Consider the following 72,089-nt stretch of genomic DNA (forward strand, 5'->3'; position numbering starts at 1 on the left):
TTTCGAGTACACGAATAATTCTTTTGAGCGCCTGAAAAAAAATCCACTCCGGGATGCCAGATATAGCAATCCGTCCAGCGGTTGTTACATATTTTTCTTAGTGGGTTATAACTTGAGAAGGAGAAGGGAGTCTGAGGAAAATGGGTGATAAATGAAGACTCACAAACAAGTTAATTGATAGAGGGAGCGGGTTAGAAAATTAATTAAAGGAAAATATGAGAAATAAGAGAACACGTGGAAGTAAGAATTCCTAGATAGGGATAAGGAGAGAAAGGAGGAGAGACTCCGAGGATGCAAGAATCTAGATAGTGAAGATGGTCACGAGGATCAAGAGAATCAAGAGAAAGAGTAGTGCCAGCTCCTTTGCCTTTATTCAGGTGTGGATTGGGAGGTGTTCAATGAATACGTAACATAGCATAGGTGTTTAACATTAGTTGAATAGTTGAATAATGACGACAACAAAGAGGCGAGGGCAAATCCAATCTGAGCTTTGCAAATGAGTTTGCTCTGTGCAAAAGTACATATGCTATGTTAATGACCTTACTCGAACAGAGGAGGTGTGGCCAAGTCAAGACTCAGCACATGTATCATACACTGCCCATCAACAGGTCTGACCATGTGTCTGGTAAAACAATATCAATACATCAATCATACTTTTCAGATGCTTATGTCTGGAATGCTACAAGACAGATGGACAAAAAGCCAGAGATGAAATCCAGTCTTTAAAAACCAGAATACAACAAAGAGAAGCAAGCAATTTTACAAGGCAACAGTAAACTAGAAAACAAAATCAAAAGGTTGAAAAAACTGAGGAAAATATAAAACACCTCATTCAAAAAACAGAAGAATTAGAAAATCATTCCAATAGAGACAACTTAAGAATCATTGGTCTACGAGAAGACCATGACAAAAGACAAAACCTGGACACCATCCTAAAGGAAATTATACAAGAAAAGTGCCCTGATATTCTAGAAAAAGAGGGGAAAATTGGAGATTGAAAGAACCCACAGATCACCTCCTATACTTAATCCCCAACTGACAACACCCAGGAATGTAATGTTATAGCCAAATTCAAGAACTATCAGACCAAGGAAAAAAATATTACAAGTTGCTAAGAACTCGTTCATATACCAAAGAACTTCAGTGAGGATAACACAGGATCTGGCTGCACCTATACTAAGGGACTGAAATATTGGAATGGAATATTGGCATAGAATATATCCTGGAAAGCAAGGGAACTAGGTCTACAACCAAGAATCAACTACCCAGCAAAACTGAATACGTTCTTACAAGGGAAAGTATTGTCATTTAACAAAATAGAAGAATTCCAACAATTTGTAAAGAAAAGACCAGAACTGAAGAGAAAATCTGATGCCCAAACACAAAACTCAAGAGAATCATAGAAAGGTAACTAAGAAAAGAGTAAAAAAAAAAAACAAAACAAAACAAAACAAACAAAATCCCAACTTTTTTTAAGAGACCCAATTAGTTAAAATGATATGTATCCATATAAGAAAAGAGGTCATTGGTAACTCTTAAAAATTGTTATTGTGACATGGGTAGCTAGAAGAATTATACTTAGAGGGAACAGTGACAAAGTGTAAAGGATGAAATGTGAAGACATAAATATGTAAATACAACTAGAGCTAAAAAAAGGAGTTAATACTAAGGGAAATAGGAAAAGAAACAAAATGGGGTAAATTTATATATCACAAAAAAGTTCATGGAGGTAGGGGGGTGAATATAGTATGACCACAGAAATTTTTTAATACACCCCAAAACTTTAAACTTTTAAGTGATTTGCTAAAAGTTAATGTACTATTTTCCCAATTATCTTTATTTGAGCATGTGTATTAGGTAATATATCTGTGTGCCCAAAAAATGGGTGTAAGAATAAACACCAGACGTGGGCATACTGGAGCAGCTACCAGATGCAAAGCATGCCCATGGCTGAATGATATACATAGCTGTCTCCCATTTGCTATTTTCTTGACTGATCGTTTGCCACTGGCCTGGAACCCCTGGAAGCATGAGTGAGGCAGGACCCTGCCTGTGGCATGCCAGTAAAAAAACAGGAAACAAGGGAGTGCCAATTAAGTAGGTAATGGCTAAAAAAAAACAGTAATAGATGAATGCCAACAAATAGTGAGGAAGAATGACAAGCATTATATCAGAGAAAAAGTCCTTATCACTGTGGTATTATAAAACCTAAAATTATATCTCTAATAATAAAAATATATTTGATGAGGTTCATTAACGATCATTAGAAATCAAGGAATAAAGAGGATATAAAATAAAAACCACAGGCTCATGGCTGATTAGCCCATTTTCTGCCATCCCCACCTTATCACCATCACTGCTAATGCTGCATCATGCAAGAAGAGTCAGAGGTGTTGCCACCAGTTAAATACCAATGACGTGAACTTGCCAACGTGGAAGCGCAGGAGAGATTATAGGGAATTTAGGGAACCACTTAGGACTCTGAGGAATGAAGTCCAAAGGTTCAAAATCTCATAAACCCCTGGGAGTCGAGGAAGACTAGTCTCTCTGATGGGTCTTATAAACATAACAACTTTGAAATTACAATAATTGGAGGAGAAGAATGAGGACAAAATCAGTGATAGCCACACACATTAACAAGAAGCCTGTAAGAGGGGAGTCCCCTTAAGGTTAAGAGTAGACATACAAAACAAATGCATTCAACCCCACATGGTTCAAATCACCACACCCCAAAGTTTACTCTGGATCTTCTGGTTCAGGGTATCGTCTGTGCAAGCATCTTCAAGGTGCCTTCTCCAAACAGTCCACATAGAGGATTCGGAGAGGTAGCATTTTTCTTAACATAAAATTACTCTCAAAAGGAATTTAACCTTTGCATTTTAAAACAATAATAATTATACATATTTCCCTCAACAGGGTGATAGATAAAAACAGGGATTACTTAGGGATGTATGGCTGAGTTATGAGGTATATTAATGAACGAGTAAGAGAAATAGAAAAAAGAAAAAAAATATTGCTTTTGTTGTCTCTCACTTCTATTTCCCCCCACATTTATAACTATTGTATTTTACTCTTAGAAGGTGAAATTTTGTACGTACCTGTAGTTAGAAGATTTAGAGGTACAAGATGATTATATTTAGTGATCAATTGGGGAAGAGTAGTTTCCCAAGCATCATCATCAGGGGGGATTGTGAATTTTAGATTTACTACACCCTGCTTAGTCTTTAGAATTTTAGCAACCAGGAATGCATACACCCCCATTTAAGGATTAAGTGTGGGGGAGAATAATCTGTGACCCATGTGTGCTAGCAAGTGACAAATCAGAGGCAACTGAGTGACCCCCTGGGCTGTCCAAAGCCAATTTTTAAGCCACCATTGCTACATGTGAGACACGGGAAGTGTTGTAAAGAATTGCCTTTACATATCATGTCATTTCCTGTGAGAGGGCATTTTGCAGACTTTGATGGTAGAACGTGACTTGGAGGAGGCGAGAGCTCGGACTGCTTCCCTGAGAAGACCACTTGGTGAGTTTTAAGACTGACTCCCCTATTTCATGACCTTTCTAAAGGCACCAGCCTTCAAGGAGGACCCTCATCTTGGAAAAGGTCTTATGGTTCGAAGCTGAGCTACATTTAATCTTCTGGGAAGGCCCGTTGGCGGAGGCGGAGTTAAAAACCAATAACGTGATCTTGCCAACTTGGAGGCACAGGAGAGATTACAGGCAATTTGGGGAACTACTAGAACTTCTGGGGAATGCAGTCCAAAGGCTCAAACCTTTATTTATACAGCATTTTTTCAAAAGTGTGAAATATGGGTAGTTTAATGAGGGCTCCTCAGTGGGACAGTCTATAAAGTCTGGGCTATACCTAAACACCTTTCTTAGTGACTTGGAGGCACTGAATCTAATCTCCAACATAATGTGTCCAGTGTATATAGTGAAGTATAAGCTGAAGGTAGATCTCTTCCTGTATTCATTCCCAGTACACTCCTTCATTTCATAAGGAATGTTGTTCATTACTGATCATACAACTCTTCTCCATTATTAAATATTTTATTTTAAGAAGACAATGATGTATAAAGACAATATCCAACATTATAAAAACATTTTGAGTCCTGGATTTTCTCCCCCACGCCTAAGAGATATTAAACAATCTCATATAGATTTTGCATATGCAATTCTAGAAAATATTTATCAATATTGAACATTCTGTGGAACTAGAAAAAAAGAAATAAAAAATTTTAAAAGGGAAAAAAATTTCTTTGATCTGGATTCCGACAACATCAGTTCTTGTTCTGAAAATTGATGAAATTTTTTTATTGAGCTACTTGGGATTGTTTTGGATTTTTGGATTATTGGGAATAGCTCAATTCAGTTGTTCTACATACAATATTACAGATAAAATGTGCAATGTTCTCCTGCTGCTAATAAATTCAGTCTGCATCAGTTCTCAAGTATAACCAGGTTTTTTGGAGGTCTTCTGCCTTCTCGTTAGTAATAAAACAATAGTATTCTACTAGAATCATGTGCCACAACTTTCGCAGACATTTCCCAATTATTGGGATTCCTTTTACTTTTCAATTTTTTTGTAACCCCCAAAAGGGCATCTTAAAGTGTTTTCTTTCCATTCTTATTTTTTTAATATATATTTCATTTACCTTATTGTTTTCTAATTCCCTTTGGACATAGTTCAAAACTGCTACTCCAGAATGGCTGAATCAGTTCACAACAATCCCAACGGTTCATTAGGAACTCAATATAACCACATCTCCTCCACCTTTATCACTTTCCTTTTCTTTCCTACTGAAAAAATTTAATAGATATAGCCTGGTACCTCAGACTTATGATCAATTGCATTTCTCTAAATAATAGTAATTATACTCCCCCTAAGGAAAACACATACAACTTGAGCACATTCATTAGGTTTTTCTGCACCATAAATCCTCTGATATGAAGGAAGAGAGGATCTCTAGCTGAAAGCCTTCCAGAGGGAATCCATCTGGATCTGATTTGTTCAGAAGACATTTTCTTTTACTGAACAAGCTCTGGACTCTCTATTTTAATGTCTTTCTTCATTCATGACAGAAATAAGATTTCAATTGAAAAGGAATTCTCACTTGGGAATAAGAGATGATTATTGCCTGAAGGCCTTACCCACATTGATCACATCCCTAAAGTTTCTCTCTAGTGTTGATCTTCTTATGTTAAATGATCCAAGGGTGATAACTATAAACTCAGCCTTACTCCTGAGGTTTCTCTCCAGTGGGGATTTTCAGACATGAAGGAATTGTGTAGCTTTATGTGAAAGGCTATCTGAATTGATTACATCCATAAACTTTCTCTCCAGTGAGAATGCTGTGATGGTTAGCAAGTTCACTTCTCTTTGTGAAACCATTTCCACACTGTTTATACTTGTAACATTTCTCTCTATGTTGGATTCTCTGATGTTTACAAGGATCAGAACTACTCCTAACAGCCTTTCTACACAGTTTACATTCATAAAGTTTCTCTGTAGTGTGGATTCTCTTATGTACAACATAAATAATGTCCACATTATTTACATTCAGAAGGTTTCTCTCCCGTGTGGATGCTTTGATGTTTTGCAAGACGACTTCTCCATGTGTAAGTGTAAAGATTAAAATTTGGGGGATACGGATAGAGGTAGAAATTAGTTTCTCTCTGCAAGGAGTATTATATTTTATGAGGTTTATTGAAGATTAAGAACTTAAGAATATACAAGTAAGAAAGCACGTGTCTAGGCCAGAGAGAGAGGCCTAGACACAACCTCACCTACATTATCAAAAGAGCCAGGTCTGCTCCCAAGCGGAAGTAAAAAGAGCCCGAGCCGATTCACAACTAGGTTTAAATACCCCATCTCGCTCTCAGCCCAGGTAAGAATTCAGTGAGATTAGAGGGCATTCTGGGGAAGTGGAGCAAGGGCTTCTGGGGATTGACGTCCTGGATTTGAGTTTATTTTTACATATCCCCGTGTGATCATTTGAAAAAAAATAATTTTTTCCCCCAAAGGATCATGAAAACATAATCAACTTAAACATTACAACAATTTGAGGATAAGAGAAAAAAAAAGGAACAAAACCAATAATTGCTGGACACACTGACAAAAAGCCATTTAGGGGGCAGTCCCCTTTGGCATGAAAGTATACATACAAATAAATGTTCAATCAACCACACTCAAAGTTCATTCTTGTGCAGCTTGTAAACTGGAGGCTTCTTCATGGTGTCTTCTTCAACAGTTCAGTTTCTGGATTCAGAGAGGTATCATGTTTCTTTACCTAAAATTCTTCTCAAAAGGAATTTAAACTATGCAATTTAAAATATTAATATTTTTTACATTTCTCCGTGTTGTGGGTGATTGAAAAATACAGGATCAATTAGGGATGCATGGCTGAGGTATGAGGTATATGAATCAATTGGTAAGAGAAATTAAAAAGATATCAGAAAAATCCAAATAAAAAATAAAAACCTCTCGATGAAAATATAGACTACGAAAGTCTTATGTATAAAAGTTCTAAGTAAAAGAAAAATAAATCTATAACAGGTCCTTGAATCAGGGCCCAAGTAAAATGATCTAAGCAATGATGCATTTACCCAGTCAGTAGCCAGGACTACAGAAAGGTACCACACTATGAAAGGCAGAAAAGGGGGCCAGATTATAGGAGACAAGGTTTGGGGGATACTCGTTTGTGAATATTTTCAGAGTGAGGGTGGACACAAGAAAGACCTACATCTTAACATAAGTCAAGTGTCACAACCCCAAGTCTCACACTAGGTTCAAAACCTTTGTATTGGCCTAGAAGTGCATCAATCCATCCTGGATTGGGTTTTCTTTGGCCCTGTGCAATGGCTCTTTTGTGTGTATCTTGTCATGGAATCAGACAGAATCATTAAGCAAAGTCCCATAATTTATTTAAATAATAAGTGGCATCGTTTTTATAGTCACAAGCTTTTTAGGGCATGCATTAGCAAATGTATCTTAAACTTGTAGTACTGAAAAATCAAAAGGTTAAGGAAAATCTTAGTACTGGTGACATGTGCTTCAAATAAAAAAAGGAAAAAAAGAAATCAGCTAAGGAAATATAGAATACAAGGCTTTCTCACCAAAAATGAGATCCATTTCCTCTTCATGTTTGGCCATGATCACTGTGAGTGAAAACTAATGAACTGAACGAGGTAACATTTTTCATTTTTAAAGAAACATTATTACAAATATGTAGATATCAATATCCCCAAAATTCTGAATAACCCAATCAATTACAATAGCAAACAAACACACTATCATATTTCACATAAGTTGCTGTATGGCATTTTTTTGAAAACCTATGAATTGATGGACATTTGTCACAAGCTTTTACAAACGTAGCAATCTTATAACCTTGGTATTTAAACATATTTTTTAAACAAAGGAAAACTCATCTTGGGTTGAATCTATATATCATTCTGGTGGAAATTAAGTAGTGAGCTGAAGAGTATAAATAAAGGGGTGCTCTTTTTTTGGAGGCTTATTGAGGGGTACAAATGCCCTGAGATTTACTGCCCCAACTTCCATTCACATCTTTAGAAATGTGGGAAGGTTGGGGGTTATAAAATCTATTTCACTTCAGCTATGGGCCTTACCTTGTGGTAGGGGCAGGCAAAAATGACCAAAGATTGTTAAAAAAAATTCCAAAAATCATGTTTAAAAAACCCTTTAAATCAGTTGAGATATTTAGAACATTAAATTTTCCAAAGGTTGTTGTTATAGCAATTGTAACCAGTTCTGAAGAAGTCCCCATCTATCTCTATGTGACAATTTACAAAGGCAAAAATAGAAAAAAGCTGTTTTTTCATAATAGACTTAATTACAACATTTTTTTCGATATATGGTTATAGGGGAAAAGCAACAGAATTATAAAACTTAGTACATTAAATGAAAAGCATAACAAAATAATATTGAATCCAATATATAAACATAAAACCACAGTTATATCTTAAACCAAACAAACAGTAAAATGCAATAGAAATTTTTTTATAAACCATTGGAGTCTGAAATGCCTTTGAACCTCTAGTCTTTTAAGTTCCTTGGGTTCTTATCCATTTAAATATTTATTGTCGGAAGGCAGAGTGGTAAGGGCTAAGCAATGGGGGTTAAGGGACCCATCCAGGGCCCCATATCTGGGGAGTATCTGAGGCCAGATTTTAACCCAGGACCACATGTCTTTAGGCCTGGCTCTCAGTTCCTTGAGCTACCCATTTGTCCTTTCAAAGTTGAATCTTTGGGCTGAATCTTTCTTCTGGCTTGCAGGTGAAACCAATGAAATTACCAGAACAGTCAAAAGGTATCCTTTTAAATAACCCATTGCTCTTAAGTTCCTGTTTGGAAAAACCTTTCTTCTTCTCCACTCCCTTTTCTCTCTCCCCTCCTACACTCCGGTCCACCGATGTATCCAATACCCCCCCACTTTGTTTATTACCAGCTGGTAGAAATGAACGATCTGCTCAAAGGATCTGGGTTTGTTGGACAGCCAGGTCACCAGGTGTTCGAGATCTGGGTTAAACAGGGACCAGGAGCCAGAACTGGCAGCCAAGCTGCAATCTGCCAACAGGTCTGGAACAGGACTGCAGAGAAGGACGCAGGCAGGCAGGGAGAAGCGGAAGAGCCGGTGGGAGGGAAGGACTCAAGAAAGTCTGAATTGGATGTCTGTTAGCAGGAGCTGATCAAGATGGTTTGCTAAAAAAGCATCTTGGAGAAACGTGGCTTAAAAAACTTTTTAGGCACTAGTTATTAAAGCTGAACTAAAGATCAGAAAAGAATCATTAGATTGAGATATTTAGTTTTCCTGAAATGGTAAGACAACTGTAAAGATTAAAATTTTGAGGATACAGATAGAGGTAGAAATTGGTTTCTCTCTGCAAGGAGTATTTTATTTTGTGAGGTTTACTGAAGATTAAGAACTTAAGAATATACATGAAAGCACGTGTCTAGGCCAGAGAGAGGCCTAGACACAACCTCACCTACATTATCAAAAGAGCCGGGTCTGCTCCCAAGCGGAAGTAAAAAGAGCCCGAGCTGATGAGCTGATTCACAACTGAGTTTAAATACCCCATCTCGCTCTCAGCCCAGGTGAGAATTCGGTGAGATTAGAGGGCATTCTGGGAAAGTGGAACAAGGGCTTCTGGGGATTGAAGTCCTGAATTCGAGTCCATTTTTACAAAAGCTTTTCCACATTGTTTACATTCATAAAGTTTTTCTCCAGTGTGGATTCTCTCATGTGTAACAAGACTGACTCTCCATTTGAAAATCTTTCCACATTCTTTACATTCACAGGGTTTCTCCCCAGTGTGGATTCTCTGATGTAAACCAAGATCACACCTCCATGTGAAAGCCTTTCCACACTATGTACATTCATAAGGTTACTCTCCAATGTGGCTTCTCTCATGTCTAACAAGACTTCCCCTCTGTGTAAAAGCCTTTCCACATTGTTTACATTCATAACTTTTCCCTCCAGTGTGGATGCTTTGATGATTAGCAAGATGGCTTCTTCGTATGAAAGCCTTTCCACACTGTGTACATTCATAAGGTCTTTCTCCAGTATGAATTATCTGATGTTTATTAAGACTTCCCCTCATTGTGAAACCCTTTCCACACTGTGTACATTCATAAGGTTTCTCTCCAGTGTGGATGCTCAGATGTGAAGCAAGAGAGCTCCTCTCTGTAAAAGCCTTTCCACATTGTTTACATTCAAAAGGTTTCTCTCCAGTGTGAATGCTTTGATGCTTAGCAAGATTACTCCTCTGTGTGAAAGTCTTTCCACACTGTGTACATTCATAAGGTTTCTCTCCAGTATGAATTATCTGATGTTTATTAAGACTTCCCCTCGTTGTGAAAGCCTTTCTACACTGTGTACATTCATAAGGTTTCTCTCCAGTGTGGATTCTCAGATGTGAAGCAAGAGAGCGCCTGTCTGTAAAAGCCTTTCCACATTGTTTACATTCAAAAGGTTTCTCTCCAGTGTGGCTTCTCTCATGTATAACAAGACTTCCCCTCTGTGTGAAAGCCTTTCCACACTGTGTACATTCATAAGGTTTCGCTCCAGTGTGGATTCTTTCATGTATAACAACACTGATCCTCCATCTGAAATTCTTTCCACATTGTTTACATTCATAAGGTTTCTCTGCAGTGTGGATTCTTTGATGTGAAGCAAGAGAGGGCCTGTCTGTAAAAGCCTTTCCACATTGTTTACATTCATAAGGTTTCTCTCCAGTGTGGATTCTCTGGTGCCTAATAAGACATCTCCTCTGTGTGAAAGCCTTTCCACATTGTTTACATTCATGAGGTTTTTCTCCTGTGTGGATACTCTGATGTTTAATAAAACCTCGCCTCTCTGTGAAAGCCTTTCCACACTGTGTACATTTATAAGGTTTCTCTCCACTGTGGATTCTCTGATGGTCAATGAGACTTCTCCTCCTTGTGAAAGTCTTTCCACACTGTGTACATTCATAAGGTTTCTCTCCAGTGTGGATTCTCTGATGTAAAACAAGATGAGCACTCTGAGTAAAAGCCTTTCCACATTGTTTACATTCATAACGTTTCTCTCCAGTATGGATGCTTTGATGAACAGCAAGATGATATCTCTGTCTGAATGTCTTTCCACATTGTTTACATTCATAAGGTTTCTCTCCAGTATGGATTCTCTGATGTGCAACTAGATACGTTCGCTCTTTAAAACCTTTTCCACATTCTTTACATGCATAAGGTTTCTCTCCCGTGTGGATTCTTTGATGATTAGCAAGATGACTTCTCCGATTGAAAGTCTTTCCACATTGCTTACATTCATAAGGTTTCTCACCAGTGTGGATTCTCTGATGTGCAACAAGATAACTTCTCTCTTTAAAAGCATTTCCACATTGTTTACATGCATAAGGTTTCTCTCCTGTGTGAATGCTTTCATGATAAGAAAGATTACTTTTCCTTCTGAAAGTCTTTCCACATTGTTTACATTCATAAGGTTTCTCTCCAGTGTGGATTCTCTCATGTAAAGTAAGACTGTCCCTCCATCTGAAAGTCTTTCCGCATTGTTTACATTCATAACATTTCTCTCCAGTGTGGATTCTCTGATGTGCAACAAGATAACTTCTCTCCCTAAAAGCTTTTCCACATTGTTTACATGCATAAGGTTTCTCTCCCGTGTGGATGCTTTGATGATTAGCAAGATGACTTTTCCTTCTGAAAGTCTTTCCACATTGTTTACATTCATAAGGTTTCTCTCCCGTGTGGATTCTCTCATGTGCAACAAGATACCTTCTCTCGGTAAAAGCTTTTCCACATTGTTTACATGCATAAGGTTTCTCTCCCTTGTGGACGCTTTGATGATAAGAAAGATGACTTCTCAGTCTGAAAGTCTTTCCACATTGTTTACATTCATAAGGTTTCTCTCCAGTGTGGATTCTCTCATGTCTAGCAAGACTGACCCTCCGTGTGAAAGTCTTTCCACATTGTTTACATGCATAAGGTTTCTCTCCCGTGTGGATGCTTTGATGAACAGCAAGATGACTTCTCTGTCTGAAAGTCTTTCCACATTGTTTACATTCATAAGGTTTCTCTCCAGTGTGGATTCTCTCATGTGTAGCAAGACTGACCCTCCATGTGAAAGTCTTTCCACATTGTTTACATTCATAAGGTTTCTCTCCAGAGTGGATAATTTCTTGTGAACTATGTTCAGAGTTTTGACTGAAAGGTCTCCCACCTTTATTACTCACAGAAAGTATCTCTGCATGTTTATTTTTTATATGTCTAATGAGGGCTAAACTCCAACTAAAGGCCCTTCCATCTAGGTTTCCTTGACTCATGGGCATTTCAGGAGGTTTCTCATGAAACTGAGTAAGTCCTACTTCTTCAAGAAAGCATTTCCTGTATTCTCTATCCTGACACTCATCGTTTCTTGATGTCAACTTCATATACCGCTTGAGGACTGAATGTTGGCTCAATTTCTCTGCAACTTTATAAAATTGACAGTCACTCTTTGGATTTTTATTTACCTTCATATTATACTCACAGATTTCTCCCAAAATGAAGTCACATGGACCCTCATTTATGAATCTTTGGGGGCCAGATTCTTCCACAAAAAGTCTCAGCTTTGAAGATATCTCCTTCACATCAAAATTGGTCCCCGCCTCTGAGGAAAACAAATAATTATATTAGTACAGATGGAAGGAGGACATGGACACACAAACACACACGCACACACACAGAGAAATATGAGTTCCTTCCTCTTATGACACAAAGTAAACTACTTTTTATTCTACTTTCCCAGGCAAAAAGGAGTTTTCAAAGTTTACCAAAAAAAAGCAGAACCTGCCACTGCAAACATAATTTGGTCATAACTGCAAGATGGATGATTTTACAATAACAATGAAGCTTCACAGCAGACCTGTGACACAAGCAGATAAAGATTCTCATCATACTTCAGAACTCATGTTATAAGCAAAGAATGGAGGAGTGACCTGACCAACTTCCCTGCAGGTAGACTACATCTCAAACCCTCTACGTGAAGGCATGCTATGTCTACAGTATTGAACAATCTTTGCGCAATGCCCTTTCTATCTTTCTTTTAAAAGTCACTGGTTAGAGGAGGCAGAGTCAAGAGGGTGGCGTAGAGGCAATGAAAGTTCAGAGCTCAGAAAACCCTTCCTTATTGATTGTAAACTAAATGCTCCTAAGAGACTGAAAATGAAACCTAAAAACAGGACAGAGCCAAGAAACCCTCATGCTCGACTCAACTGAAAAATTATGCTCCCCATTACTTTTGAAAACAATAGAAAGCATCGCAATAGAAGGGCCTTTCCTAAAAATAATGAACAGTATATAAATCTTAAACCATTAGCAAACATCATCTGCAATAGGGATAATCAAGAAGCCTTCCCAATAAGATCAGGAGTGAAACAAAGATGCCTGTTATCACTTCTATTATTTAACATCATACTAGAAACACTAGCTGTAGCAATTAGAGAAGAAAAAGACATTGAAGGCATTAAAATAGGCAATGAGGAAACCAAGCCATCACTCTCTGCAGGTGATATGAAGGTCTACTTAAAGAACCCTAGAGAATCAACCAAAAAGGTAGTCAAAATAATCTGCAACTTTAGCAAACTTACAGGATACAAAATAAACACACATAAGTCATGAGCGTTTCTATATAGTTCCAATGCATCTCAGCAGCAAGAATTAGAAAGAAATTACATTTAAAATCACCTTACACGGTGGACTTCTAGGTAAGCATGGCTGCAATCTAGACGCAAACTGCCGCAAAAGAGTATAAAAATCATCTTTGGAAGAATGGAGGGACTCTCCAGTAGGCCACAGCAACAAAGGTAGGTGGGGTTTGAGCATTTCCACACTATAAAAGGGAGAGAAAGCTTGCACATGAACGCAAGATGATCTACTCTCGCCCACCTCACCTATGGAACCAGAGTAGGGACCAGGGAGCTCACCGGAGACAGAAAGTGAGTGAGGAATGTCTCTGTCTGGGGGGGGGGCACACCAGGGTCCTTGGGATCTAACAAAAACTGCCAGGGAATTACCCCACAGAGCAGTTTCATAGGAGACAGCACAGATCGTCGGCGCTCTTGCAAACTGCGAATGCCGTGGAGACTATAGAAATTGCCTGTGGCCAAAGCTGCACTCCTCACTGCAGAAAGGGGGGGGGGCACACCAGGGTCCTTCGGAACTGACAAGGTCTACCAGGGAACTACCCATCAGATCGGATTCACAGGAAATGCTTGGCCATGGGAGAGAAGACACCACAGACCACGCGAGCGGGTTGGTGCGCTAACAATCCACAGAGGCTAGGAAGAACAAGCCTGAGGCAAATGTATCAAAACCCATCCATCTCACTCAGACCTCTGACTAAAAAGGAAAGGGAAAACCACCAAAGGGATGGCTCATACTGCCCAAGATCAACCCTCCAAGAAGAAAGGGGAAAAAGTGACCATTGAAAACTTTCACAGAGGGAAAACCCAGGCTACAGAGGAAAAAGAGGATGAAATTCAAACAAAATCAAAACAAGCCCAGAAAACTGAAATGATCCACAAGCTCTGGAAGAACTCAAAATGGAGCTTATCCAAAAGATGGAAACCTTCTGGCAAGAAAAATGGAAAAAAATTCAGAAAGTGGTCAACAGCCTGACAGACAAGAACTCCCAATTGGAAAAACAGCTGGAAGACTCAAACAGATGGGCAGACCAAACTGAAAAGCAAAATCAGTCCTTAAAGAACAGAATTAAGCAACTGGAAGACATTGACCTTGCAAAACAGCAAGAATTAATAAAGCAAAGTCAAAATATTAATGAATTAGAAGAAAACAAAATATCTCACTGACAAGGAGACAGACCAGGAAAATAGAGGAAGGAGAGACAATTTAAGAATCATTGGTTTATCAGAAAAAAGAGATTAACAAAAATCTCGATGCCATACTACAAGAAATCATCAAAGATAATTGCCCTGATATTCTCAAACTGTTTGAGAAACAAAAATTCTCCAAAAAAAAAAAAGGCAAAATAGAAACCAACAGTTCATAGAACAGCCTATAAACTAACCCCCCAAAAGACAACTCCCAGGAATGTAATCGCCAAATTCAAGAGCTTCCAAGCTAAGGAGAAAATCTTACAAGAAGCTAAGAAGAGAAACTTCAGATACAGAGGGGCTCCAATAAGGATCACACAAGACCTAATAGATGTAACAAGGAAATCACTTTAAAAGACTGATATATATTAATTTAAGGTCGCCAAGGAATTCAGCTATGTAATTCCTAAATGAAAACTCAAGTCAGCCGTCAGCCTTTTATAGAGTTTAATTACAAACAGGAGGAAGAAAGGAATTAGAGAGAGAGAGAGAAAGAGAGAGAGAGAGAGAAAAAGGGGAGAGAAGGGAATAGGGCTTAAATACCCCCTCTGTTTAGGCTGGGCCAAAAGGCCCAAGCCCTTAGATAGCTGGGCAAAGAAAGGAGATCAGTCCCTATTACTCACGTGACCAAAATGGAGAAACAGTCTCAGAGGCCCCCACCTTCAGCTTCCTTCAGAGCAAGCTTCTCAGAGCACCTCTCCAACCACTCAGCCAAACTCTCCAACCACCTCCAGTCCTCAGACCCCTCTCTCTTTAAGGAAACCATCCAAGTTGCCTCCCCTCAGTTCTCACATCTACCAATCACTGTCCATCATTTTCCCTGTGCCAATGGTGGCTCTAGCTTAACCCAGGACCGCCCAGAGGTCTGGGCTTTGCACATGTCTGTTGGAGGTCATATTCTCAAATAATTAAATTTTGATCTATGCTGCAGCCCTTCCTAAATCCTGTTAGGACTGAGTGGGGTGGAAATTGTATTTTCCAAGACCTGATTCTGTCATTCCAAGTATCTCTATTGTATCAATTCTAAAATCAATCATGACTCAAAGAAATTCCTGTTCTATGCTTAAGCATAGGTCAAAGCCCTTTCCATTGTTCAGCAAAAGGTTTCTGTCCTAAAGTAATCTTAAGAAGGGAGGAGGAGGAACCTCCCATGCCAATGGGGTTCACATTCCAAAAGAGTTCCCATTCTCAATAGGAAATTTTTCAAGTATGAAATTTCCCAATGGTGAAATTTCCAACATTTATAAGTCTAAGAAATTTTAAGGTTTACAATCCCCCCTGATGATCATTGGGAGACTAGTCTCCCCATTGATCATTTAACATAATCATTTGTAGTTCTAAATTCACTTCTAACTAAAGATATACGCAATATTCAATTTCCTAAGAGAAATTAGAATAGTGAGAGAGGAAATAGAAAAGAAAAGAAAGCAAAACCAATGTTTGCTAGACGCATTGACAGAAAGCCAAATTAGGGGCAGCCCCTTTTGGCATAAATGTGTACAGTTACAATAAATGTTCAATCAAAAGTTCAGTCCAATCAATCACATCCAAAGTTCATTCTTGATCTTCTTGATGAAGTGTAGGTTTCGGCATCTTTCTGCAACAGTTCATTCTCTGGATATAAAAGTTTCAAGCTTCTTTCTTGAAGATCTTTTCTCAAACAGAATCAAAATCTTTGAATTTTTTTATAAAAGTAAAATCTTAAAACAAAATTCTTGGATTTTTATAAAAATACAATCTCAAACAAAAAAAATTCAAAAATTCTTAGATTTTAAATTAAAATACAATCCCCCCTGAAGTAAGTATTAAAAAAATATATATCAAGTTTAGCTCAGAATGCAATGTTCAGTTATGGGGGTGTATGTGTCAATTATCAAAAGAATAGAAAAATAATCAAAAACATAAGAAAAATTCAAAATAGACCTTGTATAGGTCCAGTTTAAAGTAATTTCTATCCCACAAGTATGTAGGACAGAATGCAGTAATATTTCACTTAGCCATTTGTAGCCAAGACTACAGGAAGTTGCCATAATATAAGAAGAAAAGAATTAGAATTCTATTTTGATGGGGAAATGTCATTCCCTTGTCTGATTTTTTCCTCAGGGATATAGGGAGCCAGCATGATAGTCAAGCTTTGTACTTATTTGAGTACTTCGAAAAGAGTGTAGATACAAGGAAGTCCTACGACTTAAACATAAGTTAAGCATCGCAACCTCGAGTCTCACTTTAATATTTCTTGTGTGCTCTATTGGCACTATTCAGGTTTAGTCTGTGCTCCTTGTTTTTATTCCTTTTCCTGGAATCAGACACAAACATTAATCACAGTCCTATAATATTTTATCAATAAATGGCAGGTTCCCATAGTTTAAAGCTTTTAGGCATATATTGATATTATAGCAAGAGTATATATATTAACTTGTATTACTGCAGGGAAAAATAATATTAATATTAATTATGTGTACCTTCAGTACAAAAAATGAGAAAAAAATCAAATATTCTGATCAAAAAATAAAAGAAAAGAAATAAGAAAAAAATCAGTAATTCAATATATTCTTGAAAAAAAAACAGCATCCATTTGTCTATGGATTATTATCTCCAATTCATATTATTAGATAGAGTCACAATTCATATGATAGGATAGAGTCAATCAGTCTCAGCAGAAGATGCTTTCTTCACATGTGAGCAGTGAATCCAAGAGTCTCTTTCTCCAATCTTTATAGATGTTGGAGTAGTTAATAATATTTGGAATGGTCCTTCCCATGAAGGTTGAGTTGCTCTAGTTCGCTTGAAATTCTTGATATAAACTTTATCTCCTGGGTTCAGGTCATGCAGAGAAAAGTCGAATGGTCCGGCTTGTACTGCAGCTCCGGATTCATGAAGTTCACGTAGTTTGTGCTGTAACTCCTGTATAGAGGAAGCAATAGTAATATCTCCCCCTAATAGTGATGTATAAGCCGGGGAGAAAGGCTTAGCCTGCATAGGCGTATGTCCAAAAAGCATCTCAAATGGTGAAATATGTAAGTCTCCTCTAGGCCTGCTTCTAAGATAAAATAGGGCTAGAGGGAGAATTTCAGGCCATTTTAAATGGGTCTCAGTACATAATTTGCCAATCATAGTCTTTAAGTTCTTTATTCATTCTTTCCTACTATTTGGAGAGGAGAAAAAAAACTGAAAAAGGTTAATTAACATCAACAAAATCAATACAATCTAAGAAGAATCATCTTTATTATACTGGGAAGTTCCCTGGGCACCCTCCTGAAGGGCACCTCTCTGAGGGTCATTAGCACCTCGAGTAATTTTTGGACGAGCACCATTTCTCATATATTGTTGAGTATTATCATTATAATTTTCTTCAATTGGAACATTGTCATTATTTTCCCAATTCCTATTTCTATAATTCTGGTTTCTAAAGTTCTTATTTCTATATTCATTATAGTTATTTCCATAGTCATTATTATAATTTCTAGAATTCTGGTTTCTATAACCATTATCATTTCTATAGTTATTATTTCTAAAGCTATTATTAAACTGTGTATTCCTTCCAATCATCTTAAGAAAGGTTCTACATTCCATCATTTTGTGGCCCTTCTCACAGAAGTGGCAAGTAATGGATTGATAATTGGATTTCTGGAGAGGGGCAATTGTCGTTGGTTCATTATCATGCCCACTTTCTAATTTAGTCATCCTATCTATTAAATATCTCATTTTTTTCTTCATTTCCTCCAAGTCATCATTATTTTCTTCCTCCTTTTCCTTGTTTCCCTTTAAAACATATATAGCTGTTTTTCGCAATTCTTCAAGGTCCATATCTAACCATCTTGGGCATTGTGTTCTAAAATAATTCTTAATTGCTTTGCAAGAATTATTAACAAAGATTCTTCTAACTTGTCTTAAACTACTCTCTTTAGTTAAGTCCCAATCTAAGTATCTGTCCCCAAACTCGATAATTCTATCCATAAATCTGGACGGTGATTCTTCTTTCTTTTGATTAATTTTTTCCAGTTCCATCCACTTATCTGTACTGTCTGCACATTCCTTCATTGCCGTGAGGATGGCCTCTCTACAACGGTATAGTTGTAGATAATCCTCAGGATTGTTATAGTCCCATTCGGGATCCTGAGATGGCCAATGTGCTGCATTACGCCCCCGGGTTTTGTTGACATGAGCAATTATTTTATTTTTTTCACTTTCACTTAAAAAAGCCTGTAGTAAGTTCTCAACGTCCTTGTAAGACGGATTAACTGAAAAAATATGTCCCCCATCTTTTTTGTCACTAGAAAAGGATCTTGTTCATATATGGGGATATTTCGTGTAAATTCATTTATTTCTTGGGGAGTAAACAGTATCCTATGTCTTAAAGTCACCACATCCCCATTCCGTCCTATTTCAGGTACTTCTCTTAGAGGAAACAGGCCTCTAGTTGAATTTTGTACCTGTGGGTCAGTTTGACAAGGACAGGTTTCTCTAGGAGGACAAGATCTCCCTTGCATTGGAATTTGGTTTTCTGTAGGAGAAGGAACATGAGAAACTGGGATTGCAGGGGAAGGGTTTTGGGGATTAAATTCAGACAAGATTTGCACTACACGAGAGAAGCAGTCTGTTAACTGGGCTATAGGGAAGGTGTTTTCCGTCTCTATTTCAGGGAAGGAAATTTCCTCATTCAAAGGTTCAGAAACAGGTCTGTTTCTGGTAGAGTGGGTGTTTGCCCATTGATCCTGTAAGAAACATTTTAGATCTTCTAATTGGGCTTGCATTTTATCCTCAATTTTTTCTATTTTATCCTCAATATTTTCTATTTTATCTTCAATATTTTTTATTTTAGCATCTCTAAATATAGTATTGAGGAGTACAAAAATGACAGTTATTAATATAAAAATTTGGAGGTATCCTGCATTCCTCAATGCCCCTAATTCTTCAGCTGCCATATAATTGTCAAAGAATGTAGTACTCATTTTTATATGTATATTTTGTAATTTCACAAAACATGTGGGGAGCAGGGCAAAGCAACAAATTTTCCACAGCGTTTTTTTTCTAATCCAGGAAGTTGTTCCTTAAGGGAAAGGATATTTAGAAACAGCTCTTCCAGCCAGGACTTTAGAGTCCTGTTGCTGAGATTTAAAACAGCTGTTTTCTGTCTATCAGAGTCACACAGCTGGGAAGTATCCGAGGTCCGATTTGAACCTAGGACCTTCTGTCTCTAGGCCTGGCTCTCAATCCGCTGAGCTACCCAATTGTCCCTTAAGATTAAAGGGAAGAAAAAGAAAAACTGCTGATTCCAATTTAACTTAAGGAGAAAAGAGAAGAGAGAAAAAGGTTTTTATACTCACGTGTTCTAGCAGCTGTGTCTTTAAGCCAAGTTTTTTGTTAAAAAAAAAAGGGACTAAGTGGTGAGACAGTATAGTAAAAAGGCAAGGAATTTCAGAAGTTTATTGAGAGGATTCTTTAGACTCCCGTGTGGTCAGCCACAATGTAACAAGGAAATCACTTTAAAAGACTGATATATATTAATTTAAGGTCGCCAAGGAATTCAGCTATGTAATTCCTAAATGAAAACTCAAGTCAGCCGTCAGCCTTTTATAGAGTTTAATTACAAACAGGAGGAAGAAAGGAATTAGAGAGAGAGAGAGAAAGAGAGAGAGAGAGAGAAAAAGGGGAGAGAAGGGAATAGGGCTTAAATACCCCCTCTGTTTAGGCTGGGCCAAAAGGCCCAAGCCCTTAGATAGCTGGGCAAAGAAAGGAGATCAGTCCCTATTACTCACGTGACCAAAATGGAGAAACAGTCTCAGAGGCCCCCACCTTCAGCTTCCTTCAGAGCAAGCTTCTCAGAGCACCTCTCCAACCACTCAGCCAAACTCTCCAACCACCTCCAGTCCTCAGACCCCTCTCTCTTTAAGGAAACCATCCAAGTTGCCTCCCCTCAGTTCTCACATCTACCAATCACTGTCCATCATTTTCCCTGTGCCAATGGTGGCTCTAGCTTAACCCAGGACCGCCCAGAGGTCTCTGGCTTTGCACATGTCTGTTGGAGGTCATATTCTCAAATAATTAAATTTTGATCTATACTGCAGCCCTTCCTAAATCCTGTTAGGACTGAGTGGGGTGGAAATTGTATTTTCCAAGACCTGATTCTGTCATTCCAAGTATCTCTATTGTATCAATTCTAAAATCAATCATGACTCAAAGAAATTCCTGTTCTATGCTTAAGCATAGGTCAAAGCCCTTTCCATTGTTCAGCAAAAGGTTTCTGTCCTAAAGTAATCTTAAGAAGGGAGGAGGAGGAACCTCCCATGCCAATGGGGTTCACATTCCAAAAGAGTTCCCATTCTCAATAGGAAATTTTTCAAGTATGAAATTTCCCAATGGTGAAATTTCCAACATTTATAAGTCTAAGAAATTTTAAGGTTTACATAGAGGACACGCAAAGAAGTCGCAAAGCCTGGAACACGATATTCAAAAAAGCAAGAGAACTGGGTCTTCAACCAAGAATCAGCTATCCATCAAAACTGGCTATATACTTCCAGGGGAAAGTATGGGCATTCAAGAAAATAGATGATTTCCTAATATTTCTAAAGAAAAGACCGGAACTCAGTGGACAGTTTGACATCCAAACACAAAGAGCAAGAGAAACATGAAAAGGGAAATATGAAAAAAAGTGAAAAGGAGAAAAATGTTATCTTTTTCTTTCATACAAACTCTCTTCTATAAGGACTACATTTATATCAAATTATATATATATGAATATGTGAGCAAAATGTAATGTGTAACTCAAAAATTGTATGCATCATTAGAGTAGTTAGAAGAATCAAGCATAGGGAAAGATTGGGGCATCAAAATGATATGGAGAACGGGGGGGGGAGAAAGAACAAAGGAGGGGGGAATCTTTGATGGTACTAAGACATACTTCAAGAAATAGAAAAAAACGAAATAGAATAAGCTTTCGCACACAAAGATACCCATGGGAAGGGAAGGGGAAGAACTCTCCTATAAGGAGAGGAAGAGTGCGAATTGGTATTACTTAAACCTTACTCTCACGGAAATCAACTCTGAGAGGAAAGAACATCTAGATCCATTGGGATCTTGAATTCTATCTTATCCAACAGGGTAAGAGTGAAGGGGAAATTAAGGAGGAAGAGGGAGTATAAAAAGGGAGGGAAGGAGAGGGGGAAGGGGAAGGGAACAAAGAGGGGCTAGAAAGGGAAGAATATCAAGGGAGGAGACTAGGGGGACTGATCTAAAGTAAATCACTAGTTTAAAAGGTTATAGATAAAGAAGAAAGGTCAGAATTAGGGGAGGATATCAAAATCCATGGGAATCCACAAGTGACAATCCTTACTTTGAATGTGAATGGGATGAACTCACCCATAAAACATAGATGAATAGCAGAATGGATTAGAATCCAAAACCCTACCATATGTTGTCTTCAGAAAACACACATGAGGCGGGTTAATACTCACAAGGTCAGAATTAAAGGATGGAGTAAGACTTATTGGGTCTCAACTGACAGAAAGAAGGCAGGAGTTGCAATCATGATATCTGACGAAGCCAAAGCAAAAATAGACCTGATTAAAAGGGATAGAGAAGGTAAATATATTCTGTTAAAAGGGAGTATAGACAATGAGGAAATATCACTAATCAACATGTATGCATCAAATGGTATAGCACCCAAATTTCTAATGGAGAAACTAGGAGAATTGAAGGAGGAAATAGTAAAACCATATTAGTGGGAGACCTCAACCAACCACTATCAAATTTAGATAAATCAAATAAAAAAAAAGAAAGAGATAAAAAATGTAAATGAAATCTTAGAAAAATTAGAATTAATAGACATATGGAGAAAAATAAATAGGGACAAAAAGGAATACACCATCTTCTCAGCACCACATGGCACATTGACAAAGATTGATCATAAACTAGGTCACAGAAATATGGCATACAAATGGAGAAAAGCATAAATAATAAATGCAACCAATTCAGATCATAAGGCAATAAAAATAATGATCAGTAAGGGTACATGGAGAGCCAAATCTAAAATTAGTTGGAAATTAAATACTATGATACTCCAAAACCAGTTAGTTAGAGAACAAATCATAGAAACAATTAATAATTTCATTGAGGAAAATGACAATGGTGAGATATCCTTTCAAACATTATGGGATGCAGCCAAATCAGTACTCAGAGGAAAATTCATATCCCTGAGTGCATATATTAACAAATTAGGGAGGGTAGAGATCAATGAATTGGAAATGCAAATAAAAAAACTTGAAAGCGAACAAATTAAAGATCCTAAAAATTAAGGGAGAAATTAATAAAATCGAAAGTGATAGAACTATTGAACTAATAAATAAACTAGAAGCTGGTACTTTGAGAAAACAAACAAAATAGAGAAATTACTGGTGAATCTAATGAAAAAGGGTAAAGAAGAAAAGCAAATTAACAGCATCAAAGATGAAAAGGGGGCCCTCACCTCCAATGAAGAGGAAATTAAGGCAATCATTAAAAAGGAAATTAAGGCAATCATTAAAAACTACTTTGCCCAATTATATGGCAATAAATATACCAATCTAGGCGATATGGATGAATATTTACAAATATATAAATTGCCTAGACTAATAGAAGAAGAAATAAAATTCTTAAATAATCCCATATCAAAAAAAGAAATCCAACAGGCCGTCAAAGACTCCCTATGAAAAAATCCCCACAGCCTGATGGATTCACAAGTGAATTCTATCAAACATTCAAAGAACACCTAATCCTAATACTATACAAACTATTTGACATAATAAGCAAAGAGGGAGTGCTACCAAACTCCTTTTGTGACACTAACATGGTACTGATTCCAAACCTAGGCAGGTCAAAAACGGAGAAAGAAAACTATAGACCAATCTCCCTAATGAATATGGATGGAAAAATCTTGAATAGGATACTAGCAAACAGACTCCAGCAAGTGATCGGGACCATCATTCACTAGGATCAAGAAGGATTTATACCAGGGATGCAGGGCTGGTTCAATACTGGGAAAACCATCCAAATAATGGAATATATCAACAAGCAAACCAACAAAAATCACATGATTATCTCAATAGATGCAGAAAATCTTTGATAAAATACAACACGCATTCCTATTAAAACCACTAGAAAGCATAGGAATACAAGGGTTGTTCCTAAAAATAATAAAGAGTATATATCTAAAACCATCAGCAAACATCATCTGTCTGCAATGGGGATAAATGAGATGCATTCCCAATAAGATCAGGAGTGAAACAAGGATGCCCACTGTAAACCTTAAAATTTCTTAGACTTATGAATGTTGGAAATTTCACCATTGGGAAATTTCATACTTGAAAAAATTTCCTACTAATAGTAAGATCTCTATTGGAATATGAAACTCCTTGGCATGGGAGGATCCTTCTCCTCCCTACTTAAGACTACTTTAGGACAGAAACCTTTTGCTAAACAATGGAGAGGGTTTTGACCTATGCTTAAGCATAGAACAGGAAGTTCTTTGAGTCATGATTGATTTTAGAATTGATACAATAGAGATACCTGGAATGACAGAACCAGGTCTTGGAAACTACAATCTCCACCCTACTCAGAGTAACAGGATTTAGGAAGGGCTGCAGCAAAGATCAAGATTTAATTATTTGAGAATATGACTTTCAACAGACATGTGCAAAGGGGACAGACCTCTGGGTGGTCCTGGGTTAAGCTAGAGCCACCACTGGAACAGGGGAGACATCGACAGTGATTGGTAGATGTGAGAACTGAGGGGAGGGAACTTAGATTGTTTGCTTAAAGATAGCAGGGTCTGAGGACGAAGGAGAGTTTTTGCTCTGAAGGAGGTCTGAGAGGAGAGAGATCCTGGAGGGAGAGCTCCTGGAGAGGTCTTGAAAGAGGCAGTGGAAGGAGAACTCAGGAGGAGTCAGGAGGAGAATTCTCTGGAAACATTTTTTGAAAGGAGGCTCTCTTGAAGGTGGAGCCTGAGGTTGGCATGAGAAGGCCTTACCTAGAGAGATCTTGGGTGAGTGATAAAACCAACTGACTGATTTATCTCTTAGGACTGAGGTCTAGGCCTTATTGGCTTGAGGCCCTTCATTCTTATTCCTTTCTTACTTTCTCGCTTTTTCTATTGATTAATCAGTGTATTACAAATTAAATTTCTCTATAAAACCCAGTTGGCTTGGGCATATTCATAAATTGGGAATATATTCCCTGGGGACCACCTTATATTTATATAAACCCAAGACATAGTAGAAAACATATTTCAGCGGTCATAATTGTTATATATATTTCCCTTGCTCCCAAACATTTTAATTATCACAGTTTATGGCTCCCACTCTCTTATCTACAACTATTTAACGCTCAAAACATTTTAAATCTAACACCATTATCACCTCTATTATTTACATTGTACTAGAAACACTAGTAGCAGCAACTAAAGAAAAAGAAATTGAAAGCATTAAAATAGACAAGGAGGAGACCAAGTTATCGCTCTTTGTGGATGATATGAAGGTCTACTTAATGAATCCTAAAGAATCAACAAAAAAGGTAGTCGAAATAATCAACAACTCGAGCAAACTTGCAGGATACAAATACCTCCTGATAAAAGGGAGTATAGACAATAAGGAAATATCACTAATCAACATGTATGCACCAAATGGTATAGCATCCAAATATTTAATAGAGAAACTAGGAGAATTGAAGGAGGAAATAGACAGTAAAACCATATTACTGGGAGACTTGAAACAACCACTATCAAATTTAGATAAATCAAACCAAAAAATAAACAAGAAAGAGGTAAAAGAGATGAATGAAATCTTAGAAAAATTAGAGTTAATAGACATACGGAGAAAAAAAAAGTAACAAAAAGGAATACACCTTTTCAGCACCACATGGCACATTCACAAAAACAGATCATACACTAGGTCACAGAAACACGGCACTCAAATGCAGAAAAGCAGAAATAATAAATGCAGCCTTTTCAGATCACAAGGCAATAAAAATATTGATCGGTAAGGGTACATGGAGAGCCAAATCAGAAATTAATTGGAAATTAAATATTATGATACTCCAAAATCGGTTAGAGAAGAAATCATAGAAACAATTAATAATTTCGTTGAGGAAAATGACAACGGCGAGACATCCTTTCAAACCTTATGGAATGCAGCCAAGGCAGTACTTAGAGGAAAATTCATATCCCTGAGTGCATATATTAACAAATTAGGGAGGACAGAGATCAAGGAATTGGAAATGCAAATCAAAAAACTTGAGAACGAACAAATTAAAAACCCCCAGAATAAAACCAAAATAGAGATCTTAAAAATTAAGGGAGAAATTAATAAAATCAAGAGTGATAGAAGTATTGCACTAATAAACAAGACTAGAAACTGGTACGGTGAAAAAACAAACAAAATAAAGTACTGGTCAATCTAATTAAAAAAAGGAAAGAAGAAAGGCAAATTAACAGCATCAAGGATGAAAAGGGGGACATCACCTCCAATGAAGAGGAAATTAAGGCAATCATTAAAAACTACTTTGCCCAACTATATGGCAATAAATATACCAACCTAGGTGATATGGATGAATATTTACAAATATATAAATTGCCTAGACTAACAGAAGAAGAAATAGATTTCTTAAATAATCCCATATCAGAAAATGAAATCCAACAGGCCATCAAATAACTTCCTAAGAAAAAATCCCCTGGGCCTGATGGATTCACCAGAGAATTCTATCAAACATTCAAAGAACACCTAACTACAATACTATACAAACTATTTGACATAATAAGCAAAGAGGGAGTTCTACCAAACTCCTTTTATGACACAAACATGGTATTATTTCCAAAGCCAGGCAGGCCAAAAACAGAGAAAGAAAATTATAGACCAATCTCCCTAATGAATATAGATGCAAAAATCTTAAACAGGATACTAGCAGAAAGACTCCAGCAAGTGATCAGAAGGGTCATCCAACATGATCAAGTAGGATTTATACCAGGGATGCAGGGCTGGTTCAATATTAGGAAAACTATCCACATAATTGACCACATCAACAAGCAAACCAACAAGAACCACATGATTATCTCAATAGATGCAGAAAAAGTCTTTGATAAAATACAACACCCATTCCTACTAAAAACACTAGAAAGCATAGGAATAGAAGGGTCATTCCTAAAAATAATAAACAGTATATATCTAAAACCATCAACTAATATCATCTGCAATGGGGATAAACTAAATCCATTCCCATTAAGATCAGGAGTGAAACAAGGATGCCCATTATCACCTCTACTATTTAACATTGTATTAGAAACACTAGCAGTAGCAATTAGAGAAGAAAAAGAAATTGAAGGCATTAAAATAGGCAAGGAGGAGACCAAATTATCGCTCTTTACAGATGACATGATGGTCTACTTAAAGAATCCTAGAGATGCAACCAAAAAGCTAATCGAAATAATCAACAACTTTAGCAAAGTTGCGGGATCCAAAATAAACCCACATAAGTCATCAGCATTTCTATATAATTCCAACACAGCTCAGTAGCAAGAACTAGAAAGAGAAATCCCATTCAAAATTACCTTAGACAAAATGAAATACTTAGGAATCTATCTCCCGAGACAAACACAGGAACTATATGAACACAACTACAAAACACTTTCCACACAACTAAAACTAGACTTGAACAATTGGAAGAACATTAACTGCTAATGGGTAGGACGAGTCAATATAATAAAAATGACCATCCTACCCAAACTCATCTATTTAGTGCCATACCCATGGAACTTCCAAAAAATTTTTTTACTGATTTAGAAAAAACCATAACAAAGTTCATTTGGAAGAACAAAAGATCAAGGATATCCAGGGAAATAATGAAAAAAAAAATACAAAGGAAAGGGGCCTTGCAGTCCCAGATCTCAGACTGCATTATAAAGCAGCGGTCACCAAAACAATCTGGTACTGGCTAAGAGACAGAAAGGAGGATCAGTGGAATGGACTGGGGGCAAGCAACCTCAGCAAGACAGTATATGACAAACCCAAAGATCCCAGCTTTTGGGACAAAAATCCACTATTTCATAAAAACTGCTGGGAAAATTGGAGGATAGTGTGGGAAAGATTAGGCTTAGATCAACACCTCACACCCTACACCAAGATAAACTCAGAATGGGTGAATGACTTGAATATAAAGAAGGAAACTAAAAGAAAATTAGGTGAACATAGAATAGTATACATGTCAGACCTTTGGGAAGGGAAAGCTTTTAAAACAAAGCAAGATTTAGAAAGAATCACAAAATGTAAAATAAATAATTTAGACATCAAATTAAAAAGTTTCTGTACAAACAAAACCAATGTAAACTAGAATCAGAAGGGAAGCAACAAATTGAGAAAAAATCTACATAAAAACCTCTGACAAAGGTTTAATTACTCAAATTTACAAATAACTAGATCTATTGTACAAAATATCAAGCCATTCTCCAATTGATAAATGGACAAGGGACATGAACAGGCAGGTCTCAGCCAAAGAAATCAAAACTATTAATAAGTACATGAAAAAGTGCTCTACATCTCTTATAATCAGAGAGATGCAAATCAAAACAACTCTGAGGTATCACCTCACACCTAGCAGATTGGCTAACATGACAGCTATGGAAAGTAATGAATGCTGGAGGGGATGTGGCAAAGTGAGGACACTCATTCATTGCTGGTGGAGTTGTGACTCATTCATTGCTGGTGGAGTTGTGAATTTATCCAACCATTCTGGAGGGCAATTTGAAACTATGCTCAAAGGGTGATAAAAGAATGTCTGCCCTTTGATCCAGCTATAGCACTGCTGGGTTTGTACCCCAAAGAGATAATAAGGAAAAAGACTTGTACAAAAATATTCATAGCTGCACTCTTTGTGGTAGCCAAAAATTGGAAAATGAGGGGATGCCCTTCAATTGGGGAATGGCTGAACAAATTGTAGTATATGTTGATGATGGAATACTATTGTGCTAAAAGGAATAATAGAGGGATTCCATGGAGACTGGAACAACCTCCAGGAAGTGATGCAGAGCGAAAGGAGCAGAACCAGGAAAACATTGTACAGAGAGACTGATACACTGTGGTACAATCAAACGTAATGGACTTCTCCATTAGTGTCAATGCAATGTCCCTGAACAATCTGCAAGGATCTCAAAAATACTATCCACAAGCAGAGGATAAACTGTGGGAGTAAAAACACCGATGAAAAGCAACTGCTTGACTACAGGAGTTGAGGGGATATGACTGAGGAGAGACTCTAAATGAACACTTTAATGCAAATACCAACAACAGGGAAATGGGTTTGAGTCAAGAACACAAGTGATAACCAGTGGAATCGTGCGTCGGCTATGGGAGAGGGAAAGGGGGGGGGGGTGGGGGAGGCGGGGAGGAAAAGAAAATAATCTTTGTTTCCAGTGAATAATGTTTGGAAATGACCAAATAATGTTTAAAATAAAATTTAAAAGAGAGAGAGTATGGATAGCCCCTGGTATAACTACTATAGCCTCTAAAGTGTGTTCAGCCTGCTCTACGTGTCAAGCATATAACCAACACGCATTTCGTTGAAAAGCCTTTGGTGGATGTCCTCTGGCTTACACACCTTTTGAACATCTACAGATAGATTTCATAACATTGACAAAGGCTAGACGTTGTAAATTTTGTCTAGTCATTGTAGACCAACTGACCAGATGTCCAGAAGCATTTTCTGCAACCTGAGCCACAGCAGATTTTGTTGCCAAGATACTTTTAAAGGAAATTATTCCTCACTTTAGACTGCCAGCACATATTGATTCAGATAGAGGAAGTCATTTTACTGATTCCGTCCTAAATCAGATATATTCTTGCTTGGGAATAACTCCAAAATTCCATGTTCCATATCATCCCCAGAGCTCCGGCCAAGTTGAAAGGATGAACAAAGAACTTAAAACTATAATTGGAAAACTATGCACTGAGACACATTTAAAATGGCCTGAAAGTCTCCCTCTTGCCCTATTTTATCTAAGAAGCAGGCCTAGAGACTTACACATCTCAGCATTTGAGATGCTTTTTGGACATCCGCCTATACAGGCTAAACCTTTTCCCCCTGCATATACCTCACTATTAGGGGGAGATACTACTATTGCTTCCTATATACAGGAATTACAGCATAAACTACGTGAACTTCATGAATCAGGAGCTGCAGTACAAGCCAGACCACTAATTTTCTCTTCATGACCTGAACCCAGGAGCTAAAGTGTATATTAAGAATTTCAAGCGTACTGGAGCAACTCAGCCTTTGTGGGAAGGACCATTCCAAATATTGTTAACGACTTACCAACACCTATAAAGATTAGAGAAAAGGACTCTTGGATTCATTGCTCACATGTGAAGAAAGCATCTTCTGCTGAGACTGATTGACTGTATCCTATCACATGCATTGAAGATAATAACCCATAGACAAATGGATGCTATTTTTCAAAGACACATTGAATTACTGATTTTTTCTTTTTTTTTCATTATTGCTTTTATTTTGATTAGAATATTTGATTTTTTCTCATTTTTTGTACTAAAGGTACATACAATCAATTAATATTTTCTTTTGCAGTAATAGAAGTTTAATATATAAATTCTTGCTATTATAATATCAATGCATACCCAAAAGATTTAAACTATGGGAACCTGCCATTCATTGATAAAATATTATAGGACTGTGATTAATGTTTGTATCTGATTCCAGAAAATGGGATAAAAACAAGGAGCACAGACTTAACCTTAATAGTGCCAAAAAAGAGCACACAGGAAATACTAATGTGAGACTCAAGGTGGCGACGCTTGACATATGTTAAGTAGTAGGTCTTCCTTGTATCTACATTCTTTTATGAAGTACTCATACAAGTACAAAATTTGACTATCATATTGGCTCCCTATATCCCTGAGAATGACAAAAAGGTCAAATAAGGGAATGATGCTTTCCTATCAAAATAGAATTCTAATTGTTTTTCTTCTTATATTATGGCAGCTTCCTGTAGTCTTGGCTACCAATGGCTAAGTGAAATATTAATACATTCTGTCCTATAGACTTGTGGGATAGAAATTACTTCAAATTGGACCTATACAAGGACCTATTTTGAATTTTTTTCTTATGTTTTTTATTGTTTTTTCTCTTCGTTTGATAATTGACTCATACACCCCCATAACTTAACATTGCATTCTCAGCTGAACTGCATGTTTTTTAACACTTCAGGGGAGATTGTATTTTAATTTAAAATCCAGGAATTTTTTTTATTTTTTGTTTGAGATTGTATTTTTATAAAAATCCAAGATTTTGATTTTTGTTCTAAAAAAGATCTTCAAGGAAGAAGCTTAAAATTTCTATAATCCAAAGAATAAACTGTTGCAGAAAGGTGCAGAAACCCTACACTTCATCAAGAAGATCAAGAATGAACTTTGGATATGGTTGATTGAACTGAACTTTGATTGAAAATTTATTGTAAATGTATACATTTATGCCAAAAGGGACTGCCCCTAATTTGGCTTTCTGTCAATGCGCCTAGCAAAACATTGGTTTTGCTTTCTTTCTTTTCTATTTCCTCCCTCACTACTCTAATTTATTCTTAGAAAATTGAATATTGTATATATCTATAGTTAGAAGTGCATTTAGGATTACAAGATGATTATTTTAAATGATCAATGGGGAGACTAGTCTCCCAATGATCATCAGGGGAGATTGTGAATCTTAAAAAATTCCCAGACCCTACTTCATAAGGTTGGGTTAAGACCATTCCCCACTTTAAACAATGAAGGAACTTAGATCAGGAATGTGAGACTTCTACTTAGATCAGGAATGTGAAGACCTCTACTCTACCCCTACTTAAGCATACTTTAGGGGAAGATAAAGTTGTAAACTCTTTGCTGAACAATGAAAAGTACTTAAACCTATACTTATGATAGGGCAAAAAGTTCTTAAGCTGTGCCTATTTTTAGAACTAATACAAAAGGTTGCTAAGTACCTATAAAGGTCAGGCAACTTGTGAACTTGCAAAAGGCAAAGAGGTTTTTCAGGTGTGAATTACTCAAAAGTTTAGACTTCTTAGGTGTGAACTAGGAATGGTCTGTCCTTTGAAAAATGTCTGCTGTGATTGTTAGATGTAAGAACTTAGGGGAGGCGACATAGGAGAAAATTCCCTTTAAATAGGAGCTCAGATAGAGCTAAAGGGACATTCAGATTCAAGATTGAGCTGGTGGAGTCAAATGAGATGGAGCTGGCCTGGTGTCACTAGAATCTTTGCTTGGAAAAATCTTGTGGTGAGTGATTAAGGACTGACTGATCTTTCTCTTAGGGCTTAGGCCTGGGTTGGCCAGGGCTGCCCTGGGCCGGCCTATCCTTTTCTCATTATTCCCTTTTTTTCTCTCTTTCACTTTCTTTAATTCCTCATTTGTATGAATTAAAATCTCTATAAAACCCAGTTGACTTGGGTATATTCATAATTGGGAATATTTCCCTGGCGACCACTTATATTATTTAAAACAAGAAACTGTCTTGAAACCATATTTTCTGCAGTCACAATTTATTCATCCACTCTTTTATCTGCAAGAATTTAATGTCTTCCACTATTTTAATCACTACAGTTTATGGTAACAACTATTTTAATCATTACAATGCCTATACTACATTTATCAAGATGTAATTACTGACCTTATCTTTTAATCAGATCTATTTTTGTTTTAACTTTGTCAGAGATCATAATTGCTATTCCTCCTTTTCTTAGTTTAGTAGAAGCCAAAGAGATTCTGCTCCATCCCCTTTCCTTTACTCTCTGTATCCCTACGTGTGTATGCTGTCAATCTTAAAACTTCTCAGACTATACCTTGGAACATTATCTTAAGGTTATGGTTAAGGTTATTCCCCATTTAAACAATGGAGGTACTTGATCAGGAATGTATTGGGAACTCTAACATTACTCCACCCATACTTAGGCATACTGTAGGGGAAGATACAGTTGTAAACTCCTTATTGAATAATGAAAAAGTACTTAACCCATACTTACAGTAAGGCAAAAGCCCTTAAGCTAGGTCTATTTTTAGATCTAATACAAAAGGGTGCTAAGTACCTATAAAGGTCAAATTAATCACTAAAAGGTCAGGCAACTTGCAAGGGGAAAGCTTAATAAAGAGGTGTAAAGTACTTAGAAGACATAATCTACCCAGAGAAGGTGAGAACTAAAATCTAAGAATGGGCTGTCCTGGGAAAAGTGTCTACTGTGAGTGGTAGACATAAAAATTTAGGGGAGGTGACACAAGAGAAAATTTTCTTTAAAAGGAAGGGGTGGGAGGGCTCTGGAATTAGTTCAGCTTTGGTAGCTGGATTGGTCAGCAGTCAGAGGAGGCTGCTGGGTCTCTGAACACTAGAGTTTTGCTTGGAAAGATCTTGTGGTGAGTGATTAAAAGACTGACTTAGTTTCTCTCTTAAAGAGAAAGGCCTAGGCCCGAGCCTTTTCCTACTATTTCCTCTTACTCTGTCTCTTTCCCTTTCCTTAATTCCTTCATTTATATTAATTAAAATCTCCATAAAACCCAGCTGACTTGGGTATTTCATAGTTGGAAATTTTTCACATGGAAGACTACATATTTTTTATATAAAATCAAGACGCTAAAAATTATCTTTACAGTTTGGGCAGTTCAGTCTTGAAAACCATATTTCCATGGTCACAATGCCAAATGTGTTTCTTGTAAACAACATATCCTAGGATTGATGTTTTTAATCCACTCTTCTACCTGCTTCCATTTTATGAATGAGATGATCCCATTTACAATCACAATTATGATTACCATTTCTGTGTTCCCCTTCATCTTGTTTTCCTCTTTTAACCCTGCACTTTCTCCTCTGACTCTGTCTCTTCACATTATTTCTCTTTTAATCACATCCCCCATTTCTGCTCCCTTATGTTACTCTCCTTCCCAACACCAACCTTCTTAGTCTCCTTTATTTCTATTTTTTGTTTTGGTCTGCTCTTTACCATAGGAATGTTGCAATATCCTTTATTTCATTAAATAACCAATCTACCCCTGAAAGAATATAGTCAATCTAAATGTCTGGTTTGTGCTTGTAAAGTCAGTTTTTTTGCCTTTCAAAATATCATATTCTAAGCATTCTGACCCGTTAATGAAGAAACTGCAAAATCTTGCGTAATCCTCATTGGAACTCCATGATGTCTGAATCATTTCTTACTGATTGGTTGAGTGTAATGATTTCTTCTTGGCCTGGGAGTTCTTCAATTGGGCCATGATATTCCTCGGAGATGTCATTTGCGGATTTATTATAGGTGATCTGGGGATTTTTTCAATTTCTATTTTTCCCTGATTTGAAAATATAAAAAGTTTCCTTGGATAATTTCATGGAATATGATCTCTAAAAAAATTTTTTATCATGACTTTTAGGTACCCCAATACTTCTTCAATTTTCTTTCCTGGATCTATTTCCCATGTCAGTTGTTGTTTTTTTTTTAGTGAGAATATTTCATATTTTCTTCTATTTTTAAATTCTGTGGGTTGTTTTTTTCTACACATCTCATGAAGTCAATAGTTCCTATTTGCCTAATTCTAATTATTAAAGAACCATTTTCTTCTATAACGTTTCATTCTCTTTCTCATTTGATCAATTCTACTTTTCATGGAACTCTTTTCTACACTAGATTCCCCCCACACCCATTTCCATTTGGCCAACTCTTTTTTTTTTTTAAATTCTTTTCTCCTTTGGATTTTTGTGCTTCTTTTACTACTTGGCCAATTTTGCTTTTTCAGCTTTTCTTTTTACACTACATTTATTTCTTTTCCACATTTTGCTTCCACTTCTCTCATTTGATTTTTGAATTCCCCTTTGAACTCTCCCACCATCTGAGACCAATTCCCATTATTATATTGAATTTTGCATGTGGCTGCTGTTACCACTATCCGTGCCTTGATCTTCTTTTTCTCCATAAACGTTTTCTTTGGATAGATGTTCCATTTGCTGTTTACTAATTTTCCCAGACTTAAAAAAAAATACTATTAGTTCTAACTCAAAGTTGGACTCAGTTCTCAGGGAAGAGAGAGCATTCTCTTAAACTTGGGTTTTTGGATATGGCTCCCCTCAGCTATAGTTCTGGTTTCATCAAGATTCCTTTATTCCATATCCAGATGGTATCGTGGCTTGTGTGCTAGGTGCTCCCATAGCTGCTGATGGCTTGCAGGACTCAGAGCACTTGGAGCTACTTTTCACTGAGGCGAGGGGCTTCACCAAAGGCTTCGACTGGCCAAGTGACTTTGGAGGCTCACTATGACCCTGTGTGAAACCTTCAAATTTCAAGGAGGTGGGCATGAAATGTGCTAATGAAAACTTAAGAAGGGTCCCGAGATCTCAAAGATGGCCTGTGCTCGGGTATAAGACCCATCAGTATTTAGGGGGTAGACTGTCTGCATTCCCCTGTGGGCAAGTTTATTTCCAGTTCCCCTTTATTCCCAGAAACGGACCCTTTCTGTCTAATTTTTAAGTTGTATTCCTCTGTAGGCTCACCTTACTCTGACACTTGTTTGTTCCGTGATTCTGGAAATCTATTATTATTTTTTTCCTTTTAAACATTATTTTATTTGGTCATTTTCAAACATTATTCATTAGAAACAAAGATCATTTTCTTTTCCTCTCCCCCCCTCCCCGTCCCACCACCCCTCCCATAGCTGAAGCGCTATTCCACTGGGTATCACGTGTCCTTGATTCGAACCCATTTCCATGTTGTTGGTATTTGCATTTGGGTGTTCATTTAGAGTCTCTTCTCAATCATATCCCCTCAACCCCTGTAGTCAAGCACTTGCTTTTCCTCGGTGCTTTTACTCCTGCAGTTTGTCCTCTGCTTGTGGATAGTAGTTTTTCTCCTAGACCCCTACAGATTGTTCAGGGACATTGCATTGACAGTAATGAAGAAGTCTATTACGTTCAATTGTACCAAGTGTATCAGTCTCTCTGTACAATGTTTTCCTGGTTCTGCTCTTTTCGCTCTGCATCACTTCCTGGAGGTTGTTTCAGCCTCCATGGAATTCCTTCACTTTATTATACCTTTTAGCACAATAGTATTCCATCACCAACATATACCACAATTTGTTCAGCCATTCCCCAATTGAAGGGCATCCCCTCATTTTCCAATTTTTGGCCACCACAAAGAGCGCAGGTGTGAATATTTTTGTACATGTCTTGTTCCTTATTATCTCTTTGGGGTATAAACCCAGCAGTGCTATAGCTGGATCAAAGGGCAGACATTCTTTTATCACCCTTTATCACCACCTATTGCCCTCCAGAATGGTTGGATTAAATCTTTGTCAGAAGTTTTTGTTATGAAGATTATTTCCCAATTTGTTTCCCTTCTAATTTTGGTTACATTGGTTTTGTTTGTACAAAACCTTTTTAATTTGATGTAGTCAAAATTATTTATTTTACATTTTGTGACTCTTTCTAAGTCTTGCTTGGTTTTAAAATCTTTCCCTTCACAAAGGTCTGACATGTATACTATTCAGTGTTCGCCTAATTTACTTATAGGTTCCTTCTTTGTGTTCAAGTCATTCACCCATTCTGAATTTATCTTGATGTAGGGTTGGAGGTGTTGATCCAAACCTAATCTCTCCCACACTGTCTTCCAGTTTTCCCAGCAATTTTTATCAAATAATGGGTTTTTCTCCCAAAAGCTGGGGTCTTTGGGTTTGTCATAGACTGTCTTGCTGAGGTCACTTAACTCAAGTCTATTGCACTGATACCCCTTTCTCTCTCTTAGCCAGTATCAAATTGTTTTGATGACCACTGCTTTATAGTATAATTTGAGATCTGGGACTGCAAGTCCTCCTTCCTTTGCATTTTCTTTCATGATTTCCCTGGATATCCTTGATCTTTTGTTCTTCCAAATGAGCTTAGTTATGGTTTTTTCTAAGTCAGTAAAGAAGTTTTTTGGTAGTTCAATGGGTATGGTACTAAATAAGAAAATTAATTTGGGTAGGATTGTCATTTTTATTATGTTAGCTCGTCCCACCCATGAGCAATCAATTTTTTCTAATTGTTTCTATCTAGTTTTAACTGCGTGGAGAGTGTTTTGTAGTTGTGTTCATATAGTTCCTGTGTTTGTCTTGCCAGATAGATTCCTAAGTATTTTATATTGTCTAGGGTGATTTTAAATGGTATTTCTCTTTCTAATTCTTGCTGCTGAAATGGGTTAAAGATATATAGAAATGCTGATGACTTATGTGGGTTTATTTTGTATCCTGCAACTTTGCTAAAGTTGTTGATTATTTCAAGTAACTTTTTGGTTGTTTCTCTAGGATTCTTTAAGTAAATCATCATATCATCCGCAAAGAGTGATAGCTTTGTCTCCTCATTGACATTTTTGATACCTTCAATTACTTTTCCTTCTCTAATTGCTACTGCTATTGTTTCTAGTAGAATGTTAAACAATAGAGGTGATAATGGGCATCCTTGTTTTACTCCTGATCTTATTAGGAAGGTTTCTAGTTTATCCCCATTGCAGATGATGTTTGCTGATGGTTTCAGATATATACTGTTTATTATTTTTAGGAAAGGCCCTTCTATTCCTATACTTTCTAGTGTTTTTTAGTAGGAATGAGTGCTCTATTTTATCAAAGGCTTTTTCTGCATCTATTAAGATAATCATGTTATTTTTGTCAATTTGCTTGTTAATATGGTCAATTATGTAGGTGGTTTTCCCAATATTGAACCATCCTTGCATTCCTGGTATGAATCCTGCCTGGTCATAGTGGATAACCCTTGTGATGACTGGCTGGAGTCTTTTTGCTGGTATCCTATTTAAGATTTTTTGCATCTATATTCATTAGGGAGATTGGTCTATACTTTCCTTTCTCTGTTTTTGACCTGCCTGCTTTTGGATCAGTACCATGTTTGTGTCATAAAATGAATATGGTAGAACTCCTTCTTGGCTTATTCTGTCAAATAGTTTAATATTGGGATTAGTTGTTCTTTGAATGTTTGATAGAATTCATTTGTGAATCCATCTGGACCTGGGGATTTTTTCTTAGGGAGTTCTTTGATAGCTTATTCAATTTATTTTTCTGATATGGGGTTGTTTAGGTCATTTATTTATTCCTCTTTTAGTCTAGGCAATTTATATTTTTGTAAGTATTCATCCATATCACCTAGATTGCCATATTTGTTGCCATATAATTGGGCATAGTCGTTTTTAATGATTGCCTTAATTTCCTCTTCATTAGAGGCAAGGTCTCCTTTTTCATATTGGATATTGTCGATTTGGTTTTTTTCTTTCCCATTTTTTAATTAGACTGACTAGTAGTACTTTGTCCATTTCATTTGTTTTTTCAAACTACCAGCTTCTAGTCTTAGTTATTAAATCAATAGTTCTTCGACTTTCAATTTTATTAATTTCTCCTTTGAGTTTTAGGATCTCTAATTTAGTCTTCATCTGAGGATTTTTAATTTGTTCACTTTCTAATTTTTTAATTTGCATGCCCAATTCATTGACCTCTGCCCTTCTTAATTTGTTAATATATGAACTCAAGGATATAAATTTCCCCCTGAGTACTGCTTTGGCTGCATCCCATAGGTTTTGAAAGGATGTCTCATCATTGTCATTTACTTCAATGAAGTTATTGTTTCTACGATTTGTTCTTTAACTAACTGGTTTTGGAGCATCATATTGTTTAATTTCCAATTAACTTTTGATTTACCTCTCCATGTTCCCTTACTAATTATTATTTTCATTGCATTGTGATCTGAGAAAGCTACACTTATTATTTCTGCTCTTTTGCACTTATTTGCAATGTTTTTATGCCCAAATACATGGTCAATTTTTGTGCATGTACCATGTGCTGCTGAAAAGAAGGTATATTCCTTTTTGTCCCTATTTATTTCTCTACACATGTACACTAACTCTAATTTTTCTAAGATTTCAATCACTTCTCTTACCTCTTTCTTATTTATTTTTTGGTTTGATTTATCTAGTTTGGATAGAGGAAGGTTCAGGTCTCCCACTAGTATAGTTTTTCTATCTATTTCATCCTTGAGCTCCCCTAGTTACTCCTTTAGAAATTTGGATGCTATGCCATTTGGTGCATACATGCTGAGTACAGATATTTCCTCACTGTCTATACTGCCTTTTATCAGGATGTAATTACCTTCCCTATCTCAAATTAACTAGATTTATTTTTACTTTGGCTTTATCAGATATCATGATTGCAACTCCTGCCTTCTTTTTATCAGTTGATGCCCAATAGATTTGATTCCACCCCCTTACTTTCACCCTATGCATATCTACCTTCCTCATGTGTGTTTCTTGTAGACAGCATATGTTAGGGTTTTGGATTCTAATCCACTGCTATTCGCTTGCGTTTTATGGGTGAGTTCATTCCATTCACATTCAGAGTTATGATTACTAGCTGTATTACTCAGCATTTTGATTTCGACTCCTGTTCCTGCCTTTTCTTCTTTCACTATTTCCTTCTACACCAATGTTTGTTTTTAATCAGTTCCCCTAGCTCCCACCCACCCTTATTTTACTTCCCTTTATACCCTCCCTTCTTATTCCCCCCCTTATTTTCCCTGTAGTCTTTCAAAAATTAACCCCCGTCCCCCTCCCTCCCTTGTACTCCTTCCCTCCCCACCAGTCCATTTGTTACCTTTCTACTCCCCTATAGGGCACAAATTCATACTCTACCCCAATGGATTGGATTGTTCTTCCCTCGATTCTGGAAATATAGAAGCACTGTTTTCAGGTTTGTTTGGGATTCACAAGGTGGTTCCAACCTTTACTTCTGCTATGCCACCCTTGTGGTTCTTTCTGCCTTCACCATTAACACCTTTTAACAAGACATCCTTTCTAAAGACCAGACCATTCCCAAAGCGATGGGGCTGCCATGGCATCTAAAGTATCCCCATTGATGGTCAACTGGAAGGAAGAATAGTCCTAGGTAGTAAAAAGAGGACTTCCACACAAAATTCAGGGCTAATTAGAGGCTGGACTACATAACTTTTGAAATTAGCTTCAGGAATGTAAATCTATAAAACTGTTTTAAGCTTTCACCTGAAGCTACATAAAACAGAAGAGAGATGATTTCAGGAACAAGAAAGGAAAATACCAGCTTCTGATCACAGAATTCAAAGACTTTTTGTATGAAATGCGGTCAGGAGGAGAACACTATGTAGAGATCAGCACTTTTACTTTACTATCCCCCGACAAAGACTTAAAATTATGCACTTTTGACCTAAAATAAAGACATTCCCTTCATGGCAGATTCAGAGTTAACAGAGGAAATGGTCCTTACCCACAAAGAGCAGATTTTGCACATTCTCCAGCATGACCTCAAGAAACAGCTCTTTCTCAGCATGGTCCAAGAGGCACCACTCCTCCTGGGTGATGTCCACAGTCACATCTTTGAATGTTATTGACCCCTAAACCAGCAAAAGTCACAAGATTTAAAGATGAATCTTCAGAATTCATCCAGTTCTGTCAGCAACAAACTGGAGAAAACTAAAGCCCACAAGGAATTTATCCCAAACTCCTAATCCTGATGTCTCACAGCCCACACTGGAGATCAGTGATTCAGGGACCAGTGGAATATTGAGAAAGGCATTTTGGTTCTGAGGTCAGAATTATGTTGGAAGAGTAAAAGACTGTAGAAATGTCTTCCTTAGTCTGAAATGTTTTCCCCTATGGAATCTGAGTGATGGTATGTTTTCTCTGAAAGAGGTATGAGGTTCTGTGAAGAAGAGAAGTAATCTGAATTTCCTCCTTATCATAAGTGACAATTCATCTGGTGAGAACATTTTTTTAAAGTTTGTGAGAAGGTAGCAAGTACTACATATTCTGTGGGGAAATATTACCAATGATTAGTAAAGAGAAAAAAAAAGAAAATGGAATTCTCTATCTAATTCCCGAAAAGGCTGAAACACTTTTATCTAGATGAAAGCATAAAGAGGAGTCCAGAGATTTATATGGGATCAGATTCTGATTCTAAGTAAGTAAAGAAGAGCAATCTAATGTTGTATTAAGACTTGGCAAAACATTGGGTATGATGTGTCTTTGACAAAACATCCTGTCTTTATTGAATGATGAATGTCACTGACTGGAATATATTCAATAATTTTATGTTTAGTTACACATAAAGAAGAGTGTAATGCGGAAAGGAGGGGGTGTTCATCTTTTAAAAATATAACATCTGATTAACAGGTTGGGAATGGAGCTCCTTCACGAGAAAAGAAATTGACAGCTTAATGACTGGAATTCTCAAGAGGCAGAATATTTTCATTTTAAATTAACTTTTAATTGACTAGTCATTTAATGTGGTCAGTTGACGCTTTCCACAATATAAAAAAAAAAAGATAGTTCTCCTCTCTAGCACTGGTATCTTATCTTCATCTCGATCTTTCTACATCTCTTCTCCTTATCTCTCTCACTCTCTCACTTTATGCATTAATCTCCGAGGTGACCTACCCACTCAGTCCCTACCCTGGACATCCTCTGAAATCTCAGATTCATATATAACCACTGAGGAGGAGGACTTAAGAGATTTCAACTCCTTCCTCATTACTTCATCACAAGAGAAGCAGGTCCTTGTCCATACAAGAAAGCTGTCCGTCCAAGCTTACCCCCAGTCTTCTGGCTGGCCTAGCACACCCTCAAAATGGGTCAAAAGTTCACCACGTCTTGCCAGGACTAACTTAATCCATTTATTTTAACAAAAGAAGGGAAACTAACCCCTAGTTTCATAGCCTCAGGAGAAGGGGACAGCAAGCCTGGAGTTTTTACCTTGGTCAGGCTAAAGGGAAATTTATTCCACAAAAATATCACAATTGAACTTTAATTTTCAAAAAGCTTATTACAGAAAACAAAACTTCTAAGCCTAGACCTATAACTATGGAAACCTGAGGAAAATAGGTCAAGAGAAGAAGAGGCAGACTGAAGAATAACTGACAAGCCAGTGGCCAGACCTAACAATAACAGGCTACTTGGCAGGACTCTTTTACTTTTCCATATTGCTCCATAGAAAACCCAGGCTACACCTGGTATTGGATGCTCTTCCATTTCACCCCTTTCTCACACATTCCCTACTTTGCAGCCTGAAATAACCCTGGGACACACAGGGGAAGAACAGTTTGAGGAAAAGATCAGTTTCCAAGCATGGGAGGACACCAATTCCCCAGACCTTCAATACACTCTAGAAACCGGAAAACCTTACAGGAGCCATTCCGATGTGCTCTTCATGCATGCAAGGGCTATTCCACTTCCCTGCAATGGCTTTTTCCAACCCTATGGCTACACTATGTAGACACCTTCAAGTCTTGAGAGGAATGGGTCTGAGCTGAAATTCTTTGGGCCAGAACCAGCATTTCCTCTCACACGATAAAACTAGCTCTACCACAACAGTGGCAGGGGCAGAGAGCAGCACTGGAGGTTGGTCTGGGAGGGAGAATTGCTCCTGACCTATGTGAAGGGCATTCAAAGAGTTCAGACAGGAAAGATGAGGCCAAGGGAAAGGGAAACCATCACCACTAGCAGGGGCAGCAAAATATTCTCATCTAGACATACCTAAAACCAGAAGGCAGAAAGGTATCAGCCCCAAAGGAAAGCAGAGAAATCTAGACTCAAAGGGAAGAATGCAGAGACCTCAGTTTCAAAGAGAGCAGACAGCTGCTTATTTTGAACTAATCTACCCTGGGTGGGTCCTAGTAGTCCCCACTGTCCCACCTGTCCTGCCTTTGTATTCCCAAGATCACTGCTGTCCTCCAATGGCATCCAAGGCTAGGACTTCAGGACCCTGCCTGCCTCTCCACCCCAACCTCTGCCCGCTCTTATCTGGAATGCAACAGCAGAATGAAGGCTCTTCCCTAGACTCCTCCCAGGCATCTGTACAACCCCAGGGTTTGATTATGCCTCCTGGAAAGCCACCTACAACACTGGTCACCTTGGAAGCTCCCCCTTTCCCTTCCTTCCCTCTCCCCTTATTCCCTTCAATACTCTTAAATATCCAGCGACACTGGACTCTTTCTTGTTCCTCACAGGAAACTTTCATTCCTGGAATCACTGAACCTGGGGATGGAGAAATCTATTCCCTAGTAGGTGTTGCTATTTATATTTGTATCTATGAGGTTAGAAGCCTAATTGCATCTCTTAGTCCTCTAATAAATGAAATTATTCATCATTATTGTGGTTGCCATTGAAAAAATCAACTCTCAAGTCAGGAGTCTATCAGTACCTCTCAACAACATACTGTTAATTTTTTAAAATGGAGATATAGGGGAAAAAAGAAATGTAAGAAGGGGACAGAAAATCTCCCTATCTAGGAAACACCCTAAGCCGATTTTGGAAGCCCAGCCAAGTCACAAAAGCCCTTGGGGGTTGGGGGAGGAGAGTGCACTCTGCCCCACACCTTTTATCCTCCATGCCTTTACCTCCCACAACATTCACATTCTCAAAAACAGGGTGGGGGGCTTGGACAAACTTAGGGAGTGGTTTCTATCAACACACTCCTAAAAGAATTGAAATGAATATTGAGAAAGCAACAGGTTACATAATCCTGTTAGGTTCAAGGTTCTAATGCAGGGGTCCCCAAACTTTCTACATAGGGGGCCAGTTCACTGTCTCTCACACAGTTGGAGGGCCAGATTATTAAAAAAACTATGAACGAATCCCTATGAACACTGCACATATCTTAAAGTAAAAATAAAAAAAGGGGGGGGGGGACACATACAGTATTTAAAATAAAGAACAAGTAAATTTCAATCAACAAAATGACCAGTATTTCAACGGGAACTATAGGCCTGCTTTTGGCTAAGGAGATGGTCAATGTCTGGTTCCATATTTGTCGCTGCTGGCCTTAACAAGTGATGCAAGTGTGCATGAGTTAGTCTAGATCTGGTTATAGATTTAGGATGTTTCATTCTGGAAAAAGTCTGTTCACAGACACAAATGCTGCCAAAGATGGTGCCATTTTGAGTGCATGGCTCCTGAGATGAGGATATATCTCAGTGGGGAGAGATGCATAGGAATCAGGCAAGCTGCTTGACTTGAATGCATCTTTCAGAGAGTCACAATTCTGCAGTTCAGCCAGTTCTATTTGGTAAATTGTATCCACATTTTCAATATAAATAGAAAATGGGTTATGGAAAAGCTGTATGTCCTGCTCATGGAGATGAAGCTATTTAAAGCTGAATTGGAACTCCTTTTGCAACTTTTCCATTGAATCCACACATGTTTCTTTTGGGAATGCAATCAAGGGATTTTATGCTAACAGATTTTGAGTTAAGAGGAGATGGCAGAAATTTTCCTCCTTAACTTATTTGATAAGGAAGCCTAATTATACTTCAAAAGCTCTCATATGTGATTGCATACCACAGATGAGCTTCCCTTTTCCTTGAAGTTGCACATTGAAACTGTTGAGTAGCTGTTACATGTCAGGAAGGTGAGGTGCCATTTCCATTCTGCATCATTGAACTCTGGTACTTCTTTGTTCTTTGAAAGCATAAAAGCTGTAATCTGTGGAAGTTTGGGGACCCCTTATATTATAATCTAATCAGACAAGGAAAGACCTCAACTTTCTGAATGTTAAATGCACTCTAAGTTCCTGGTAGTTTAATAATATTTGAAAAGCAAATGGCCCTCACCCATAATTCCCATCTTTTTCTTCTACTAAAAACATAGCTTTTCCTGTCTTTGCCCTCATCTGATCTCACCTCAAACTTCTTCCAAAGCCTCTTTGGCAGGGCAGACTGGCCTGTACAAACTTCAGAACCTGGAGGTCAGGAGCACAGACTGTCCTTGGGCCCTCCCTGGAATGGGGGGACACAGGGACATTCCCCTCTGATGTCCCACTACAGAGTGGATGAAGAAATGACTACACTTGGGTCTGTCTGTCTGGAACCTGGTCTGGCACACAAAGCAGGGGCTACAGAGGCCCTGGAAAACCCCAGAACACAGTTGGAGATTTTGGGTGACCTTTGAGGTCACACTGACAGCAAGCAGTGATGGCACCACTGGAAGCTTGGGAAAGACAGAGGTCTAAGTTCTCCTGGATTCCACCTTGGAGGAGCTCAGTCAGGATAGGGAGAGACTGTACTCACCTGGGAAGTGGGCCTCTGGGTGCTGGGGGCCATTCCCTCTGACTTTAGACTTTCTGCTTGGGTCAGACTGTGATCCTGCAGGGGGTGGGAGTCCCAAGGGGGGGAGACTTCTTCCTTGTGCACCTGTGGGGAATTACGGGGGAGGGCTCAGAGGGGCTCTCAGGGCCCTTCCCCTGGCCTCAGAGGAGACTCTCCCCACAGGAGGGGACAGGGAGCCTCAGGCTGAGAAAGGACCTTGGCCTGAACTAGACGAAGATTCCCCAGCTTCTCTGGTGCTATCTACGGCTTCATTCCATTCCGAAGCTGCATTGGGTACATTGGGTGGATTGGGGGAGACTCCTAGGAGAGCTTACTGGGAAAGGGGGAGGGGGCAGGAGATGCTGGACAGAGAGATGGGCAGCAGGTCCAGGTTGGGGAAAACGTGTTGGCATTTGTTCTGTGCCAGAGATCAGAGCTCCTTCCATGGCCTCTGGGCACGGGCACCCCCCAGTCCAACCAGGCTCATGTTGGCTGCTTCTCCCTGTGCAAATACAAATCTGCTGCAGCTGAACTACTTTTACCCAGCATCCTTTGGAGTGATGTCCTCATTTTGCACAGGGAGGGGAGCTTGGAAGGTCAATGAGGCTGAGCCCCACACTGCACAGCTCTGAGGGAGCTTGGGGGTTTTCAGCAGAGCTCCCTGGTGTGGGTGTCGCTGGCTCTGCTCACTTGGCCGAATTAACCCTTTTCTTCCTCACTTTATTGTGATTAAATCCTACGTGATACATACTTGGAGTATTTCTTCCCCTTTAATCTCACATCCCCTTGGCAGGTTCAGACCTGAAGGTCCCCCGTGGGGAAAAGGCCCGAAACAGCCTCGCCCCCAGCCTGTGACTGCACCCCTCCCCCAGCCGCCCCCTGACTCCGGGGCCGGGGAGGGAGTAGGGGGTGGGGGCGCAATGTTCTCCTCCGGGGGAGGGCAAAGCCCCGCCGAGGCTCCTGGACCGGACAGAGCCGCCCCCGCCCCACACGGGCACTTCCTTTCGGATAGTCCTTTGAAACGGTGGATAGACACAGACGCAGACGCGGACCTCCCCTTCCCCCCGCCACACCGCCCCGGCCCATCCTCCCTTGTTGCACGGGAGAAGCCTCCCAGCCATCCCAGACTATTACCACGTTCTGGTCCACTCGGATCTTCCCGCTCCCCAGGAGCCACAGACAAGGAGGTCTACTCTGCCAGAAGACGGAGATCCAGCTGCTGGGCCGTGCACTGCCTCCCTCCACCTCTCTTCTAAAGGAGGAAACAACAAAGAACCACTCGAGTGAGCATTTGCAGAAAATAAGAACTGCGTTCATTAAGGTTCCCAGCATGTCCTGGGAGCGCACTGTGGGGAGGCGCCAACACTTAGGTCAAGTCAGTTCCCGGCATTCTGGGAAATGGAGTTTTCCTCAATGGTGGGGGGGGGCCAGACTTATAGGAAGTCATTACACAGGCATTCTGGGAAATGGAGTCTTCCACAAGGGGAGGGCCAAGACTTGCAGGAAGTCATTCCACTCGCATTCTGGGAAATGGAGTCCTTCCTGCGCCTTCTAGGTTTGGAGCCCTCGTGGGGGAGGGTCCTTACACGAATTGTTCCCTAGCCTGGTAGCTGCAGCCTTCTTCCCCCTTGTAACAATTAAAATAATTGAGGTCATAAACTGTAGTGATTAAAATAGTGGAAGACTTAAATTGTGATAGATAAAAGAGTGGATGAGTAAGTTGTAACTGCAGAAAATATGTTTTCACTACAGTGTCTTGTTTTTAAATCAATATAAGGTGGTCGCCAGGGAAATATTCCCAATTATTAAATATACCCAAGTCAACTGGGTTTTATAGAGATTTTAATTAATACAAATGAGGAATTTAAGAAGAGAGAGAGAGAGAGGAAAAAAAGGAAATAATGGGAAAAGGGCTATACCAGCCTAGGAAGAGAGGGATCAGTCAGTCTTTTAATACTCACCACAAGATCTGTCCAAGCAAGGATTCAGAGGGACAGAGTCTCCTCAGAGGGAGTTCCAGCCAGAGTCAGCCTCTCTCAGATTGTCTTCAAGAGACTATCCCAAGAGACTGTTTCCAAAGCTGTGTCTTACTCTCAGATTTTCATCTCCTTATAAAGGGAATTTTCTCCTATGTCACCTCCCCTAAGTTCTCCCATCTACCAATCACAGTAGACAGTTTTCAAAGGACAGACCATTCTTAGTTCACACCTAAGAAGACTAATATTTTGAGTAATTCACACCTGAGTAGACTAGAATCTCTGAGTAAGTTCTCACCTCTTTGCTCCTTGTAAGTTCATAAGTTGCCTGACCTTTATAGGTACTTAGCACCCTTTTGTATTATATCCAAAAATAGGCATAGCTTAAGAACTTTTTGACTTACTATAAGTATGGGTTTAAGTATCTTTCATTGTTCAGCAAAGAGTTTACAACTTTATCTTCCCCTAAGGCATGCTTAACTTTGGTGAAGTAGAGTTCTCACATTCCTGATCAAGTACCTTCACTGCCCAAATGGGGAAGGGTCCCAATGGGGAATGGTCTTAACCCAGCCTTATGAAGTAGGGTCTGGGAATTTTTTAAGGTTCACAATCCAAACCTTATGAAGTAGGGTCTGAGAATTTTTAAGGTTCACACCCTCCCCTGTTTCCCCTTCCCGCCCTGAAGCCGCCTCAGGGTAAAGCCTGGGGTCTTTCCACAGCAGGGTTCTAATAAATAGTAATTTATTGATTGATTGACTTATCCCCCAATGGAGTGATCTCCACAGCCTGGGAAATGGGTGCTAGGATGTCCCCTTCTGATAGAGAAGGAAACTAAGGTACAGGGAAGCAGCTAACATTCCAGGGCCCAGACCCAAGACCCCTCTCCCAGTTTCTCCTCCTCCAGGGATATCTCTGAGCAGCCTGCCACTCCTTCTGCTTTGGGAGTGTCCCAGGGGCTCCTCAAAGGAGGGGCCAACCTTGTCCCCAGAGGAGGAATTGAGGGACTCGGGGCTGACCTCTTACCCCTGGAACCCCAAAAATCTGGGCAAAAACCTGGCCTCAGAACACTTCCCAGCTGGGGGAGCCTGGCCAAGGCCCTTCCCAGCATTTACCTCAGTTTCCCCCATTCTGAGATTCAGACAATAAGACCCTGAAGCAGGGCCTCTATGGAAGGGGGTGCAGAGAGTGTCTGGGAGAAACAGAGCTGCTTCCTCTGGATCAGAATAATGGGTACATGTGTAAGGGTTAAAATTACGGTTGAGACTGAATGTAATAATTATGTTTGGTCACCAAGGATTTTATTTATAAAGTGATTTTATTTATAAAATCCTAATGAAACACCCAAACTCAGCTGGAAATTTTATGGTGATTTAATTGAAATAGTGGAGGAGATTAAGAAGGAAGAAGGAAGAAGGAAGGGGCTAGTACCAGGTGGGAAGATTAGGAGATCTGGAAAGTAAGGTTTTGAGTGTGAAGGAGGAAAGAATCAACCTGACCTCCACAGGGGCTCAGCTAAGATGCTCGAACCTGAATTAGCTCAAGGGCAAAACTCACCACCAACACTCCAAGATGTCGAAACCCCTAGCACACTCTCAGCCAGAGTCGTCTCTCCAGGGGAAAAGGATGAAGAGAGCCAGTGAGTGCCTTATATAGGCAGTTTTACATCACTTTCCTGCATCTCATCTGTACCAATAATTGCTTAGCTTGACTTAGGACAGTCCTGGGGTCTGTCTGCTTTTTCTGCATGTCTATTGCCTTTTCTCAGATACTTAATCTTTGGAGTTTGGTGTAGACCTTCCTAATCTTGTTAAACTAAGGAGAGTGTAGAAAATGTGGACTTCCCAAGATCTGATTCTGTTATTGTAGCAGTTAAAATTCATTTCTGTGCTAAACATATTATATTTTTATGAGATTTATTAATGGTTAAGAAATAAAGAAAATACAAAATTAGAAAGCATGTGTCTAGGCCCATAGAGCCCATTCACAACCACTCACATCTTGCCTGCTAGTTCAAGAGCCGTGTGTGCTAAGAAGCGGAAGTAGGAAGAGAGAGCAAGAAGAAGGCATAGTCCTTTTAAAAACCCCTCTCGCCTCTCGGACTCTTCTCGGACTGATGACCTCACCAAAGATTATGGAGAATTCTGGGAGCTACCAAGGACTCCTGGGAATTGAAGTCCAGGGTTCAAATCTCCATTTTTAAAATTTTCATATGATCCTTTGGGAAAAAGGTTTTCCCCAAAGGATCATGAAAACATAATCAATTTAAAGATTACAACGAAATACCCTCAATCTTCTGATCTACTGTAACTAAGTTCAGCCTTTAATAGCTAGTGCCTAGTTTGTTTGTTTGTTCTTTAAGTCACGTTTCTCCAAGATGCCTTTTTTAGAAAACTGTCTTGATCAGCTCTGACCTGCAGCCATCCGCTTCAGACTTTCTGGATTCAATATCGCTCACCTGCCTGGCTCAGCTCCTGTTCCTAGAGTCCAGACCTGTTTGACCCAGATCTCAATCACCTGGTGACCCGCCCACCCAGCCCCAGCAGACTCTAGCCTTGGAAAAGATCGCTCATTTCCCCAGGACTCAATTCCACCAACTGGTAAAAAAAAAAATGTGGGTAATTTTCCATTAGGCTAAGATTAGCCTCCACGTGAACTGGGGGCAGGAGATCACAGGAGGGAGAAAGAAAGGGAAAGAAGGAAGATACTTTTCCAAACAGGAACTTACAAGCATGGGGTATTTAAAGGATATCTTTTGACTATATTGGTCCTTTCATTTATGTCACATGAGATTCAGGGGGAAAATTCAGCTCCCTGCAACTCTTTAGCCAAATTTGGGGAGGCAGCTGGGTGGCTCAGTGGATTGAGAGCCAGGCTTGAGACGGTTGAAATCTGTTGAAATCTGGCCTCGGGTACTTCCCAGCTGTGTGGCCCTGGACAGATCATCTAACACCCATTGCCTAACCATTACCAATCTGCCTTCTGACAATAGGTATCTAAATGGATAAAAACCCAAGGAACTTTAAAGAGACTGGAGGTTTTAAGGCATTTCAGACTCTGTGTTTTATAAAAATCTCTGCATTCTTGCATTTGGCTGATTGTTTTGTTTAAAGTTTAACTTTGTGATTTTAAGTCCATATATTACTGCATTCCATACTATTCTGTTACACGGAATCATTTTAATGTACTGAGTTTTAATTTTACTGAGTACTGTTAAATTCTGTTGCTTTTCCCCTATAGCCATACTGAACAAACATGGAGTAAGCCTATATAAAAACAGCTTTTCTATTTTGACTTTGTACATTGTCACATAGAGAATAGATGGACTCCATCAGAAAAGTACTACAACAACCTTTGGAAAATTTAAAGAACTAATTATCTCAAACTGATTTTAAGGGTTTTTAGACATGATTTTTAGAATTTTTCTTAACAATCTCTAGTCATTTTTGCCTGCCCCTAACACAAGGTAAGGCCCATTCTAACAGCTGAAGTGAAATACAAATTTAACCCCCAACTCCCGCATTTCTAAAAATGTGAATGGAAGTTGGGCAGTTAATCCCAGGGTATGTACCCCTAGAAGCCTCCCCCCCCAAAAAAAGCAGCATCTCTCATTTATAACTCTTCAGCTCACTACTTAACTTCCACCAGAATATCTAGAATTCATGATGTTCTAAAACCCAAAATGCGTTTTACTTTGTTTTAAAATATGTTTACCAATGTTGAAAGATTTGTTAGGTCTGTAAAAACTTGTGACAAGTATCCATTTTCTTTAAATGTCATACAGCAACTTATGTACAATATGGTAGTGTGTTTGTTGTTGTAATTAACTGGGCTATTGAGAATTTTGGGGATACTGATATCTGCATATTTATACTACTGTTCTTTATTTAAAAAAAAACCTCTTACCGTGTAAAATTCATTCACAGTGGATCATGGCCAGGTATGAAGAGGAAATGGATCACATTTTTGGTGAGAAAGCCTTGTATTCTATATTTTCATAGCTGACACAGTGTATCAATGATTATAAGCTTATCATTTTAGAATTTTTAAAACTTTTTTTATTGCATGTGCAATATATTATTTCAGTCTTATTTTTTCTCTCCTTTTTATTTAGAAGCACATGTCACCAGCATTAAGATTTTCTTTAACTTTTTTGATTTTGCAGTAATATAAGTTTAAAATACATTTGCTATAATGTCAATGCATGCTTCAAAAGCTTGAGACCATAAATTAATTATTTCATATAATTATAAAATATAAATTTAAATAAATATATATAAATAATATATAAATATAAATGAATAAATAGATAAATAAATATAAATATAATTATAAACTAATTATTTTTAAAAACATTTATGGGACTTTACTTAATAATTCTGTCTGATTCCAGGATAAGATATACACAAAAGAGCCATTGCATAGGGCCAAAGTTAAACCAATCCAGGACTGATTGATGCACTTCCAAGCCAATACAAAGGACTTGAACCTAGTGTGACGACTCATGGTTGCTATGTTTAACATTTGTTAAGACATAGGCCTTCCTTGTATCCACACTCACTCTGAAAATGCAGACGAGTATCCCCAAACTTGGCTCCTAGTTGGCTCCAATAATCTGGTCCCTTTTCTGTCTTTCATAGTGTAGTAACTTTCTGTAGTCCTGGCTACTGACTGGGTAAATGCATCATTGCTTAGATTATTTTAATTGGGCCCTGATTCAAGGACCCATTATAGGTTTACTTTTCCTTTACTTAGAATTTTTACACATAAGACTTTAATAGTCTATATTTCCATCGAGAAATTTTCTTTTTTATTTGGATTTTTCTGATGTCTTTTTAATTTCTCTTGCCAATTGATTCTTATACCTCATAACTCAGCCATGTATCCCTAAGTGATCCTGTGTTTTTCATTCACCCTTTTAACGGGGAAATGTAAAAAATATTATTTTAAATTGCAAAGTTTAAATTCCTTTTAAGAAGAATTTTAGGTAAAGAAACATGATACCTCTATGAATCCAAAAACTGAACTGTTTGGAGAAGACACCATGAAGATGCCTCCAGACTACAAGCTGAACAAGAAGATCAAGAATGAACTTTGGATGTCACCAGCATTAAGATTTTCTTTAACCTTTTGATTTTGCAGTAATATAAGTTTAAAATACATTTGTCAATGCATGCCCAAAAGCTAGAGACTATAAAAATGATGCCACTAATTATTTAAAAAATTATGGGACTTTGCTTAATGATTCTGTCTAATTCCAGGACACACACAAAAGAGCCATTGCACAGAGCCAAAGAAAAGCCAATCCAGGATGGATTGATGCTTCTAGGCCAATACCAAGGACTTGAACCTAGTGTAAAGACTCGATGTTACTGTGTTTAACATGTTGTTACGACACAGGCTTTCCTTGTGTCCACACTCACTCTGAAAATACTCACAGACGAGTATCCCCGAAACCTTGGCTCCTATAATCTGGTCCCCTTTTCTGCCTTTCATAGTGTGGTAGCTTTCTGTAGTCCTGCCTACTGACTGGGTAAATGCATCATTGCTCAGATCATTTTGATTGGACCCTGATTCAAGGACCTGTTATAGATTTATTTTTCTTTTACTTAGAATTTTTACACATAAGACTTTGATAGTCTATATTTTCACCCAGAAATTTTTCTTTTTTATTTGGATTTTTCTGTTATCTTTGTAATTTCTCTTGCCAATTGATTCATATACCTCATACCTCAGCCCTGCATCCCTAAGTGATCCTGTATTTTTCAATCACCCTCTTAATGGGGGAATGTAAAAAATATCATTATTTAAATTGCAAAGTTTAAATTCCTTTTGAGAAGAATTTTAGGTAAAGAAAGATGATACCTCTCTGAATCCAGAAACTGAACTGTTGGAGAAGACACCATGAAGAAGCCTCCAGACCACAAGCTGCACAGAAATGAACTTTGGGTGTGGTTGATTGAACATTTATTTGTATGTATACTTTCATGCCAAAGGGGACTGACCCCTAACTGGCTTTTTGTCAACGCATCTAGCAATTATTGGTTTTGGTGGTGGTGTTTTTTTTCCCCTCTTATCCTCAAATTGTTATAATGTTAAAGTTGATTATGTTTTCATGATCCTTTTTGGGGAAACTTCTTTCCCCAATAACGATCAAATGGAAAAATGTAAAAATGAACTTGAATCCAGGCCTTCAATACCCAGAAGTCCTTGGTCCACTTCCCCAGAATGCTTTGTAATATCACTGAATTCTCACCTGGACTGAGATCAGATGGGGTATTTAACCTGATTGGAAAGGCTTTTGTCTCTCTTCTCTTCCTGTCTCCACTGGTAAGCAGACGTGTCTCATGAGGTGAGTGAAATTGAAATGGGCCTTTTGGCCCACCTGGCACGTGCCTTTCTTACTTGTATTTTTCTTAAATTCTCAACCTTTAATAAACCTCTAAAAATATAATACTCCTTGCAGAGAGAAACAATTTCTACCTGCTTCAGTTTCCCCAAATTTTTAATCTTAACACTGGGTAATTGATTCTTGGTTGTAGACCTAGTTCCCTTGCTTTCCAGAATATCATATTCCATGCCTTTCTTTTTTTCATTGTGGATGCAGCCAGATCCTGCGTTATCCTCACTGTGATTCCATGGTATCTGAATGACTTCTTCTTGGCAGCTTGTCATATCTTTTCTTTGGTCTGATAGTTCTTGAATTTGGCTAACATCCTTGGGTATTGTCAGTTGGGGATTAAGTACAGGAGGTGATCTGTAGATTCTTTCAATCTCCACTTTTCCCTCTTGTTCAAGGATATGGGGGCAGTTTTCTTTAATAATTTCCTGTAATATATTGTCCAGGCTTTTTCTTTGGTCATGGTTTTCTGGCAGACTAATGATTCTTAAACTGTCTCTCCTTGAAAGACTTTCTAAATCCTCTGTTTTGTGAATGAGATGCTTAATATTTTCCTCAATTTTTTCATTCTTTTGGTTTTGTTTTCTAGTGTCCTGCTATCTTGTGAGGTCACTTGATTCTAGTTGTTATATTCTGGTTCTTAAAGACTGGATTTCATCCTTGGCTTTTTGGTAGTCCTTTTCCTTTTGGTCTGATTTTCTTTGGAGGTCATCTTTTATCCTCTTTACCTCATCTTTCATCTCCTTTTTCTCATCTTTCATCTTCTTCACCTCATCTTTCATCTGCTTTGCCTCATGTTTTATCTCCTTTGCCTCATTTTCCAGCTGGTTGATTTTGGCTTTCAAGACACGATTTTCTTGTTTTAGTTCATGTGCCTCTGTTTCCAGATGACTTATCTTAGTTTTTAAGTTCTTTTTCCAATTGTCTTCAGCCTCTCTTAATTGTGTTTTGAATTGTATTTTGAGTTCTTCCAAAGCCTGTATCCAATTCACTGGGATTTCTGATTTTTCCTTTGCTGATCCCTCCCCCTCTGTTTCGTTTACTCTTTGCTCATTATCTGTGCAGAAACTGTCTATTGTAATTTCTTTCTTCTTTTTCTGTTGTTTGCTCGAGTTTACCCCTTCTTTGCTCCCCGTATTTGTCTGTGCTCTTGAACTCCTCTCATTTTTTTTTTTGGTTTGGGGACTGTCAGTCTCCACTCTTGGAGCTTTGTCAGATCTCTTGGTACAGTCTCTAGTGGAGGAATGTTAGCTTCCCTGTCCCCAGGAGGCTTTTGATCAGATTAAATTCAACTGGGTTGGGCTGTATGTGCTCTGAGGCCGAAGACTCCTGGAAGGCTGGGCTGCCCAGGCTCTCTCCAGTTCTTTCCAGGTGCCGCTACACTGTCTGCAAGGTTCTCCAGTGCCTTTGCCCACCCCGAGGTTCTTGTCCTTGCTGGAGGTCCTGCAGTCTAGGGGGGAAGGGGTCCTGGCCTCCCTGAGCTCTGAGGAGTCCTGATGGGATTAGGTTCAACTGGATTGGTCTGGATGTGCCCCGAGGCAAAAACCTCTCGGTGAGACTGGAGCCAGATGGAAGGATGTAGCCACGGGCCCCAGTCTCTCCCTGGCTTCCTCCCCACTATCCACGCTGGACACTCTGAGCCCGGCGCCCCACTGCTCACAAGGTAGACCCTCCAAACCATCACCTTTGCCTGCTCAGAGGTTCCCTCTGCTACTGGGGGCTCAGCGTTCTGGGTTGGGGGGGGAAAGGTCCTGGGACCTTCCTTCTGCCTTTCCCTTAGACCCGAGTGTTCTCGGATTCTGGCTTTTGGGGGGCACAAAATTTCTATTTAACTGGCTATAAAGCCTACTGCATGCTCTTCCTACTTCCACTTCCAATCAGACGTGTCTCTCATGATATAGTGTAAGTGAATGGGCCATTCGGTCCTCCTAGGCACGTGCTTTTCTTATTTTGTAATTTCTTTAATTCCTAATCTTTAATAAACCTCTAAGAAATATAATACTTCTAGCACAGAAACTAATTTTAACTGCTACATTATTCCAAGTATCTCTATTGTTACTGATCAGGAAATAGCTAAATCAGATCTTCTAAGGTACAGTCTGATTAGGGTGGAATAGTTTTAAAATTCAGACATGAAGGTATTCAGACTCAGGGAGGTGCAGGAGAGAAACAGGCTGGAGAGAGTTGGAGAGGATTTTCTCCCTTGGGACTTCCCCTCCGACATCCTACACCTACAACCCCAGGCCTCCAGTGAGGTACAAGTTAGTAAACTCTATTAAAGTTAATTTTCCTACATTTCCTGTTGTTCTTCATTTTGTTCTGTTGCAAGGAATTCATTCACAACCCCTGGAGCCCTAACTATTATCTCAGTCATTTCCCAGGCTGCCAAAAGCTAGACCAGGTTAACCTAAAGGAATCCATGGAAGACAGTAGTTCAAGGAACCTCTCAGCCAAATGGGAAAAACATCACCAAGTGTCCAAAGACTAGTGAACTGAGCCAAGTATCCTTTTTGCTCTCCCTTGAATTCCCTTTTAGATTTTCCCCTGAACCAGCATTTCTAATTTCCCTATGAGTTGTGATGGTAACCACCCTGAGCAAGGTCCCTTTTAAGACTGGCAAAAAGCTCATACTCTCTCTAACAAGAAGGGGAAAATTTCAACTTAGTTTTGCTTTATTTTGTTAGGAGGCTTAATGTAACCTCTGTCCATTTGAATATTTTCAACAGTTTCTAGAGCGCTTTTCTAAGTTTGTATAACTTACACGTTCAAAATTGGCAACTTGAAATCTCGAGACCCCAAATTTTAAAAACTAAAAAACCTTCACAATCAATATATATACTCCCCCCAAAAAGTCCACTTTGGTCAGGACCAAATAGGTAGGCCTTACTCTGGATTTTAAGAGCACAGCTTCTCTAGGAGAAGGTGGCTGGTGTGTATCATCTTCAAACTTCTGGATTTTTCTTTAGCCTTGCATTAGTCAAAATTTTAAACTCTTTTAAAGTGGTTTTTCTCCATGAGGGTGCCATCTTGTAAATTGTTCTCCAAATTCAGTTGACTTCACTTTCCATCCTAAACTTTTCTTCTCAAAATTATTTTGCTATTTCTCGTGACAAATTAATATTTCCAAATATAATATACATTGACCCCAGTATGGTGATATCATTGTTCTTCAAAAAACGAAGAACCCACAACAATTCCATTCCTTCAAAATTTGTTCAACCATTCCCTGGGTAGGCTCTTACCTACTATGAAAAGTGTGTTAAAATATTTGTGTACATATGGGTCCTTTTCCTCTTTAATCTCTTTGAGATAAAGGCCTGGTAGTGGCATAGTTGCATCAAACAATACACATAGTTTAAATCTTTTGGAGCAAAGTTCCCAGCTAAAAAAACAGCTAAAAAAAATTAAATGGAGAACAATATTTTTGATATATATATATATTGATTGTGAGGGCTTTGTAGTTTTTAAAAAGTGTTGTTTTGAGAGGGAGGGTGAAGGGGAGAAATAACAAACTGTTAAAAAAAACTATTAAAAGGACAATAATATCACCACTGGTCACCAGAGGACACTAGGCTCTCATATTTGGACAAATACCTGGTCCGTTGCCCTGCAGAATTTTATGTAAGCAAAATATTACACTAAAAAAAGCAAACAGAACTCTAGCTAAGCTCTGATTTTAGGTTGGTTTTGATGTAGAAAAGGATACCAAAATATCAAAGGAAACATTTCAGTTCATGGTTTCTTCCACTCTTCGCACATCTGGGCTACTTCCTTTAAATCATAGAAGGTACTTAATAAATGTTTATGGAACTGAAGGAATGGCTGGTGTCAGACCTTCTAGAAACAGTTTGATCCTGCCTCCTGGGGCTCCAAAGTGAGGGGGGGGGTATTAGGGAGGATTTTGTGAAGAGTGAATCAAATTTTTTTGTCTATCAATCAGCAACTTTTAAGTTAATCAATCAAAAACTTGACTGGGCTAACCTAGCCAGTGTGAAAACTGATGGTGTGCCTAGCATGCCTCTGTAGTAAATCACTGAAGTGGGGACTCTGTTATGAAAATTGTGCTATCTTGTGTTAACTTCATCAGAGCCAATGAACTAAACCACGGACAATTTCAGGAATTTCTGTCTGAGCTAAATGTTGCCCATGAAGATGTTCTGTACCACACAGAAGTCCATTAGCAGAGTCAAGGGAGAGTTTTGAGACATTTCTATGACTTACTTCCACAGATTACAGCTTTTATGCTTTCAAAAATAAAGAAGTATCAGAGCTCAATGATGCAGAATGGAAATGGCACCTCACCTTTCTGACAGGTGTAACAGAGCTACTCAGCAGTTTCAATATGCAACTTCAAGGAAAAGGGAAGCTCAACGGTGATATGTAATAACATGTGAAAGCATTTGAAGTAAAATTAGGCCTCCTTATCAAACAAGTGAAGGAGGAAAATTTCTGCCATCTTGTAACTCAAAATCTGTTGGCAAGAAAATCCCTTGGTTGCATTCCCAAAAGCAACATGTGTAGATTCACTGGAAAAGTTGCAAAAGGAGTTCCAATTCAGATTTAAGGAGCTTCATCTCCATGAGCAGGACATACAGCTTTTCCAAAACCCATTTTCTATTGACATTGAAAATGTGGATACAATTTACCAAATGGAACTGACTGTACTGCAGAATTGTGACTCTGAACGACACATTCAAGTCAAGCAGCTTGCCTAATTTCTATGCATCTTTCCCCCCTGAGACATATCCTCATCTCGGGAATCATGTACTCAAAATAGCAACCATCTTTGGCAGCAGTTGTGTCTTGTATTAGGGAATTACTCTGAGAGGGAGATGATGAATTAAAGATCAGATCTGCCAACCTCCTCCCTCTCTTCCCCCCTCCCTCTTCTTTTTATTCCTTCCACCCTTTCTTACCTCCCTCCTCCCTTACCCCATCAAAATAGTTCTACAGTTGGTATCACTGGAAATCTGCTTTGAGTATCTTGATATAACAGGCAGATAACTCTCTCTTTTGTAACTTTAAACAAAAGTCATTATTCATTTAGGAGAAGGGGAAGAGTAGGGGAGAGAGGGTTAGAGGTTTCCCCAATCCTAAAATAATTCCTAAGTTGGAGGATGGTGGAATAGAGTCTAGATTTTGGGAAATTGGTCAACAGGTTTGACGATTCAGTCACTTGACTATTGTAGGGAGAAGCTAGAGAGCAGGACTTTCTGTCCTTCCTTCTTTCCGTCTCAAGGGCAAGAGACCAAGTTTCTTCAGTTTGACTCTCCTTCTTCAACTGTTCTTCCCCAGTCACCATTCCATTTTAGAATGTCCTCCTTGATTGACAGTTCAACAGTCCTTGCTTATCCAGCACTGCTGCAGGCTTTTCCCATCTCTCATCCACAACATTACATTCCCCCATTTTGTCTTTCGATAGGATACATCCTGCATTGACGTTACTCACCTCTTAAAATGATCTTGCCAAATTTCTAACTATCTATTCTTAATCCTATACTAAGTTAAATATTCCTTTACCCTCCCAAAACAGTCAATCCTAATCTGTCTTAACTATTCTGTCTACCTAACTCTATGCCAAGTTTGGGTATAGGAAAAGTAGTTTAGGTGACAGGGAATTTACATGAATATAGTTTTGAACATAATAGCAAACCATGTGACAATTTCAACAATTTCAACAGTATTTTGAACATGTAACTGCCTTATCTCCTTATGTCTATCAGTTATACTAAGTAAAAGTTTCTATTACTAACAATTGTTACTAAAATTATTATGTAACCTAACTTTTATACTTCATTCTATGTCTGTCCCTACATTCCTTAAGATTATGAACAAATTTTCTAAGCTGTCCCTATTGTTATTCATTAGAACATAAATAAATTACTCTAATATAGTTAGTCTGTTAGTACATTAGTATTTACATATGTACATAGGTTTGTATCTATATAGATTTACGTATCTACAAATATAGTACAATGTAACGTGCTTTCTGTGCAAACTCATGCAGATAAGAAATTTCTTTGTTTGAATTTTCACAGAAATTTATACATACATTCGTATGAATTTTATGTGTTGTAATTATGCATGTTATGTACTTACCCAGTCCATGAGATTTCCTTCCACTGTGTTTATGTGTCTCATATGTATGTATCTGTGGAGTTAACATGTATTCTCATTCTTACATGACCTCCAGACCACAAGTCCAAATTTTCAATTTTTCAAATTGAATTTTTCAAATTCAAATTCAAAATTTTTCAAATTTTCAATTCCATGCCTTTTTTTGTTGATTGTAGAAACATATGTGTCTTGGTTCTTTCATCTGTGCCAGATACACTTCTTGCCTGTCATCAGCTCTTGACTGAAGTCCTGTGTTCTTCAATATTCAGGAACATACAGGAACATGCATGCATGTAACATTTTACATATGAATATAAGATTGAATTTTTTTCATTATGCATGGAAGTAAGGTATGAATTCTTCATGTGTGCTTGTCAGTATTTATGAGTTGTTCTTCATGTGTGGAAGTAAGCTTTTCACATGATTATGAGTGGGTATATGTAATGTGTTGTAGTGAATAAGTTATTAGATGCATGTTATAATTATGAATTTGATATTCTCTTATCTTTTGATGTTTAAGTTTTCACAAGGGGTTTTATTGTTTTCTCTCTTTGATGTTCACGTTAAGATATGTTGACTTTTTGAGGTTTCTTGGAGATAGAATGATGAAATAATGTATTTCATTTAGTCATAGTTTTATTTTTTTAGTGAAATAACTTTGTTACTTTTCTTTGTTGTTACAATTGTTGGCAGAGACTTTGTAGAGACTTTTTAATTGGAGCTAATTCCAAAATGCCTGTTTTTTCATCTGTGTTTTACTGTCAATCTTTCTATCTGGAGCTGTTTCATTTGCTTTTGCAGTGCTTGCTTGTTCTAATTGGTACCCTTGTGTGCTTTCCTTTATGTTTTCTTTCATAACTTTCCATTCATATGAACTATTTTTAATTATTGCTAGGGCCTTTTGTGTTGTTGATTATGGCTAGGGCTATTTGTTTCAGATGTCATATTTATGTATCTTCATTGATGGTAATGTCATGGGTGTGATGCAATTTTAAATGCAAAGCATGGAACCAAGGATCTTTTGGATCAAACTTTACAGAGGTTGGTGTGACCATAATAATGGTTAAAAGGTCTTATCCATCTTGGTTCTGAAGTGTGAATTTCAAAACTACTCAACCCTATTCAGACCATTCTTTAGAAGATGGGATTTAGGTATTTCCTGATAAATAACAATAGAGATACTTGGAATAACAGAATCAGGTCTTGGAAACTGCAATCTCCACCCTACTCAGGATAACAAGATTAGGAAGGGCTGCAGCAAAAATTCAAGATTTAATTATTTGAGAATATGGCCTTCAACAGACATGTGCAAAAAGGATAGACCTCTGGGCAGTCCAAGGTCAAGCTAGAGCCACCATTGGCACATGCGAGAGAGAGGAAGTGAGGTAGAAGACAGCTCAGGAGTTCTCGGGACTTCCTGTGAGGAGGGAGAGAGGTTGGTGGAGCCTGGTGTTTGGAGTTGGAGGAGCCCACAGACTGTTTCTCCATTTTGGTCACATGAGTGATAGGGACTGATCTCTTTTCTTTGCTTCGGCTATCCAGGGCCTTGAGCCTTTGGCTCAGCCTAAGTAGAGTGGGTTTTTAAGCCCTATTTCCTTCTCTCACTTTTCCCTCCCTCTCTCTCTCTCCCTCTAATACTTTTCTTCCTCCTGTTTATAATTAAAACACCATAAAAGGGTTGACAGCTGACTTGAGTTTTCATTTAGGAATTACGTAGCTGAATTCCTTGGCGACCTTAAATTAATATATATCAGTCTTTTAAAGTGATTTCCATATCACAGAAGGAGATTCTCTATTGAAATTCTTGCCATTGTCTCCTAGTTTTATCTTATGCAGTGAAAAATCTAATAGCATTTTTTGCACACATAAACCCAGTTTTCTCAGTTTGTCCAACCTATCTTGCATTTGTTTTAGATATTCATGAAGTACACATTCCCTTTTAACATGGACAGATAAGATGGCTTTACTGTCTGTCCTACCATGCCAAAGTGGTTGACCATATAGCATTTCAAATGGTGATGTATGCAGATCAGTTCTTGGTCTAGTTCTTATGTTAAACAAAGAAGAGGCATAATATCTGTCGATTTTAATTGTGCTTCTGAACAAAGTTTACCTATTTGGGTTTTCGATTCTTTGTTCATATGTTCCACCTAGCCTGAACTTTGGACTCGATATACTGAGTGATAATTGCATTTGATCCCCAAGTTCTTGTAGATTTCTTGCAGAATATGGGAAGTGAAATGAGATCTGCTATCTGAGTCTATGGTATCAGGAATGCCCTGTCTAGGTATTATCTCTTTTAATAGAAATCTCACTACTGTTGCTGTGTCATTTTTCTTGGTTGGACATGCTTCAACACATCTTGTCATACTATCCACAATAACCAATGCATATTTATATCCCTTATCTTTGGGCATGTTAATATAATCAATCTAAATACATCGGAAAGGCATGTAGCTGAGTGGTCTTCCTCCCAATGCTATGTCATTAAAATGTCCTTGATTATATTTTCTGCATGTTTCACATGCCTGACAAGTTCTAATGGCATTTGTTGTTATTCCTGGTGCTGTCCAAAAACGCTGTATTGTATCCAGAATCCCTTGTACCCTGTAATGTACTTTTGCATAAATTGAGGTGCATAGATGTTGATATAATTTTCTAGGGAGAATCAGTTTGCCCCCTTGAGCAATCCAAATGCTCCTTCTATGACTGTATTTCATTTCCATTGTAAACTTCGATGAGATTTGCTTCTCATTCAGAGAGAAATTAAGCACACGGTGGGGTCCAAATCTCACAATGTATTTTGAGGTTACTTCTGCTCTGTCATTCCCTAGGAATATTCTGTCCTTTCCATGAATATGTGCCTTGCATTAGATTACAGCCACCTCTTTTGGAAGTTCTCCAGCTTTTATATGACAGTCTGTTAATTTGCTATATGCAATTGGTTTCCCAGCAGAAGTTTTATACCCTCTCTTTTTCCATATGTATGTAGAAGAATGCGAAGTGGAGAAAGCATAATACGAGTCCACGTAAATGTTAACCCTCTTGTCTTTTGCTTACCTCGGGGCCATAAGCAGGGCCTTTAGCTTGGCTCCTTGAGCACTAACATGACTTGGCAATGATGCATGCCAAAGCATTTTGTCATTGTCCACTACTGCAGCTCCCGTGACTCTACATCCATTGTGAATGTACGAGGACTCATCACTATATAGTTCTATTTCTGTAGGGATAAGAGGTGTGTCCTTAAGGTCTTTGTTGGGTTTATGCATCATCTCTACTACTTGGTTACAATCATGCAGTGGCTGTCCGCCTATTGGCAAATCTGGAATCAGAGTCGCTGGGTTCAATAGTGCACATCTATGAATAGTAATGTTATCACTGCCTAGCAAACTGATTTCATACTGGGATAGTCTTGCATCAGTGAATAAATGCATATTCTGCAACCTTAGCAATTTTTCTATTTGGTGTGCAGAATATACATGCAACTTGTATCCCAGTACTATATCATAAGATTTCTTCACAATAAGAGTGGTAACCACAACACTCCTGAAGCAATGAACCATTGCTTGTGTGACAGAATCGAGGATATAACTGTAAAATGCAATAGCTCTTAAATTCAGCCCAAAATACTGTACTAACATTCTAGAAGTGAGGCCTTTAGCTTCATGAACATATAAGTGGAACTCTTTCTTATAATCTGGCATTCCCAAAGCCAGAGCTGATAGAATGGCTCCTTTCAACTGTGACAAAACATGCAGGTGTTCTTTGTTTAATTGCAATGGTTCGGTAATTTCATTCTTTCTCAAATCAATTAAACGTTTGGAAATATGGGAATATCCTACTGTGTATTGTCTTGAGAAACCAGCAACACCTAGAATTGCCCTAAGTTCTTTCTTGGTCTGAGGGATGCCTAGCTTCTAAATGCCTGCTATCCTTTCATTAGAGATTTTCTTGGTGCCCCCCTCCAAGACAAATCCAAGATATTTGAACTTTGGAAAACCTACTGGATTTTCTGTTTTGAAACTTTATTTCCTCTCTTTTGAAGTTCTATTAATAACTTCTTTGAATCTTCCAAACATTTTTCTGGGTCAGGTGATGTTAGCAGTAAGTCATCCACATAATGTATTAATCTGCTACACTTGAAAGTTATGTTAGCTAGATCTCTCTGTGGAAGTTGACAAAATATGGAAGCCGATTCACAACATACTTACACTAAGCTTGTATAGCACAGCTGAGTTTGTCCCCATTGGAAAGCAAAAATATTTTGAGAGTCAGGGTGCAATGGTATGATAAAGTATGCATTGCTCAAGTCCAACACTGTGTCTCTGGAGGTATTTGTGTTATTATATCATTAGGAGAAGGTTTGACAGTATGGTTCTTTCTTACGAAGTTATTAACTGCCCTAAGATCCATCACAAATCTCCATGCTGGAGTGCCATCTTCATTAAGCTTGTTCTTTTTAATAGCTAGAATTGGACTATTAAACTCAGACACTGTAATGCCTTCTTCTAACAAGCTGTTTATCCTTGGTGTTATGCCTTCTTTTGCTTGCTTGCTAAATTTGTACTGTGATATTTTAGTCAGTATTCCATCCCTGACTTCAATTCTGACTTGTGTCACAGATTTAAGTCTACCCACGTCATTTTGATCTTTTGCAAACATCCCTTGTGGGATATCTTCAGGTATTTCATACATAGATGTTAAAATTTGGATTTTCTTAGGTTCTTCTTCTAATTGTTCCAGGTATAACAATGGGTAGTGTTTTAATGAGTGTTTGGGCAAATATAGGTATATTTTCCCAGATCTTTCACATTGTAATATTGCTCAGACCTTACACAAAAAATCCCATCCTTGTAAAAATGGAGGTTTATCCTAAAAGGTTATCTGGACATGAGGGAATCAATAGGAATGTATGATCAGTGGTGAGAGGACCTAATTTGACCATTGTGCTTTTGAGCTCAAGGACCTGTTGTATTTGTCCCATAGCTCCAGCTACAGAAACCATACCCCCTATGTTGGTACCCCTGGACATGTTGGCTAGCAGTGTCAAATATGGAACTGGACATTGACCATATCATTAGCCAAAAGCAGGCCCATAGTTCCCATTGAAATATGGGTCCATTTGTTGATAGAAATTTACTTGTTCTTTATTTTAAATATTATATTTGATCCCATTGTTTTTTTTGTTTGATTTTTTACTTTAAAATAAGAGATGTGCAGTATGCATAGGGATTTATTCATAGGTTTTTTTTAATAGTCCGACCCTCCAACAGTCTGAGGGACAGTGAATTGACCCACTGTGTGAAAAGTTTGGGGACCCCTGGTTTAAGTGAACAGAAGCAAGGTTTAATCTTTCTCATGCGAATGGGTGACACTCTAATGGCGATGCCCAATGCATGAGTGCAGATACAAGCATGTTATAGATTCCTGATGCGAACCCCGACCCACTCTGTTTGATACCCCATGGTGTGGGGCTGATCTTACAATCTAGGTGAGAAAGACAACCCAATCAGAAAGCAAAAAATTACATAGCATGGGCACTCCCACCTCCCTAGCATGAATCCTATGACCTATCAGGAGTTTCACCAGGTGGTGGGAGGAGGTTATGAAGACGTAGCTATGTCTTCAGGAGGGACTCTTATGACTTTGAAAGATCAAAGGACATAAGAAGGTAGGATAGTCTAATAGTTTGCTTTCTTTGAGAAAAGAGATCTCTCAATCCATTGGGCCTATGGCAATATCAAAATGTCCTTGAGATGGTATTCTGAACTCCTAAACAGGTTTTCCTTCTCGTGCGTGAAAGAGATTTAAGTGGAAAAGTCGATGCACAGAGACAATCCCACTCTCTCGGCGTTGGAAGCCTGGGTCCAGTGGCACGAAAACTTGTTAAGCCTGGAGACTTCCTCAGTTGCATTGGATGGCCTTGTTGTCTTTTGTGCTTCAACAAGACCTGAAAAAATAGTCAAAATTTGAAAGATCCCAACAAGAAATTGATGAGACCCCCTCCTAGTTTATGGACAGACTTATTGACATAGGAAATACATATATGGACCTTGATTTATCCAGAGAAAGGGACATTAGGCAAATACGTAGGCAATTCATTGAGAATTGTTGTTCAGTGGTAAAGGACTACATTAAAACTAGTTGTCCTAATTGGGACTCTATGGACCTCTAAGAATTGAGGAAAATAGAAACTTATGTTCATAAGGGTCGTGTAAAAAGACCTGAGGAACACAATTCGTTAGTGGAAAACTTAAATAAAGAAATTGAAAAGTTAGAGACAATTGAAAAATAATCCAGCCCCTTTACAGGAATCCACAGATAAATCAGTAACCTGCCATTTCTGTGAGAAGAAGGACCACAAAATGATAGAGTGTAGAACTTTTCTTAAGATTATCGGATGGAATAAGCAGTTTAATAATAACTACAGAAGAGATAATTATAGAAATAACTATAATAATGACAATGGAAACCACAGCTTTAGAAATAATAACTATAGAAATGACTATGATAATGATCATAGAAAAACAAAATTTTAGAAATCAAAATTATAGAAAATAACGAATTATATTCCAACACAATGCCCAACAATGATATATAAAAAATTATGTTTGTCAAAAAAATACTCAAGGTGCTAATGACCCTCAGGGGGGTGCCCTTCAGAGGGGTGCCCAAGGAACTTCCCAAACATAATGAAGGTGTATGAGGGGCACAGGAATCAGAGGATACAACCTTTGATTTTCCAGACCCTGATGTCCTACTACCCATTGTCCCTATCCACTGCCCTCCCCATACTAATGAACCCCATGTTACCTTAAAGGTGGTTAATACCTATTATGATTGTCTTTAAGACAAAGGAGCTACCAGGTCAGTATTGAAGAGTATACCTGATTTACATTGTTATTCCGTTGACTCACAAAGTGTAATGGGAGTATCAGGAATACCCCAAAGAGTTAAGAAACTTCCCCCTAGAATGGTGTCTGTAGGATCCCGAGAGGTACAATATTCCTTCCTTTTGATGCCTGACTCCCCTTTAAATTTTCTGGGGAGGGACCATCTATACAAACTCAGAGCCACAATAACTTGCTCCCCAGATGGTTCCTTATCATTGGAAGTACCAGAGGAATGTCTTTTTTTTAACCCTTACCTTCCATCAATACTGTGTATTGACTCCAAGGCAGAAGAGTGGTAAGGGATAGGCAATGGGGGTCAAGTGACTTGCCCAGAGTCACACAGCTGGGAAGTGTCTGAGGCCATATTTGAACCTAGGACCTCCCATTGAGAGGCCTAGCTCTCAATTCACTGAGCTACCCAGCTGCCCCCACCAGAGGAATCTTTAAATTTATTCCCTTTACTTCTCTCAAATAGCCAGGAGGCAAAAGAACATTCTACTTTTGTAATACTTACAGATATACCAGACTCTCTTTGGGCCATATCTTCTTCCGATGTAGGCTTACTTAAATCTGATGTTCCTGTGCAGATAAAAACCAAATCTAGCCCATCTCCTACCATTCCTCAGTATCCCTTCTCAAAAGAGGCAATTGAGGGTATTACCCCAGTAATAAACTCATTAATTGATCAAGGAATAATAATCCCTTATAAATCTGAATACAACATGCCCATCCTGCCTGTTAAAAAACCAAAAAGGGGGCCCGATGGCAAGCACCTCTATACATTCGTACAGGATCTGAGGGCTGTGAATAATCATGTTATAAAGAGACACCCCGTAGTTTCCAACATAAATACTATCATTTCCTCTATCCCTAGCACAGCTACATACTTTACAATAGTAGACTTGTGCTCAGCTTTCTTTTCCACACCTATACATGAAAACTCCAGGCATATTTTTGCTTTCACCTGGAAGGGCCACAAGTTACATGGCGTCATCTGCCCCAGGGTTACATGGAAAGCCCGAGTTTATTTGTGCAAATTTTGAGCCAAGATACAGATAATATAACATTTAAAAATAGCAAATTAGTCAAATATGTAGATGATCTACTCTTGGCTTCAACAGATGCAGAAACATTTCAGGAAGATAGCAAACACCTTCTTTTGGAATTGCACAAAAGAGGACATAAAATCTCGAAGGATAAGTTTCAATGATGTCTCCCTAAAGTAGAATATTTGGGGTTCATCCTGACTGCGGGTGTTCATTATATTTCTCCTAAACGAATTGAAAATATTCAAAATTTAAGCACTCTTACCACTAAGAAACAGTTGAGAGCAATTTTAGAAGCAACAGGGTTTCATAGACAATGGATTCCTTGCTATGGGGAAATTACTAAACCCCTTATAGCACTAACAATGGATTAGGTCCCTGGACCCCTCAAATTAGAGCCAGAACACCTGTCAGTTCTATCAGATCTAAAACAGGCTATCCTGTCTGCCCCTGCTCTAGGCATCCCAGATTACAACAAGCCATTTATTTTGTATGTACATGAGTGTAGAGGAGTAGCTTCAGGTGTTTTAACTCAGACTTTGGGGCCTTCTCAGCTCCCAATTTCTTATTATTCTGCCCAGCTGGACCCAATAGCATCAGGAGCACCACCATGTCTTAGAGGAGTAGCTGCTATAGCCTTACTAGTGACAAAAACTGTTGATCTAGTATTGGGATGCCCATTAACAATTATGTGCCCACATGAGGTAGAAGCATAGTTGCTAAGACATAGAACACAGACATTTTCGAAACAGAGAATTACAAGGTATGAAATAACTGTTAAAAACCAAAAACATTACCATGAAATGCTGTACAACTCTTAACCCTGCCACCTTGCTTCCAGATTTACCAACTTCTGGAGAACTGTAGTTGAGGCATTGCCATAAAGGCAGAACCGTAAGGGTTAAACCTCCTTTTCCTCCCCAGTTGGGCTGCATAGTCGGGGTCGTGGGTTGAACTGTGTACGACCTGCACAGCTGTGTGCTCAAGGTTGGAATAGCAGCGGCGGGAGGATTCATAAGGTCTGTGAGAAAGAAACTGTAAGGTCAGAGTAGCCAGCAGAAGACTGATAAGGGTTGTGAGAAATTATGAGAGGCTGTGGGAAAGTTATTTCTCTGTCTTTGTTTGGAATCTTCTCGGTTCTTCCCTGTGCCTGGCAGGTAACGTCATGAATTCCTATGAATCTGCCCAATTATTGGTTCCTGCTGTTGCTGGGCAGTAACATTATATCTTCCTGTGTGTTAACCTATATATTGCTTTGTTTGAACTCAATAAAGGGTCCTTATACATTTTCCTTTAGCGTCCATTCGTCACTTTGTATGTTCGTTACCCCACACAAGGTCGCAAGAAGGTTGGCCACCTTTCAGATGAGCCTTGCAGAGAACCATTACACAGTTGTGAAACATTAGTGTCCATGGCAGAAAAGCCTCAAGATAATCTCTTGGACACTCCCTTAGACAATCCAGATCTGGTCTTATTTACTGATTTACCTCTTTTATGAGGGATGGCATAGGCTACACTGGAGGTGCTGTAGTCTCAGAATTTGCCACTGAGTGATCAGCTTCACTGCCCTCTAACATTAACGCTCAAGGAGCAGAAATCATGCCTCTGAAGCATGCTTGTATAATTGCCAAGAGTAAAAAGGCAACAATTTATACGGATTCTAGATATGCTTTTGGCATTTGTCACTCGGTCAGAATGCGATGGCTCCAGAGAGGATTTTTAACCTCAGCTGGAAAATCTATAGCTAATGCAGAACTTATTAATGAAATTCTTTCTGCTCTCCAGCTGCCTGAAGCCCTAGCTGTAGTTCATTGCTCTGCCCATACAGGTGGCACTGACCCTGTCTCTAGGGGAAATGATCAAGCAGATGCCACTGCAAAGCTAGCAGCCATAGAAGGGCCTGAATTAATTTAACATTAACAACCACTGATGACTTAAATTTATCGCTTTCCTATAATGAAAAGGAAGTGGGAAAATGGAAGCAAAATTTCAAAGCAAAACAGATTAATGGAGTATGGGTGTCATCTGAAGGAAAACCCCTGCTCCCTAGAATTTCTATCACCAAATTTGCCAATCTACTACTATATCCTCTAAAGTATGTTCAGCCTGCTCTACCTGCCAAGCATATAACCAACATGCATTTCATGGCAAAGCCTTTGGTGGGTGTACTCTGGCTTACACTCCTTTTGAGCAGATACAGATAGATTTCATAGATTTCATAGATTTCAGCCAAAGGCTGGAAATTATAAATTTTGTCAAGTCATAGTAGATCAATTAACCGGATGGCTGGAAGCATTTCCTGTGACCCAAGCCACAGCGGCTTTTATTGCTAAGATACTTTTAAAAGAAATTATTCCTCGCTTTGGCCTACCAGCACGTATTGATTCAGATAGAGGAAGTCATTTTACTGATTCTGTCCTAAATTAGGTATATTCTTGCTAGGGGATAACTCCCAAATTTCATGTTCCATACCATCCCTCTATCTGTTTGAATTTCCCACAGAAATTTTCATTAGTGTGTCTTGTTGTCATGTAAATATGCACATTGTATACTTACCCAATCCATGAGATATCTTACTTTGGTATGTAGGATGTGCATGCTTTTATATATATATATATATGTGATGTTCACATGTACACATGTACGACATATCCTTACATATCCACATGGCCAAAAGTTCCAAAGTCCTTCCATGTTCACACATGTTGCTTGTAGAACTCTTCCTTCCTCTCCGGTCCTTTGTCTGGTCCACATGCCAGTCGCCATCCTCCAGTATTGATTGAAGACGTGGTCTTCCAATCACGATCCACTGGTACAATCAGGAACCCAGAACACACGAACAAAACACAAACAATTGTGTGCAAGTGAGATTTTAACATGTATGTGTAAGTAAGAATGAAAGGTTACTTTTGCATGGAAGTAAGGTGGAGTCTTCTTGAGTGCCAGAATTTATCAATTTTATGTGTGTGCAAGCAAGATTACATGTGTTCTCTTCATGCATGGGAGTAAGCTTAGCATGCATGGCATGGATGGGTGTGAGCATTATGCATAGGTTTTCAAGACTTTGGTAAAAATAATGATTTCAATTTTTTTTATCAAGGTTTATCATATCTTTACTGCTATTGTTTCTGAGATGGTTACTGTATGTAATTCTTGGAGATAGTTCTTTTCATTTTGTTACTGTTTCAGGCAGAGACTATTTTATATTTTACATTGAGGCTTTTTTTCTATGTGGCTGCTACTCTTTCAAATGCAAGTTTCCATTTTTTGTCTGTTACTGACTGCATATCTTCAGAAACTGTACTATTTACTTCAGGGGTGCTATCCTTTCATCAATTCATTTTAACTTGTGCATGGCTCTCTATTCAGTAGTCTGGTGGCAAGTATTCTCCAGTGTTTTCAGTAGGCTTTCGTTCACAAGGCTTTTGTCTTCTTCTTGGGCTATTCATGTTGCTCTTCATGACTAGGTCTTTTTTTCATATGTCCTCTATATATGTATCGTCACTGATGACATGTGAGATATCTGAAATTATGAGAATATCTTTATGGTATATTCTCTCTCTCTTCCTTCCCCCAGTAGAGACATTGTAGGATGAAGGTTGAGAGATATGGATAACCTTCTTCTTTTAGGTCTCATCTATAACTTGCTGTTAAAGTTGATAACAAATTCAACCAATGTGAATCTATGTTACTATAGCTTTCTAGATGTTTGTGTCTATCCTAGTTATGAAGTTGGAATCTTGCTACGAGTTTAGGAGTGTTCTTGTTGTTGAATTACTTGTTCTTCGTATGCTGGAATTAACTTCTTCACTATGCTACCTAAGACTAGTCTTCATTCACATAAGATTTAGTGTAGTATGTTGCCCTATGGAACTCCAACTAATCTTGGTTTCAATGTTACAGCATGAATGGTACTTGTCATATGTTTTTTTGAAGTCAGAAAATAGAAGTGAAATTGTATATTTATCTCTCCTCTTCCAGTTCTCAAAAGGTTTCTTAATATTCTCCTTCCCATTCAAAATCTGTATCTGCATAAGCCATGTAATTCAACTTATCTATAAAATCATTTTCATTATCAACCCCTAAGCTTGCATAAATTTCTTCTAATGGTATACAATTTGTTCTGTGCCCAAAGAATAATTCCTCCTCATTGTATTGGTATGAGTTTGTTTGCACTGGTTCCAGGTATTCAGTCTTTTCACTTGTGTCCCACACATCCCCTTCCTTGTCTACCCCTTCATAAAGCTTATAAAACTGATAAGGCATTTGTTCTACATCATCTTCAGTCATTATTATTACACTTTCTGGTATTCGTTCTGATTCAATGTCTGAATCTGAATCACTCAATCCAATCACTTTATTTGGATCTTGCTCAATGCTCTGTAAACTCTTATCAGATGCTGGTAACTTCAGCTTTGTGTTTTGATCTAAGCCTATGTCACTAACTTCTGTGTTTCTCGAATCAGTTTCTGGATGTGCCTCACTACTAAGCTTTTGGTTTTCATTTTGAATAGGTAACCATGATGGTATGGGGTTAGCTTCTTCTTGCAGATCTTGTACACTGTTTATAACCATAGATCCTACTCTAACACTAGTCTGAGGTTTATGTTTATCTTCAATCTCATTTGACTGTGTAGAGATAGGAATCTTTCCCTCTATCTTATCTTCTTCTGGGAATAAGCTTTGTACTTCTGCATTTCCCCCGTGTCAGTAATAGGAAGTGTGTCTTCAGTCTGTCCCACAACACAAACATGTTGTCCCCCACTACAATATATCTCCATTTCTGGCTTAGTAACTAAGGTGTTCATAACTACTGACTCATTGTCCATGTCTTTGCTACTCTCTGCCAGGTGCATATGTAACTCAGTTAATTCTTTATCATTCAATTCATTCCCAGTGAAGTCTACATTGGAAGATGAATCTAAACCACCACTGTTGCTTTGGCCAGATGCCCCTTTGCCCCATAGAATGCTGGCATCAAGCCTGCCTTTTCAATCCATGGTGGATTTTCCAGTTGGTAAGAATTCCATTCCATCCTGCTTTTAAAATGTAACTGAAATGTTACCTTCAATACTTTGAATATGATAATCTTTGTACTCAAAAGTAATGTCAGCTTCATTTTCAGTTAAT

The 72,089-nt window shown here is 38.4% G+C and overlaps 1 protein-coding gene across 2 annotated transcripts; it reads right to left on the reverse strand.

The window, feature by feature from the left end:
• Positions 1-5,689: 5,689 nt before the first annotated feature.
• LOC100616696 (zinc finger protein 420-like) lies at positions 5,690-45,925 on the reverse strand. Of its 2 annotated transcripts, XM_007492630.3 has the most exons (4): positions 45,665-45,925; positions 44,513-44,635; positions 39,718-39,844; positions 5,690-12,171 (listed from the first exon to the last, which is right to left on the reverse strand). In XM_007492630.3, the coding sequence occupies exons 1-4, from the start codon at positions 45,860-45,862 to the stop codon at positions 9,410-9,412; spliced, it is 3,210 nt and encodes a 1,069-aa protein (XP_007492692.1). In that variant the 5' UTR covers positions 45,863-45,925; the 3' UTR covers positions 5,690-9,409. The 2 variants fall into 2 exon arrangements, with proteins under 2 accessions (XP_007492692.1, XP_056681776.1); XM_056825798.1 differs by lacking the exons at positions 44,513-44,635; positions 45,665-45,925 and adding an exon at positions 39,111-39,141 and having other exon boundaries at positions 39,718-39,846.
• Between the last annotated feature and the right edge of the window lie 26,164 nt (positions 45,926-72,089).

The sequence above is a fragment of the Monodelphis domestica genome, chromosome 4 (assembly GCF_027887165.1).
Source record: "Monodelphis domestica isolate mMonDom1 chromosome 4, mMonDom1.pri, whole genome shotgun sequence".
Taxonomy (NCBI): domain Eukaryota; kingdom Metazoa; phylum Chordata; class Mammalia; order Didelphimorphia; family Didelphidae; genus Monodelphis; species Monodelphis domestica.

What these genes read in the sequence shown, in the direction of transcription:
- LOC100616696 (XM_007492630.3), bottom strand. Translation starts at nt 45,862, where the DNA reads ATGCTGGGAACCTTAATGAACGCAGTTCTTATTTTCTGCAAATGCTCA. An exon ending in TCCGAGTGGACCAGAACGTG is followed by an intron (nt 44,636 to 45,664) that starts GTAATAGTCTGG and finishes AATTCCCCACAG; the next exon opens with GTGCACAAGGAAGAAGTCTC. An exon ending in CCCAGAGGCCCACTTCCCAG is followed by an intron (nt 39,845 to 44,512) that starts GTGAGTACAGTC and finishes TTGCTGGTTTAG; the next exon opens with GGGTCAATAACATTCAAAGA.